The 72,089-nt window shown below is 43.2% G+C and overlaps 1 protein-coding gene across 1 annotated transcript; it reads left to right on the top strand.

The window, feature by feature from the left end:
• The first annotated feature begins 7,087 nt into the window (after window positions 1-7,087).
• On the top strand, window positions 7,088-56,183 carry LOC146524126 (uncharacterized). Its single transcript, XM_085134982.1, has 8 exons — window positions 7,088-8,291; window positions 8,439-9,691; window positions 43,673-43,780; window positions 44,151-44,236; window positions 50,580-50,669; window positions 54,895-55,061; window positions 55,925-56,036; window positions 56,131-56,183. The coding sequence occupies exons 1-8, from the start codon at window positions 7,932-7,934 to the stop codon at window positions 56,181-56,183; spliced, it is 2,229 nt and encodes a 742-aa protein (XP_084991108.1). The 5' UTR covers window positions 7,088-7,931.
• Window positions 56,184-72,089: the final 15,906 nt, after the last annotated feature.

A 72,089-nucleotide genomic window follows, 5' to 3' on the forward strand; every position in this document is an offset into this window, starting at 1 on the left:
TTGGCTTGTTATCCGGCCCTAAAGAATAGAATAGAATAGAATTCAACTTTATTGTCATTGCACATGTCACAAGTACAAGGCAACAAAATGCATGTTGCATCCATCCAGAAGTGCTTCAGCAATAATATAGATATATACAGAATATAGATCTATTATAGGTGTTACAATGTCCACAGTATGAAGGTATGTTATGAATATACTACACTAACTATAAGTATGTGCAGCTACAGCTGTAGTGAGTGTATATGTACAGCTTATAATAATAATAATAATAATAATAATAATAATAATAATAATAATAATAATAATAATATAGCTTACACATATGGTTATACATATGAAAACTATATACAATTGTGAGTATTAATAAACTGTTGTAAAAACTATAATTATTGTAATGTACAGTATGAATGCAGCATTTACAGTAGTGCAGGTGAGGTCAGTGAGATTTATGGATGAATCATACAGTACTTATATAAAGTGTCAGTGGGCAGGAAGTCCAATAACCATTTATTGTGAGTTTTGAACGCTGAACTACGTCAGATCGCTGTTCTGGCGTAGGTGTTGTTATTGTCCAGGTGTCAGAGGACAGACTGCATCCTCTGTGCTCCCCCATATGGAAAAGATACATATAAATCTTATAAAGTTTGTATCTGTCTTGTGTGAAACTTGTATGAAAAGCACACAAGAGTGAAAACAGATATAAGATCCCTTGAAAAATTTTATAATGAAACTTGTATGTTTTGGATACTTATTAAAAATAATATAGTAATGAGAAAGTGGCCACTTTCATGAGTAAATCATATATGTTTTTAATATTTCTTTTCCATATGGGCCTGTTCTGACGGTATGCAAATTGGTGGGGGTCCAGGGTGGGGGGGGACAGGATTTGCTAGGACCAGCCGCTCTAAGCACTAATGTTCCTTCCTTTTTAAAATGCCAGCCTTTTTAATGAAGGGATCTTTTTACAGACTGTTCGTCCATAAGAACACATCGTGGTGAATTAAGATGCACATTTTGAAGTCCTTCTTCTACACATTGTAGTTTCAACACGGTGGACGTCACATTGAGGTAAGGCTCTTCCCTTTTCCTAAGTCCTTAGCAATTCTCCTATCCACTTTCCCTTGACGCCAATGAAGGAAAAGAGGTTAGGAATAGGAGCTAGGAGACATGTTGACTCAAAGGTATTAAAGAGGCTCAGTTTGAGTTTGTGACTGGAAGTTGTGATCAGGAGTATTTGTGCGGCCTTGTGGTATATGTGTAAGTTTCACTCTCATGAGGAGAATATTTAAAGGAGTCATACAAAGTGTGTAGCTCACAATTTCCTGCAAAATACACACATTAAGGTTGGAAAAAAAGCACATTATCACTGTTGTGATTGTGATAGTGCCTACCAGGACAGTTTATTTTCAGGAGGGTGATATCAGAACAAATGCATAATTGGCACTATGTTTGTTCTGTGGCTCTGTCCTAAAACTGTTCGTCCAGTCCTCACACTCAGTGTTTAGAGGCAAGCCTCACTTGTTGTTCCTCAGTAACTGTTTTCATGAAACAGAGCAGCAATGAACTGAAAGGAGTTTTTTCTTCTTTCCACACAACAAGCAACTTGTCGAATATGTAACAAATAAAAGTGTTACTGTGTTAGATTATGCCTGAATGTTACAATGTGTTATCTCTTATACCAACACAGTAAACAGCAGACGTCGGAGAGATGTGCGGATCATGTCTATATTGGGTCAGTCGTATCTATATGACGTCCAAACTAAGTCTACAATTTGGACGTCCAGCTATGACCCGTCTTGGACGTCAGCATTTGAACTTTGGGTCATTTTATGGATGTCTTTGTCAGGTGCAGCAAATTTATATGACTAACAAATATAAAATTGTTTACAAATATCAAAACTGTTTTCATCAACTTTATACATATGAATACAGATTATTTAAATATCGTGAATTATAATTTTACTGAAATTTAATTTACCCTTAGCCAGCAGTTTTAAATTTCCCTCGATGTCACCTGCTCTGGCCCCTGGGAGACAACTGAGTGTGGTTGCTGGTGTCTCTAGCTTCACATGTCTCAGAACAGAGTCGGGTTGGTACTGTGGCTATAAATTAGGTCGTGAGTACACAGAGAGTGTGCCACATGAAGATTATACTATGAAATAAGAAGATATCAAGTTTTTTATTAAACTGCTATGCAGATAAGCTACACAAAAACCCACCGTGTGCTGGAACAGGAAGTGGTACTCTAACGCAGAGAGATCGAACACCAAGTGACAGCGCCATCCAAAGGGTGGTGTAAATATGGTATCTAAGCAGGTTCTTACTCTGGATGGCATTACCTTGGCCTCCAGTAACACTGTGAGGAACCCTGGAGTCATTTTAACCAGGACATGTCCTTCAACGCACATATTAAACACATATGTAAGACTGCGTTCTTCCATTTGTGCAACATCTCTAAAGTTAGAAATATCCTGTCTCAGAGTGACGCTGAAAAACTAGTTCATGCATTTATTACTTCCAGGCTCTATTTATTTGGACATTTTACTGAGATACTTTCTTTTTTAAATCTCACATGTATCAATACTCATTCAATCATTTTGGGAAACATCTTTATCTGTGATCAGCTGATGTATATCAGTGTGTAGCTCAGTCTTCATTATCAGTACCAGTGCGTACCTCTTCAGCTGTAGTAACCCGAACAATGAACTATTCAGGAAGCCCTGAAGTCTTCTGCAGTGGCCCTGCTGTCACTCGCTCTTCCAGCCTCCCCAAATTTCTCCAGTGCAACCAAATAACCTTTTCAAAATCATCACAGGCTATACTCACACACACACACACGCCCACACACACACACACACACGCCCACACACACACACACACACACACACACACACCGGGGAACTGAAAAACTCCGGCTTTTGTTCATTTTAAAATTTGAAGAGTGCTTCTTCACTTTGACCGTGATGTATCGACACACTCACCCCCGCAGAGCCAGCTTAATGTGCACTTAGTATGCAGGCCGGGGCCTCATTAAAATGCAAAGTGTGTTCTGGGAATGAAAGAAAAAAACAGTTGCTGCGCCGTAAACATGGAACTGTGATTTGCTCCGACGAGGGGAGGGCCAAAGAGAGCCAGGCGCTTCACCCTCCCCTCTCTGTGTACAGTGATGTCTCAATCATGAAGAAGTCAGAGTGTCTGAGGACCCAGCTGAAGTGAAGCAGAACACAACAGGACCAGGATGGCTTTTGAATTATGCAATTTGATACAGAGAAGCACTGTTACACTTTTAGCTCTGGGTAATCTCTCAGACATGGCTTTTCTCTCTAACTCGTGTAACCATCCTCCCGCTCTCCCTCACACAAATACTCATTCCCTTTGTTTTTTACTTATTTACAAAGTGGAATCCTTCCTCTGCCGGTCCCACAGTATTAAATATGCAGTGCAATGCTGTCACGTCAAATACTCTTGTTCCTTAAAGTGCACCAGGCCTAAATGTGATGCTAATAGAAAGAGAGTGGACCATTTAGTGAACACAAAGTATTTGCTTTGGTGATTTATTAAAAACACACTCTTCACATTGGGGTGCCGTTGATGCCGTTTCTAACATCCTGTGAGATTCTACCGTCGCATTTCCTGCAGGTCAAAATGCACAATGGAAAAGAAATACTGGAAATATTTTTATGTGCAGCTTCACATTTCACTTTGTATTTGTGTCAGTGTGGATCGTCAAAGCTAGAAGAAACAGTAGGAAGCTTTCAGTGAGAACATACAAAAGATGTACAAGTGTGTGCGCAATAAGACTGTTCATAAAGTTGTCACTGTGACAAAAACATTCGTTTGTTTGTTTTCTTCTTTCTTGTTTTAACACCAAGAGTCCATAAGACCATAAATGAAATTTAGGAAATGCATAAAAAATAAAAGTATTACACGTTATGACTAAGAGGACAAAGTAAGGCAAAAAGCACAATAACCCTAAAGATTACATAAATATTTAAAACAAACCCTTAAAACCAGCATTAGAATAAAATAATAAGATAACTGTCTGTGTTTTGGTGACAGGCTGCTGGTAACAAACTGCCTAAAGTTACAACGTACGAGTCGTCGTCTCCACTCACTGTTTGTTGACTGATTGTTGTCTGTTTTGTCTACTTTGGTACCTAACGTTCTGTTTATTTAACCTTTGTGTGCGGCGCTTCTGTCTGTCTATGAAAAGTGCTTAATAAATAAACTTTAGTCTATTCACAAAGCTGGAGTTTGTTTCCTGCTTCAAGGATTCATAGTTTAGGGTCACGCAGCTCAATAATGAAGAAATCATTCCTCTGAAAATGTCGTGATACGGAGTCTGATGACTCTGTGTTTGTGTTTTGTGTTAAAATTCAGTGATTTAGTTTTTGTTATTATTTGTTATTATTTGTTATTATTAGTGTTCTTGGTCCTATGTTCGTGCTTCCTGTTTTACTTTGGCGAGTCTTGCGTCCTGTGCATCAGTATATTCTGTTTTGTCTCATCTGATTGGTGTCAGCTGTGTTCCCTCGTTTCCTTGTGTGTGTATATGTGTGCTTCCCTTCATTCCTTGTCGGATCTTAAATAATCAGGCCCCATCTTATCTTAATGACCTTGTAGTACCATATCACCCTATTAGAGCACTTCGCTCTCGCTCTGCAGGCCTACTTGTTGTTCCTAGAGTATTTAAAAGTAGAATGGGAGGGAGAGCCTTCAGTTTTCAGGCCCCTCTTCTGTGGAACCAGCTTCCAGTTTGGATTCAGGAGACAGACACTATCTCTACTTTCAAGATTAGGCTTAAAACTTTCCTTTTTGCTAAAGCATATAGTTAGGGCTGGACCAGGTGACCCTGAATCCTCCCTTAGTTATGCTGCAATAGATGTAGGCTGCCGGGGATTCCCATGATGCATTGAGTTTTTCCTTTCCAGTCACCTTTCTCACTCACTATGTGTTAACAGACCTCTCTGCATTGAATAATCTGTTATAAACCTCTGTCTCTCTTCCACAGCATGTCTTTATCCTGTCTTCCTTCTCTCACCCCAACCAATCACAGCAGATGGCCCCGCCCCTCCCTGAGCCTGGTTCTGTCGGAGGTTTCTTCCTGTTAAAAGGGAGTTTTTCCTTCCCACTGTTGCCAAAGTGCTGCTCATAGGGGGTCATATGATTGTTGGGTTTTTCTCTGTATCTATGAAGCACCTTGAGGCGACTTTTGTTGTGATTTGGCGCTTTATAAATAAAATTGAATTGAATTGAATTGAATTGAATTGAATTAAATTGAATCGTCTGCGTTACTTCTGCGTTCTCTCCTGTGTGTCACCGCCTGCGTTTCCTCTGCCAGGCATTCCCTCCGTGTCTCCACGTCTCAGGTTTTCCGGTTGTGTTTCAGGTTTCCAGTTGAGCTTTCCCAGTCTAGGTTTTCTTTGTTCTTTTCCAGTTATCCTCCAGTTTATCTGTAGCGTTTGTTCAGCCCTACATAAAGGCTTTTGTTCATATCCACCTCATCCCCGTGTGTCTGCGTTTGGGTCCTCGCTCTCTCCTAATTGCACGCTAACCGTGACAGTGAAGTAACTGAAAAAGCCGCCACTTCTGAACTTCTGAAGAAATTCAAGCCTCCAACTTAAAATAACCAGAAATTCTGGCTTCTTGGACCCATAACATGAAGAAATGAAGGCTGCAGAGTGCTGCACTGAGTGTGCTGTTTGTTTGTGTGCAAAGCGAAACCTTCAACTTTTTTTTCTGTTTTTGATAACATGTTCGATGATAAACTTGCAGTAAAGATTCAGTTGCTGCTCATTAGATTCTTGTAAAAATAAATTAGAGTGAGAAATGATATTGATCCAGAAATCACAGGACAGACAGACCACAGTGATGTGGATCACGGCATCAGTGGGATCGTTGTGCTTTTAAGCTTCACTCACGATAACAGATACACATCTCCTGACACACAGAGAGCACACGATGAACACATGAATGCTTTAATGAGCTGAAAAGGCCCCACAACATCAACAAGCCCATGTGAACTTTTAAATATGGCTTTCCTTTCCTCTTCTTTCTTTTTGCATGCATGAAACTGTGTGTGACGTCTCGTGTGGAGACACTGTGCCTGTTCATGCAAAATAAATTCATGCATATTTAAGAAGGATGCAAATGAGAGTGCACCATGAACAGGGCTTTTAGCTTGAAATTTAATTACAAGTGTACTTCCCTTTGCAAATGAGTTTACTTTTCCCTTCTGTCTCTTTTCTTTTTCCCTCCTGGATCGATGTTATGAATTCCAAATCTGGCATGACGGTTTGAGTAGAAATAAAACTCCAAATGCCCATCTCATGTTTTATACAACAAAGTGACTTTTGTTTCAAAAGCAAAGTGAGACAGAGACAGAAAAAACACAAAAGAGTTTTTCTTTTGCTTCATATATTTGCACATTCTCAAACTGATGGTTTTCTATGTGGGTGGTGCGGCTCACCTTGGCTCAGAGACGGGAGGATGGGCTGTCAACTGCCTCTCTCCCTCGATGCTCGTCCTCGGTGACCTAGTTTCTCTGTTATGTTCATTACTACGTTCAAACCAGAGCTAATGTAGGAGACTTGACCCTCGAGGCGAGGTCAAGGTCTAGTGTTCCCCTATTTCAGCTCCTTCAACGCCCACGTTTTTGTCCTTCTAGTTGTCGGCCTCTTCAGGGCCTCTTGCTCGCCTGATACCATCTCTCCCAGAGTGCCAACACCCCTCCATCAATGCGTTGTTTACATGCTTGCACCACCAGAAAGCTTGGGACGAAATCAAATCCTTTGAAAGCTTAATTCTCTGAGGTTTTAATTTCCCATTTAAGCAGTAGGACTTGGATGCCAGTTGTCATAAAAGTGAATACGATCCTTATTTAAGCCCCGGTTAATTTACACCCACCAGCTACTTTATGGGATTTGATGACCAGTAAGAGCTTTGAGGGGACATTATAGCACAAAGTGACTCTGTTTTTAGGAGGAGCCCATTTGAAATCTTATGTTGCAGCTCTGTGTCTTCCAGGGGAATTGCCTGCAGCACGTTGGCATACTGAGAGAAGCCTTATAAATATCCCTTAATCTCATTCCCTTTTCCAAAGGGCAGGGAAACATCTTTTGAGCTTGGCCAGTGAGAAATCTCCTCCTTTTGTCGATACTAATTTGGGGTCAAATGTAATGCAGGGTGGAGTCGGTGAACCAGCAGGGGAGACGAATCAATACGAAGAATGGAAGTATTTCCAGTAGTTTGATGGCTGGTTAGTTAGACGTGTATATGTGTCTGTGTGTGTGTCTGTGTGTCTGTGTGTCTGTGTGTGTGTATCTGTTAGGATGCCTGGGTCGTTGACCCAGGGCTTTTGAGTTGATTATATTATTTATCATTTCTAGTCTTTGGTTTCTTTGATAGAGTTCTGTCTTATGGTTTATGTCTCTGTGTAATCCTTGGTTGCTGTCTCCCCTGTCTGCTGTATCCCGTGTCCAGTCTGTGTCTGCCCTGGTCCCACGTCTCTGTTCCCTCTGTTGTAGTGCCTGCATGTGAGTCTGTGTCTTTTGTTCAGTCTGTGTTTTGTGTTTCCTGTTTTACTTTGAAGGTTTCTGTCTCTTCTCAGTGTGTTCAGTTTACGCTTCCTTGTCTCGTCAGTTCTGATTTGCCCCAGCTGTGTTTCCCTCCTGTTGTCCATTCCCTGATTGCTCCCTCTATGTATTTAAGCCCTGTGTTTCAGTTTGTCATTGTCGCGATCTACCGTTTAGTTAGCTGTGTGTTTTTTCATTCCTTCGGTGTAAGTTTATTTTGTTTTTCCCTGTTATGTTATTTGAGTTTAAGATTAAAGCGGTTTTTGAGTTTAAGTTTTGTCTCCGGAGTCTGCACTTTGGGTCCTTCTCCTGCCTGCACGCAGCCACCCCTTAACAGAAGATCGCGACCATTACATGGACCCAGCAGACAGTGAGCTGTATGAGCGTCAGGAGGCAGCCATCGCCCAGCTGGAGGAGGAGCTCCGCTGGAAGCCGTGGCGCACTCCGGATTTTGAGCACATATTCCGCGGAACTCGGCTGGCTTTTGGAGGTCCCCGAAGTTGCCAAAAGCCTCCGCCTGCTGCCCCGCTCACCCCCAAGCCTCGGCCGCTTCAGGTGGGAGTGCTCCGTTTTTCTTCGGATGCTCACGCTCTAGCCTCTGCATTGCCGTCCCGCACGTCAGAGGCTCAGCTGTATGCCCCGTCAGCTTCCTCACCTCGGAGGAAGCGACGCTCACGCCGCCGTCACTTTTCACCTGCCGAGCAACTCCCACTGGTGAGTTATAATGACTGCTTTTCACACATCCCACCTGAAACCATAACTGAAAAGGACAATAAACTCACTCCAGACACTGTTGGAGTCTCCCTTTTGGATGATGACATAGACTGGGAAAAGCCTTTTCGTTTTGCTCCCTCTGAACAGGGAGAAGCCAAAGATAATAAGCACTCGCCAAAGGCTGTTAAAGGAAAAACTGTGAGCAATCGTAGCAGGTCTAACACACACAGTTCAAGTCCTGGCAGTTCTGGTTTTGTCAAGTCTGGTCCAGTCATCCCCAAGTCAGTTCACTCTAAGACTGTTAACCCAAGGACTTTAAAAACTGCTAAAACAAAGACTGTAAAACATGGTGGAAGAGATGCAAAATTCATTTTTGATAGGTCTGTTTTTGTTGACCCAGTATATATTAACTCTGAGCCTGCCCGTTTTAAGACTGTTTTTTCTGAGCCACCTCCTCTGCCCCCTTGTGTTACTGCTCCCAGGGCAGCTCGGACCCAGCATACCCCTGCACCCGTATCAGTTCCTCGGGTGAGGGAGGCTGAGGTCCAGCTCGTCTGTGCTCCGGTTCCCAGGCCGGCTGAGGCTCTGCCAGTCCCTGCACCCGTACCAGCTCCTCGGGTGGGGACAGCAGCTGCCCAGCTGTCGCCGCTACCTGTCCCGGTTCCCAGGGTGAGGCCAGCTGGGACACAGCCCACCTCTGCACCCGTACCTACTCCTCGGGTGGGAGCGGCTCGTGTCCGGCGGGTGTCTGCACCCATTCCTGTGTCTGCTGGAGGCTCAGGCGAGCCTATCCAGCCCCTGTCCTTGTGTTCTGGAGTCTCAGAGTTAAGTCAGCAACCATCATCACCACCATCACTACTGCATGCATTTCAGTCCATAGCTCAGTCATTTGCTCTGTTAGCAGCCCAGTCCATAGTTCATTTTCCTGTGTTTCCGTTAGCTCAGCCCTTTGCCCACTGTGCAGTTCAGCCATCTCCCCAGTGTTCAGCTCCGCCATTTGTTCCACCACCCGCTCAGTCTTCTGTTCAGCCAGTAGTCTCTGTCCCTACTGGTCCTGCTTCGGCGTCAGCTGGAGGGCCCGAGGAGCCCGTCCAGCCTCATGCCTCGTCAGCTGGAGGGCCCGAGGAGCCCGTCCAGCCTCATGCCTCGTCAGCTGGAGGGCCCGAGGAGCCCGTCCAGCCTCATGCCTCGTCAGCTGGAGGGCCCGAGGAGCCCGTCCAGCCTCAGGCCTCGTCAGCTGGAGGGCCCGAGGAGCCCGTCCAGCCTCAGGCCTCGTCAGCTGGAGGGCCCGAGGAGCCCGTCCAGCCTCATGCCTCGTCAGCTGGAGGGCCCGAGGAGCCCGTCCAGCCTCGTGCCTCGTCAGCTGGAGGGCCCGAGGAGCCCGTCCAGCCTCGTGCCACGTCAGCTGGAGGGCCCGAGGAGCCCGTCCAGCCTCGTGCCACGTCAGCTGGAGGGCCCGAGGAGCCCGTCCAGCCTCGTGCCACCTCAGCTGGAGGGCCCGAGGAGCCCGTCCAGCCTCATGCCTCGTCAGCCGGAGGGTCCGAGGGGCCCGTCCTGCCGCCTGTTCCCGCTGGAGGGTCCGAGGGGCCCGTCCTGCCGCCTGTTCCCGCTGGAGGGTCCGAGGGGCCCGTCCTGCCGCCTGTTCCCGCTGGAGGGTCCGAGGGGCCCGTCCTGCCGCCTGTTCCCGCTGGAGGGTCCGAGGGGCCCGTCCGGCCGCCTGTTCCCGCTGGAGGGTCCGAGGGGACCGCTTCAGCCGCCTGTTCCCGCTGGAGGGTCCGAGGGGCCCGTCCTGAAGCCTGTTCCCGCTGGAGGGTCCGAGGGGCCCGTCCTGCCGCCTGTTCCCGCTGGAGGGTCTGAGGGGCCCGTCCAGCCTCCTGCCTCCGCTGGAGGGTCCGAGGGGCCCATCCAGCGACCTGCGTCGCCTGCAGCGCCACCACCTGCGGCTCCCACGCCGTTCCCTGCAGAGCCGCCCTCGCCTGGTCCGGCCTCCGAGTCTTCGCCCTCGCCTGGTCCGGCCTCCGAGTCTTCGCCCTCGCCTGGTCCGGCCTCCGAGTCTTCGCCCTCGCCTGGTCCGGCCTCCGAGTCTTCGCCCTCGCCTGGTCCGGCCTCCGAGTCTTCGCCCTCGCCTGGTCCGGCCTCCGAGTCTTCGCCCTCGCCTGGTCCGGCCTCCGAGTCTTCGCCCTCGCCTGGTCCGGCCTCCGAGTCTTCGCCCGCGCCTGGTCCGGCCCCCGTGTCTTCGCCTGGTCCTGCCTCGCTCCGTCTATCTTCGCCTGTGCCTGAGGTCCCCGTGCCGTCTGGTCCTGTCCGTCCTGCTCGTCCTGCTCGTCCTGTCCGGCCTGTTTGGCCACTTTCCGGGCCGATGACTGGACATCATTACCGTTACGGACGGCCCCCTGACCTGCGTCGCCGCCGGCGCCTCCCGCCCGGCCGGCCTCCGGACCTGCTCGGTCGCCGCTGGTGCCTCCCGCCCGGCCGGCCTCCTGACCTGCTCGGTCGCACCGGTCGCCGCCGGTGCCTCCCGCCCGGCCGGCCTCCTGACCTGCTCCGCCGGTGCCTCCCGCCCAGCCGGCCCCCTGAACTGTCCTCTTGGCTTTTGGGCCGCCTGCCTCCGGGCCGCCCCCCTGAACTACCCGGGTTTGGACTGTTGTGCCGTCAGCCTCCGGGCCAGCCTCCTGAACTTTTTTCGGGACTGTTGCCTGGGCCTATGCGCCTTTCATGGGCTTTTGTCTGTTTTCTTTTGGACTGTTGCTGGGCCGCTGTGCTGTTTTGTTCTGTTTTGGGTTTTTTGCTCCCTGTGTTTTTTGTCTTTGGCTCCGTGTGTTTGTTTCTTTTCGGTCCCTCCATCCTGTTCCCCCGCCGCCCGCCCTGGTTGGGTTGTTTTTTTTGTTTTGGTGTTTCGGGTTGGGCTGTCTGGGAGCCAGCCCTTTAGGGGGGGATACTGTTAGGATGCCTGGGTCGTTGACCCAGGGCTTTTGAGTTGATTATATTATTTATCATTTCTAGTCTTTGGTTTCTTTGATAGAGTTCTGTCTTATGGTTTATGTCTCTGTGTAATCCTTGGTTGCTGTATCCCCGTGTCCAGTCTGTGTCTGCCCTGGTCCCACGTCTCTGTTCCCTCTGTTGTAGTGCCTGCATGTGAGTCTGTGTCTTTTGTTCAGTCTGTGTTTTGTGTTTCCTGTTTTACTTTGAAGGTTTCTGTCTCTTCTCAGTGTGTTCAGTTTACGCTTCCTTGTCTCGTCAGTTCTGATTTGCCCCAGCTGTGTTTCCCTCCTGTTGTCCATTCCCTGATTGCTCCCTCTATGTATTTAAGCCCTGTGTTTCAGTTTGTCATTGTCGCGATCTACCGTTTAGTTAGCTGTGTGTTTTTTCATTCCTTTGGTGTAAGTTTATTTTGTTTTTCCCTGTTATGTTATTTGAGTTTAAGATTAAAGCGGTTTTTGAGTTTAAGTTTTGTCTCCGGAGTCTGCACTTTGGGTCCTTCTCCTGCCTGCACGCAGCCACCCCTTAACAGTATCTATATAAACTACCAGTCAAAGTTATGACACACCTTCACATTTAATGGTTTGTCTTTATTTTCATGACTGTTTACACTCTAGATTCTCAATGAAGGCATCAAAACCATAAATAAACATGTTTTATATTTAAGACTCTTCGTAACACCCCCCCCCCCCCCCCCCCCCCTTGCTTTGCACACTCTTTCATTCTCTCCTTGAGCTTCATGAGGTCGTCACCTGAAACGTTTTTCCCAATAATCTTGATGGAGTTCCCAGAGATGCTGAGCACTTGTTGGTCCTTTTGCCTTCAGTCTGCGGTCCATCCCAAACCATCTCCATTGGGTTTATGTCAGGTGACCGTGGGGACCAGACCATCTGGTAAAGCACTCCATCGCTCTCCTTGGTCACAGCCCGTACACAGCCTGGAGGTGTGTTTGGGGTCATTGTCCTGTTGAAAAATCAATGATGGTCCAAAAATGCAAACCAGATGGGATGCATGTTGCTGCAGGATGCTGTGGTAGTCATGCTGGTTCAGTGTGCCTTCAGTTTTAAATAAATCTCCATCGATGTCACTAGCAAACCCCCCCCCCCCCCCCACACACACACACACACCACACCATCACACCTCCTCCATCTCCTCCATGCTTCACAGTGGGAACCATGCATGTAGAGACCATCGTTCACCTTTTCTGCATGGCACAAAGACACGGCAGGTGGAACCAAAGATCTCAAATTTGGACCCATCAGACCAAAGCACAGATGGTCTAATGTCCACTCCTCGTGTTTCTTGACCCGAACAAATCTCTTCTGCTTGTTGTTTTTCCTCAGTCGTGGTTTCTCAGCAGCTGTTTGACCGTAAAGGCCTGATTCACACAGTAAGTAAAAGTAAAAAAGTACAAGCTCTGAAATGTACTCAAAGTAAGAAAGTAAACAGTAACTCTTCAGAGGAAATATGTAGAAAAACGAGAAGCTCTATTTTCTTTGCCTCTAAAAAAGAAAATGTGAACAGTCAGGGGTCAAAGTTTGATTCAGTGCGTGGGGGACCCTAAAATCAGTGTCAATGGCTCAGCACAAGGAAAAAAAGCACAATTCATAATAATTTATATGGAGGGGTCCAGTAGATTTTCTTAATATACAGCCTGTGGTCAGCTGACCAGCTGCTCTTTGCAGATTTATGCACCTGAATTCAGCCAGATGTCAGCAGATGTTTCAGGAGTTGTCCTGTTTCTGCTGCCTTTATACTAGACGGTCACTGTGCACCAGTCACACACTGCTCTTTACTTTAAATCCATCACAGTGCAGAAACTAAACTGTTCATCCTGCACTAACCTGCACAGCATTTTCATGCAACAGTTAAAGAACAGCCTGTCTGTTTTGCAGCATGTTTCACAAAATATAAGGAGCAGAAAGTACAGACGCTGGTTTAAAAATGTAGGGAGTCAAAGTCAAAAGTTGTAGAAAAAAACTACTCAAGTAAATTACAGATACCCGAATATTCTACTTCAATACAGTAACAAAGTATTTGTACATGATTACTTGGATTCACACAGGAAAAGAAACTGAGTGGGTTTGTTCTAAGAGGGTAAAGAACAATCCCAACACGGAGCAAACTCTGCAGGCGCATCATTGATCCGTGTCTACACTGAAAAACATGGGCGGCTGTTGAATTTGCACATAAGGACCTCATATGTCCAACATGTGTCATCTAAGCATAATTTAGTCCTGGTACCCTTATACATGTTGTTGAAGGATGTTCACACTATTACAATAATTTATGTTGAAATGAACGAAAGCAGCCATGTTTGCAGGTCAAAAACTGCTGCACTGTCCACTATTTTGTGTCTCGCTTTGGAAACGTCAGTGTGGACTGGAGCTCTACACTTTAAAGGTAAATACAAATTATGATGCCTCAAAGGCATTTATGTCATTTATCTTTTATGTTTCCTTTAAAATAATTCATTTATATGTATTTAAGTTAGAAAGAAGTAAAAAGGTCAAAAATGTTAAATTTTAAGATTTTATTTTGAAGGTGAACTTGAGCTTATTGGTTCATTTCCTGTTTACTTCCTCTTCCTGGTTGCTCTGAGAGGGAGAGTGAGGCGCGCTCATGCTCTGTTCAGGCAATGCTTTTTCACCGCTTGTCAAATGAAGGTTCTGAGAGTAAAAAGTCTACTCAGACTCCTGTATTCACTGACACAGGTGTAGCTTGGTGTTTAATCAGAGTTGCTACACTTTGCAACAGAACGCTACACAAAATTAAAATAGCAGCAGAGAAAGGTTAAAAGTCCATATATGTGACCTTTACAGAGGCCAGCTTCTTACTGGTGATCCAGCAGCACGAAAGCTAAACACAAGGTTAGCTAACATTACCCGATATCAGACAAACTGATCATCGAATGAGTAAATCAAATATAATGTGACTGAAGATTACTTGCATGTCTTTAAACCTAAATTAACAGACCGTTACAGACTTGCATTAGCATCTGTAGTAAGTCGTGGTGCCAGCTGTAAGCTAACGTGGGGATACAACCTGCAACATGCTGCCACAAAAACATTTTCTTTTCTTTTCTTTTTTAGTTTTGATTTTTCTCCTGAAAAGTATTTTTGTTATTATTAATGTGGCTGCTCTGCAGGAAGTGTGTCAGCACACTGAGAGGTTTTATGGAAAGCCAACAATTTGTTTTAATGTAGTACTAGTCATTTTTGTTCATTTTTGTTAATTTCTGTATAATTTGTAACTTTTCTAGCTCAATTGGTGGTGGAAATAACTTTGTTTACCAAAGGAAAGGACAAACATCAGAGTGCCACAGCATTTACTTCAATATTATGTGAAGGTGAAAAATATTGAAGTGTTCCACTGCCAGGTAAGCAGGAAAGCTTACCTGGCAGTGGAAAAGTGGAAGTGGAAAAGCTTCACTCTTGTCTCATCCTGTGTGTTTGTTAACAACAGATTGATGCTACTTGTGTGTTGTGTATTGGGGACAGCTGTTTCAGTGTGAATGGTCACTTCTGTGATACAGTTGTGTAATTTGATTTGATTGAGGTTTCTGAAAATTCAAACTATGTGACGTCTGCTGTATCTGTGTTTTTGGAAGAAATGTATGAATTATGTACAACTCAGCTAAGCTTGCTGAGGCTGAGCCTAACATTTAGTTAGCAAGCTGCTAACAACATGAGTGAGATAAACATATCAGTGAATAAATAAATAAAATTTTATTCATGTAGCTCCTTTCTAGACAGAATCACAAAGTGCTGCACATAAAATAACAAATAATAAAACAGACAATATAAAACAGGCAGAAATTTAACCATAAACAATGAACCTATAATTCACATTTCAGCAAAAATATGGTGCTTGATGAGTTTATTACAGCATTTTAGTTTTTTCATGGGAGGTTTTACTACCACACACAGACTCTGTGCACACACTGTGCCCAGTACAACCTGATAGCTCTTAGCTGGCCACCAAACACTAAACGCTCACCAGCACACTTCACCTAATGTTCCCACTCATCCAATCAAACTTCCTCATTCACGTCTTCTCTCCACTCTCTCCATCCCATCCTCATCTCTTCCTCCTTTAATTCAAGTTTGCATTGTTTTCATCAGTAAAAGAATTTTTAAATCATTGTTTAGCACTTAAATAGATCACACAGAGCAGCATAATAAATGCCCCATTTAAAAAACATCATTTAAATCTAATGGTGCTATAATATGCTCATAAATTGTTATTTCATTCATCTTTTTACATATTCTTGTGCAAGTGTAATCTGGACTGTTCGCTAATAGCACTTTTCTACTCTAAACTCAAAGTTCATGGATGCCATGACAACGTCTCCCTCTTTGCTGTCTGTTCAAGCTCGGTTCTTCAGTGTATCCAAGAGGGATGAAGACCACCATCCCTGCCCCCTCGGGGCTTGTGTTGGTATTGTGTATGGTGGGCAGATTCACATGGCCCACAGTTGGCAGCCCACAGTGTGAAATGTAGGGCATGTCTGGGCCCCCCACGGTGCAGGACCAGGTCACGCCACACACTTCTTATCGGCCCACTCTGGGCTACATTACCACCACCAACTGGTGTGGAGTGTGGACAAGAATGGCGCTCAGAAAAGCAACTTATTTCCACTCAGGTGATGTTGCAGATTTCTTACAGATAAACTTGCTCACACAACATTCAAGAGATTTGTCTCCTTCCTTCATGTAAACCACTCAAAAAAAAAAAAAATCACATTAACCACGGTGAACTGTGGAGCTGTGTGGGGAGGGCAAACCTGCACTTACACTTATCCACACACACCTTGACTGATAACTTGTTCCTCTTCAATAGGTACAGGTTCCTCTGAGGTAATCTCAGATACTGCTGGGACAATAGGCTGGTTGATGACTGGAACAGGTTGCTGAACAGTGGGTAAGTCAGTAAGCATTGTGAATGTGACAGGTTCAGCAGATAAAGGAACAGGTAGGTATGAGAAGAGTTCATGTTCATCATCATTGCCATCATCGTGTACAGGAGACACAGGTAACAGAGGTGTTTCCTCTTTTGCTTACTTTTTGGAAAGAGGTAAACACCCACATAGCAGTAAGAGATCACGATGTAAGGCTCTTATGAGCATCAAAAGACAGAGATTGATCAAAAACTGACAGAAGATTCTGAGCAGTAGCTTTTACCATCAATAAGAAAGAACCCAGATGTTGTCTAATTTGGGGCTTGATACTCTGGAGGAGGAATTAAACACTCAGGCTTGTCTGCGTTCAGCTGCAGAAAATTGTTTGTCATCCAACCATTAATTTTCTTAAGTGCATCCATCTTAGAATCCACAATTTGTCTAACTCAAAAAGTTTAAATGAGATGTATAATTGGATATCGTCTGCATGCTGATGGTAATGAAATAATTTTGAAACTGCTAATGATACGGCCTAAAGGCAGAACATAATGAAAATAACAAGAGGCTTAAAACCGATCCTTGTGGAACATGGAACATGAAAATTCAGCTTCATGTGACCAAAAGTTTCCCACTGAAGCCAAAAATGTTTTATTCACCAGAAATGAGGTGAACCATTTTTGGACAGATGCAGATATCTGAAGATCAATGGTTTCAAAGGCTGAGCTGCAACAATATGTTTATTGAGTTTTTATAACACATAGAATACAAATCAAATAAATCATACACAGGAATATGAAAGCATATTCATCAGGAAAAAAAGTTTAAAAAACAAAAACAACAACAACAACAAACAGATGGCCGATACCAAGTGTCATCCCACCATATCCCTCACGGTTATATCACTCCGTTATGTCTCTCCGTTATGTGACTCCAGGTTCCCCGGATTCCACCAAAACGTGTGAAAGGTCCACTTCCTTCCAAGTATAATATAAAAGGTTTCCAGACAATTTCAAACAGCTCCTTCTTCCCTTTCAAAATATAGGTTATCTTTTCCATTGACAGAGATGAGGACATGTCCTGTAACCAATGCTCCAGTTTTGGTCTATCAATTTTTCTCCAATACAATGCAATTAGACATTTAGCATGTAAGAGGCACATATTTATGAGGGTCCTGATTTCTTTTTGAATTGTTGGAGATGGTGAATAAAGTCCCAATATAAATAATTTGGGGTCTGGATTTAGAGTTCTATTTAACATAGTATTTATTGCTAAAGTTACCTCCCTCCTAAACTTCTGTATCTCCTCACATTCCCATAAGCAGTGGAAAAAAGTTCCCTTTTCTATACCACATTTCACACATGTATCCAGGATATTATTATCAAATGAATGTAACTTAACAGGGGTTAGATAAGTTCGCATGGACCAGTTAACTTGTAAAAGCTGCAATCTTGTGTTAACGGTTTGAGTATGAGCTTTTAAGCACACTGATTTCCATTCTTCTAAAGATATATCTGTTCCTATATCGTTCTTCCACGCGCTCTGCCGGCCAGCAGATGATTCAGTAGAATTGGAAACAAATATGAGATCTTCTTTGTTCTTGTGCTGCCATGATTAGTGCCTCTGTGCTGTCTTTCAGTCCAGATTTGTTCTTCCGCTTAGCGTGAAACCCTCCATGCATGGTCAGGAGCTTCCTGGTCTTGATGTCAGTGGCTTCTATCTCCTCCTTTGGCCAGCTTAATCCCAGCAGGGTACCTGATCACGGGCAGGGCGTACGTGTTGATGGCCCGGATCTTGTTCTTACTGTTCAGCTGACTCCTCAGGACTTGTCTGACCCTCTGCAGGTACTTGGTGGTTGCAGCTTTCCTAGCGGCCTCTTCAAGGTTCCCATTCGCCTGCGGGATCCCCAGGTACTTGTAACTGTCCTCTATGTCTGCAATGTTGCCTTCTGGTAGTTCAGTCCCCTCAGTTCTGACTACCTTCCCTCTCTTTGTTATCATCCGACTACACTTCTCCAGCCGTATATCCTGGTAGTGTGGATCAGTGAATCGATGTCTCGTTCACTCTTGGCATACAGCTTGATGTCATCCATGTACAGGAGGTGGCTGACAACTGCTCGGTTCTGTAGTCGGTATCCGTAGCCAGTCTTGTTAATGATCTCACTGAGGGGGTTCAGGCCTATGCAGAACAGCAGTGGGGACAGAGCATCTCCTTGGCAGATCCCGCACGTGATAGTGACTTGTGCTATGGGCTTGAAGTTGGGCTTTAGCGTTGTCTGTCACATCCCCATTGAGTTCCTGATGAAGGCTCTCAGGGTCCTGTTGATCTTGTACAGTTCTAGGCATTCCAGTATCCAGCTGTGAGGCACTGAGTCATAGGCCTTCTTGTAATCAGTCCAGGCAGTGCACAGGTTGGTCAGCCTAGTCTTGCAGTCTCGGCTGACTGACTAGAGAGGCTAGTGAGCTCCTACGTTAAGAAGTGGCTCGGACTTCCCAAATGCCTCAGCAGCGTTGGACTCTACAGCGACGGGATACTGTCATTGCCTAGCCCCAGCCTGGTTGAGGAGTTTAAATGTGCAAAAATGAGGCTTGAGATGTCACTCACGGACTCCCAGGACCCCATAGTAAGAGGCACTGCTCCCACCCTAGCAACGGGGAGGAAGTGGACCCCAGCCACATCTGTGCTACAGGCGAAATCCGCTCTTCGGGCATCGTGACATGGTGGGTCACGACCAACAGGCCAGAGGAGCATTTGGTCTTGGCTCAGTAACACCTCGGTGGCAACAGGCATCTGTAACCGAACGAGCTGTGTCGACAGGAGGAAACAGCCAGACACTGGCGCTGGCCACAGTGGAGGTGGGGTGCAGGGGCTTTGTTGCCAGCACAACAGCAAAACTGCTTAGAGACATTGGGATCAGAGGAGAGGCACAACGGCAGGCTATAAGAGAGCTAGCTAACACCGCTGAGAGGACCAGTCACTGGCTATGGTTAAAAAGGGCTGACATCACTTGGGCAGCTAAGGCAGTCAGCTAACCACGAGAGAAAATAAATATTCTGCTCTTCTCCCCTTTTCTGGGAGGCAGTGGGGAGGTAGAGCATACAGCCCGATCCGGGAAGCCAGATCGGGCGCCCCCCTTCCAGCTCTCCTCTCTGCTCTCTCCTATCTTGTCCCTTTTGTTTTACTTCTCTCTGTCACCTTTTCTATTCCTTTGAAGAAGTTAGGCTCCATAAACGCTAAAGAGGTAAATATTATTTCTCAGCTGCAGTGAATAGATAGAAAATAAACTGTAGGAAACTAAACAGAAGAAAGAAGAAGAGAAATAATAATTTAACATAAACCAGTGACACACTCCAGGGCCTGATCAACCCTGGCAGAGCCTCCTTGGATGAGGGATTCTAGTGATAATGACTGAAACACCCGATTAATCCAAGGTCCACTACTGACAATGTGTCCCACATTTTAAAATGATAAACTAGATCAGATCTCTAATCCCTAACTAGGCAGATTAGCCTGGGTAAAAGACCGAAAGTTGAGGCACATAATGATGCGTGCTGCTGGCAAAGTTTCTGGGCTTTCCTTATAACAGGCATCCCTCAAGAGTCTCTCCATCTAAAGCAATGCTTTATCAGGGACTGTAACATCTAGTCCTTTTTACTGAATCAGTGTCTTTGGTGTTGCATCGTTGTGAATTGTGTATGTGGCTTTTTACCAGCCTTCAGGTGCACGGAGTATCATTTTGTTGTAATCATCCAGTTGACAAATACCTTAAATCACACTAGGTGTTTTCATCAGCTTGTGCCACACAGAAAATACTATTTAATTGCTCACAAGAAAGTCAGCAATCAGATTAAATACGGTTCTTTGAAACCACTGTAGTGCTTGAATACAAAGAGAATCAAATTAAAGGAGTGTTTCTATTTGCTGCCAGGTTAATTGTGTACAGCGCTTTTGAGTCTTTTCAGTACAGAGCTAGGTGGATCATTATGTGCAGAGGCAAGATAGAGAACTCTATTAAGCAACTCAGAGCACAAATCATTTATCATTCAGTGCACTAGAATATTTATACAAGCATTTAATTTAGTAATGAAAAGCCTTTCAGCTGCAAATTAAACAGTACTCCATCTTTAAAAAAGAATTTAGCTTACTTGCTTCATTTACTTAACCAGATTTGACCCAGCATCTCTCAGGGTTTAATAGCTAAGCAAATACAGACACAGTGGATGTAGGTAAATGGATGTAGGGCAGCCTTTCTCAAAGTTCTTCTTCTTCACAAACAAACCCGTTTGGGTCGGTTTGAACTTGGACCGAGTCATTTGTTCTGTCATTTGTAGTACACTTCTCATATCCACCTCCACCTACAGTTACTAACGCTTTCTTGCATAGTCATTAATGCTGTATTACCTCAGTGCAAATGCACACGGCTCATCATCATCCAGCAGCTCTTTCATATCTTCAGTCTTGGTGCCATTAAGCTCAGAAGCAATATGCAGTGCAGGATACGCATCTCCTTACATTCATCTTAAACTCATTTACTGTAACCAGCCTCAAAACTCTTCACCCGTACTTAATATCATCAAGTCTTAATTAATATTGCTGCTTAATTAAACACTCGTATACTCATATTTAAGGAATGTAGCAGGAGATTGAGGAGGAGGGAGGAAGTTCTCATCCGTGCTAGTAATTGTCTTTGCCATTAGCTTGATTCTATCTGTCACTGCATCTGGCTGAGATGAACTTTCACTAATGTTGAGCCCCTCCTGGTTTGCACAGGGCTCCACAATCTGTTATCTGGTGCCTGCAGAGCATCACATTTAGCTCTATGGGAAGCTAAATATCAAATACTTTTTAGATCATTTGATGCCTTACATTTATTTGTTTACTGTAAAATCCACTGGTGTGGTTTCTTCCAAAAGCTGTATAAATAAACAGTCCTTCACCCGAGGAAATCAGTAAAAGTACCAGTAAGGTGCACAGGTTTGCTCCACTAAAGCTGAGACGTGGTTCCACAATTCAAAAGTTGAATTTTCTTGTTCTGAAAAACACACATTCAAAGAAGGAGGGAGACGGACTCAAATGCAAAGTTAACCTTAAATTATTAGTCGCACACGTCGCTGCTCAAGCAGCAGAGCAGCAACGCTGAATGCAGCTGACCCGAACAATACCAAAGAACAAAACAAAAAGACTAAAAGAGCATAAACGAGCACAAAACACAAACAAAACAGCAGTAACATCAGGTCCTGACCCCACAGGTGACACACCAGCAGTATGATTCTTTACCTGGGTGGTAAACTTCACACCCAGCACCAACAGGAGACAGTTCTCAGGACCTGTGCACATGCAGAACACACCAGGAAATGTGCCGTTCAACCATCACGTGACATCAGCGCAGGGAGCTTCTAGCTTCCGTATCACTCGTTATGTTTCTGGTCATTCTTATTAACTTAATGTTTTTGCAGGGCCAGACAAATAAAGCACTACTTTAGAGGCGAGCACTTCAGTTTTTGTTTCATTATAATGTATAACTCTGCATTCTTGTGACCTCCAAAGAAGGAGCTTATGGGATCAGCAGTGGCATAAATATTGCTAATGTCTCATTCAAAGTCTGTCTCTTTGAAACATTACATTGTATTTATGGCTGGCAATCAGTATTGATACCCTTGTGAGGCCTTGCCAGTAGTAATGCAAATTGATGCCAAGTGGAAGAGAGGAGAAAATCAAATCATGAGACTGAGCAGGATGCCCAGGAGCTAACCAGGCAGAGGCAGAGGGACACCTGAGCTCTCCAATATGATTATTCACTGGGATAATAGATCCTGCCTAAAACACAGCCTCTGCACACGACACAAATACTGAACAAGATTTCAACCGTTACAGTGTTAACGTCAGACTTCAAAGACAAACGCTAGCACCCATGCAGCTCTGGCTTCTCATATTCATATCACACACATGTGCCAACATGAAACAAAGGCACAAATACAGCAGCTGAAATGAACTGACACACATGCAGCTGATATCTAATTCAAGCAAATGTCCCATCTTTACCCTGAAAACACGACCCGTCATGCAGGCCGCGGCAGGCCGCTGCAGGCCGCTTCAGGCCGCTGCAGGTCGCTGCAGGCCGCTGCAGGCCGCCGCTGCTGCAGGCCACTGCAGGCCGCTGCTGCAGGCCGCTGCAGGCCACTGCAGGCCGCTGCAGGCCGCTGCAGGCCACTGCAGGCCGCTGCAGGCCGCTGCAGGCCGCTGCAGGCCCCTCCCCTCTCTGCTCCTGGCTGTTCCTGAGGCCTCGTCTGTTAAAAAGGAGTTGTTCCTTCCAGACATCACAAAGTGCTGATCTGATTGTCGGAGCCTGCTCTCTAACGTCATGGTGTTTACTGCGCAATATAAATGACTTTGAGGTGATTCTCAGTTGGCCATGAAAACACTGGATGTTGGACAGTATTAAAACTACAGCCTTGCAGGGTGGCTGAGCTGGTATATGTGTAATTAATGACATTTAAATGTTCTGCAGCCTGGCACACAGGGTACTGACTATGCCTGTGACGATGTGTTTCAGACACACGGGGGAGCGGCCCAGTAATTCGTCCTGTTGGTGCAGACGGTGTTTGTGAGAAGTGATGTAGCAGGGGCGTGAGTGGATGAGTCACCAAGCCTGGATGCCATTAACACAGGGCTGTGAGGATAAAGAGGAGGAATCTGAAGTGATTTGGGAGCCTGCAGAGGACAGGTGTGATCTTTTGGTGAGATGGTATTGAGGTAGGCTCCTTATTGCAATCCTTTTTTAGATGAAAGAAGCTGACATTTACATTACAGATGCCCCGAGCTTGGATCACACCTTGAAGTGTGTGTGTAGCTCCATTCATTTCTAAGAAAAACACAAAAAAGAAGTGTTTTTATTGATGAAGTCCAAAACTCTCCTGCTGGTTCTCACCCCAACCAATTACAGCAGATGGCCCCGCCCCTCCCTGAGCCTAGTTCTGCTGGAGGTTTCTTCCTGTTAAAAGGGAGTTTTTCCTTCCCACTGTCGCCAAAGTGCTGCTCATAGGGGGTCATATGATTGTTGGGTTTTCCTCTGTATCTATGAGGCGCCTTGAGGCGACTTTTGTTGTGATTTGTTGCTATATAAATAAAATTGAATTGAATTGAAAGTTCTTCGTTCTGTGGTTTATCCCTGTTGGTAGTATTTACTACACCATCACAGTTACTGGTTTAAACAGTAGAAACACTGGCTGTTCTCTCTCTCCTCCACTCTCTTCCACCATGAAATGATTTATGTTAATCAGTCCCTTTGCAGGTGAAAACATTTCTTTAATAGCATCTAACTTAATTACTGATTTCTGTTGTCTTCAGATGCTTTCAGGAACATACCCACACACCAGTGGTGTTGATCTGTGTGCTGTGCATTGGCTGACTTTTGCACCTCTTATCATTGTTACCCATCTCTCTGCTGTACGGAGCTCATGTTTCCTCGGATAATGGGTTCAGTTATAGCACGCTCACATGTGCACTGCTCCCGGTGTGATTTCACCTGTCCTGGCCCTGAGGTGACGTCCCACAGTTAGACTTCCTTTCATCAACTCGTCATGTGCTGCTTCTTTAAGCTGCACTGAGTGGTTCACGCTGAGCACATATAATATTCTGTACTGAACTGTTTTGTCATTGTTTAGCATAAAGTGCACAGTACAGTGGAAAGGCCCAAAGCTGTGGTTCAAACTGTGACCCTGATAATCAGTTTGTTTTGATTCTGCCTCTGTGGATCCTAAACACCATCATCCTCACAGCTACGTCATATCTCACTCAGCCAAACATGACAGCCAGGAAACCCTGTGCAGATACAGATCAATATTCTGCTACTGTAGAGTTTATGACTTTGTGCCAGACTGAGACGTGTGAGCCATTTGCTACTTTTTAATATTGTAATGGTAATGATATAATTTGGGTTTTTTTCATTGATTAAGACCTGATATGAAATACAAATGAAATATAAATTAAGTTTTTGGTTCCAAATCCATTTAAATTCTGATTGTAAAAAGATGTCAGATCATTTTTATAAAAATAGAACTTAAATAATCATTTGGATATCAACTTTCTAACAAACTACAGCTAAACTACGTCTCTGTGCTGCACCTGCAGTAGTTTTTAATCTGTTTCAGCTTCACGTCATTGGTCAGCCTGTGAAACACGTGGGGTATAATGATAATGCATTATTACAAAGACGAACAACAACAAATTCATGTGCACTTGGAGTTTAGTTTCTATGTTGTGCTGTCATCTTTTGTCATGCTACAGCCTCTTTGACCTGCAGCTGCACTGCTCTGGTGCTCAGCGCTGACATCTGGATCAAACCACATCTTGAAATCAGGAGGGAGGCGGAGTCAGAGGCTGACTGGATTTGAATCTTTTTTCCCAAAAACAAATATTTTCCGAAGTACCCTGAGAAGCAAACGTTCTTTCATGGTGACTAATGGACTGTCCTGCTATTTCTACGGCCCCTGTCGATCACGGGCCCCCAGAATAATCACTTTTCTCCTCCATATGACGGCCCCAGCCAAACACAAGCTCCAAGTTTGCTGGTCCACTGAAACTTGCCATGTCTGATGTTCCAACCCCTCCACCACCGCTGCTCACATGCTGTGTGTCAGGAGTAATAAGCTTGGAGCCGAGATGTAAACTACAACTATGTCCTGGTGCTGTAATAAATCACTGGAAATGTTAACTGTCTGAGTGAAACATGATTATAGCCACAGAGACGTAGAATAGAAAAACCTGCTGTTTCCTTTTCTTCCCTTCTAGAACCTGTTAAAAGATTAGGATTAGGTGTGACACTCTCAGATTAACCTAATCTATAAAATATAATTCATGTAATTCAGATAATGTTGCTTCATGCTTTCAGTTCAGACTGGTGAGAGTACTGAGAACAACATAGAACAACAGAATTAGATTGTAAATGATCACGCAGTGGGGCGGCTCATGCATCCACTAATGAGTTGGTGTTTCTATCCCCGTCTGCTTCATAGGTGAGACACTTCACCCGAGTGTCTCCTGATGTGTTCACACGTGTGAATGTTAGATTAGACAGCTGTGCGATGGGCGAATGGCACAAGCTGTGTAAAGTGATATAAGTAAAGTAGAAACAGCACCATGTGTCTGTGTGTTTGATGTTGTATGTCAGCCTTAAATGTCTTATGATAAATATCACCTTTGCCATATCCTATCTACCTGCTAATGAGAAAACCGTCCTTCCTTCTCCCCTCACAAACACACACCCTTCTCCACCTCTGCTGTTATCTTTCTCTGCCAACAGCAGGAAGACACCGTTGGGTGAAAGTCGGGGGAGAGACGAGGCTTTATCATTGCTGATTGCATCTGAAGCAGGGTAACTGTCCTCATCGTCATTCTAGGACATGTCTGTTCACTATTTTACTATTTACCGAGTGGACCCTGTCAGCTTCAAAGCTCTGTCTGTAGCTTGTTTATGCATCCCTCACTAGACCTGCCACTCTCACTTTTATAAGCTCTGCTGAACACTCTGCCTCTTCTACTTCTGTTTGCACAGGTGGAGTTTTCATTGTTGGGTGAGCAGGTGAGGTTTCTGCAAATAGCCTGATCCCAAACGAGTAAGGCTCACACACTCCTCGAGACTCTTTCAATACAGTAACCATTGTCATCAGATCACTTCGAGTTAGCTTGAGAGGTCCAGAGACACTACGAGAAAGCCCCATGAACAAATGCAGTGAGAAACTACATTTGGAACAAATCTCATTTGCACATTCCTGATTTTATTGCTGCTTTTTTATGCTTTTACTTTCCAAAATGTATGCAGTCAGTAGAAGATGTGGGATTTTTTACAAGAACAACAAGTTGTTCATACCTAAGGCCTTAGAAACTGCCAAGCATATAAACGCCAGGAGAATCCTGAACCATCTAAGACAAATTCTCAGTGGAACAATATGGGAACAGCCTCACCAAGGCTGGAGACAGAGCAATTCTGGAAAAGTATATGGGAGAAGCAACACATAAGAACAATGCTCAGTGGTTAGTGGAGCTGCCATAGCAATGTCCCTGAGCAGGCTCCAGTAACCATCACAGTGGCAGACATCCACGCATGAAGAGTTGGGCAGCACCAGGCCCTGACATGATTCAAAGCTACTAGCTAAAGAAGCTAACGGCGCTCCACGAGCATCTGGTAGCACAAGGGAACCAGCTGCTAATAGATAAGACACCCCTATAATGCCTGACTGAAGGCTGTTAGACATTCACTACCCTGCCACAGCATCACGTGGAAGCTCCTGCTATAGGCAGGAAACATAACCACCATCCAGAAAGGAAAGAGTTTGGTCCATATTTACATGAGAACGTCACACAGCTGCTGGACACTGTTTGTCTGCACATTCATGGTGTGAATGTCTGAGCACAGTGGACACACTGATATGTGCAAGAAATCAAGATGATTTCAGTTAAATGACAAAGCAGCAATCAGGAGGTGCTTCCACTGTCATACAGAGATGGACAAAGTGCCAGTGCAACGCCTTTACACGCCACAATCTGTCTGAATGCCTCTGTTGACTAAGGGCGGCAAATAAGCTCCACAGGAAATATATCGTTGTAGCTGGGTACAAACAACAAAAGAGGAAGAAGACCTTGATCCACTAATTCAGTTCAATTCATTTTCATTCATATAACACCAAATCACAGCAACTGTCAGATGTTTAGCATCTCTAATATCTCTAGCAGCAGATCACAAGTCTGTAAGCCAAGCATGTGCTCCACTTGCTGTCTGCATGTGCGCTGACGTCTTACTTGCAAGTTTATACTGGTTTTCATTAACAACCAGTCACGAGATTTTTCCTCAAAGATGAGATCGGCCTGAACATGTCATTCTTAGAAAGAGAAAACATGCAAATATATGAGGCCCAACACAGTTTCTAAAAACCTAAACCAAAAGGCCAAAATAAAATTATTCTATTAGTTCTAACAGAAAAGAGATAAAAAGACCCTGAGGCAGAAAGAAGAGCTTAGCATTTATTATTTATCGTGGAGCAGAATAAACTTGATGGTTGCAGACAGAATAAAAAAGGCATATTCACCATGTTTGTTTCCCCATAACACTGCATGTGTGTGCGCGGCGTAGCTAGCAGCCTGTGGACTGGTCCAGCAGGTCTGAGCCTGCGTGCTGCTCGTCATCCTGTCACAGTGGATGACTCCTGACGCGACAGCAGCTGCTCTGGCCTCAAATACCCCTGAGACAAAGAGAAGAAAGGAGGGTGATAGATGGAGGAGAGGAAAGAACAAGAGTGATATCGCAAAAGATGGTGAAAGTGTGTGTGTGTGTGAGTGTGTGTGTGTGTGTGTGTGTGTGTGTGTGTGTGTGTGAGTGAGTGTGAGAGAGAGAGAGAGAGAGGTATGTCAGCAAAGAGCCTCGATTTCCCCCGAGATGTACTGACAGAGAGACAGATTGATGAAAACACAGAGAGCTTGGAGTTTGGAAAGCAGGCAAGTGCCAATTCCTCCTGCTAGAGTGGACAGCTTCCAACAAGCCCTGCAGCACACAATGCCACCAGGATATATCTGAAGAAGCTTTAAACTAAAGGAGTAAAAAGCAGACTGAGCATCAAAGTAGAGGCTGGCAAATAATTTGCTTTCCTTGTTTGTGAATCCAAAGCAGGAAATTGTGACCTGCTTGTTGTTCCTCCTTCACCGTTTAGCTAGAGTGAGGTGCTTCAAACATTTTTGTATTTGTGGTTAAAAAGCAAATGATTTCTCATGACTACAGTTAGAAGCCATGGCTGATCTCCAGCTCCAACATAAAGACCTGATCCGTGATGATGTGTCTGCTGCACGAACTTTAGAAACATGATGCTAACTGGAGCTGCTGGTATTTGTTCTGGTTTGCTCTCATGCACGTGGTGCTTATTCATCACAGTGGTGACATATTGAACTGTTTGTCTTTACTTTGTTGAGCCGTACTTGTCATAATCATTATATTATATCACCAGTTCAACACGGTGCCCATGGGCAGTGTTGCCAACTTAGCGACTTTGTCGCTATATTTAGCGAGTTTTCAGACCCCCTAGACCCCCTAAAAAAAAGACGTGAAAGCGCATATCGCTTTTACTCTCAACAAGCAGCGGGTGCTGTAACGCAGTCAGTTCTTCTTTTACTCTTATGCTGTTTTGTGGATCACAAGGTTTAAAACTACTTATAAACACACACACACACACACAAATTAACTCCACCAGAGTGCCTATTTCGGGTCACTTTTGCCGGTCCAAGCCCGGATTAAGGAGCAGGGTTGGAATTGTGACATTACAAAAACAATAATTGCTAAAATAAATTTAATTTGTAGTTCTAAATAAATTCTAAATGCATTTAGGACGTTTTTTACTCACTTTATGTCTCTTCCACGATGTTATTTCTCTCTCCAACAACATAGATTACAATTACATTAGCATGACCAATTATGCAAATTAGGTGATGACGTCATTTAGCGACTTCTAGCGACTTTTAGGACAGCCAATAGTGATTTTCCTTACTGAGGAGTTGGCAACACTGCCCACGGGCACCAGGTCACTCGCAAGGACCACATGAGTCGCCCGCGGGCCTGTTCTAAAAATAGCTCACCATAACAACTCACCAGTAAGCTGCTCCTATTTTTATTTTTTCTTGCTATTTTTTTTAATCACAATTGCATTGGTGTCAATGTGTTAGAGATAATACATAAAAAAATGTTTATTATTAAATTAGATCAGTGCTAGCTGGTCTCCACGGAAACAGTTGCCGTGAAGACCAGCAAAAGTGAGGAGATGAGGAAAACACGGTGGAAAAAAGGAAGAAAACATATAATTTTCACAGTGAATGGGTGGAAGAGTTCTTTTGTACCACTGTGAAAGATTCATGTGTGTGTCGCAACTGTGGCAACGGCAAAGCGGCACAACACACGTGGAGAGACATTTCCGAACGTGTCACACAAGCTACCATGCTAACTACCCAAAGGGCAGCACACTGCGAGCGAGTTAAAGGCAGGTTTGAACAAACAGCTTTTTTCACGAGACCAGTGAAAAACTCCCAAAAAGCAACCGAAGCCTCGTTTAGAGCTACACATTTCATGACTAAGAAAAAGAAGGCATTTTTAGACGGGGAGGTTTTCAAAGAAGCAATGATGATAACTGCAAAAACTGTGCTTAAAGACGAGAAACATGGAAACGATGTAATCACCACTCTCTCCGACGTCCAGCTGGGGGCAACTACAGTTGTTAGAAGAGTGTCGGCTATGTCCGGGAACTTGGCCGATCAGTTGGATCAGCATCCGGCAAAGTGCAGTTGGTTTAGCATCCAGTGTGACGAGTCTGTGGACAGCAGCAGTACAGCTCAGCTGATGGTCTTTATCCAGATGTGTTTGATGGTTTCTCCACAAAAGAAGAACTTCTGACACTACTGCCGCTAAAGACAACGACGAAGGGAGTTGACCTCTGGGAGTTTTTCGCGAAGAAAAAGGTACCGTTGGAAAAGCTGGTATCAGTGACTACCGACGGGGCTCCTGCTATGATCGGCCGACTTACAGGATTCATCGCTCACTGTAAAGGTGACACAGAGTTCCCAAACTTCATGCATTACCACTGCATCAATCACCAACAGGCGTTACATGAAAAGTTGATCGAGCACATCATGACTCCCATCGTGAAGATCATAAACAGCATCCGCTCCAGAGCTAAACAGCACCGAACATTCAAGGTGCTGTTGGAGGAGCTGTCAGCTGACTGTGGTGACCTGCTACTAAACCCGGTGGCTCAGCAGGGGCAGATTTTGCTTTGTTTTTTGTCACTTTTGGGTGAAATCAGGGAGTTCATGCAATCCAAAGGGGAAGACACATCTCTGCTGGAGGACACTGAGTGGACACTTGACCTTGCATTTCTAACAGACATTACTGGGAAACTGAACCATTTCAACTGTAAGCTGCAAGGCAAAGGTAAGACTGTTGCTGACATGATAAGTGCTTTAAATGGATTTAAAGCCCAGATGAGCATCTTCTCTGTGCATGTACAGAGAAATGCACTTTCCCTCTGTGCAGATGGGGCTGAAAGACAACGCTTCTGCATCTGAGACTTTTGACAAAGTTGCAGAAAAGTACTCTCAAGTCATAAACCGACTTGGTCAAGAGTTTGAGAACAGGTTTTGTGACCTTGATCAGCTTGAGCCATGTGTCTCATTCGTTTCCAATCCTTTCATGAATGTGGACACAACATGCATTGCTGAGCAACTAAGTTCAATGTTCAGCTTGGATGTTGGACAGGTGGAAATCGAAATTGTAACACAGCAAAATGACGTCCACCTCAAAGCCAAACTTTTGGTGCCTTGTTGACACAGAAAAGTACAGTGGTGTATGCACAGCAGCTGTGAAGGTTGCCAGCCTGTTTGGTTCAACCTGTCTTTGTGAATCAGCCTTTTCTGACATGAACTTTATCAAGAACAAGCACAGGACACGCCTCTCTGATGCACATCTGCAAGACTGAGAGCTGCAGTGTCCAGTTATACCCCAGATTACAACACACTGGTGAACAGCAGGAAATGCCAGGTTTCCACTAACAGACAAAGAAAGCCACATTAGATGTTCTCAGTGGCAACATTACAGTCATGTCAAGTTGAATTTAATTATTGAAAAACAAATGTGTTTGTTAAGTGTAACATGTGACAATTTGCTTTAAAATGTTGCCAATTTGGTGAAAAGTTCTGTAAAATTTGAACGTTGATTTTTGTATGTTACATACACACAAAATAATGTATGTAACAGTGCATGATTTGTTAACATTTGTTAGTGGGAAGTGAAAATGTTGTGGAAGTAATCACTTCAAAATGTAAATACGTGCAGAGCTTTATAGAAATAAAGTGTTGCATATTGATATTGATCTGTTTCCTACTTGCATTCTTTATAATTATGGTGAAGAATCATTAACATAATTAGTGTCTTTACATAGATGAATATCATTAATTATTAATGATAACACATAATTAAGTTAAATTGAGGAAATTTGTTATTTGAGAAGTGTGTGTCAAACTGGTAGCCCTTCACATTAATCAGTACCGAAGCAGCTCTCACTTTCAAACAGGTTGGTGACCCTGGTTCATAGTATGTGTGGTTTTTGTAATTAACAGCTAAAGTGTTGTTTTTGCCCTTTACTCAGTGCAAACACGTAGAAGGGAGAGGTGCACAGTTTCTGCAGCACTATGAACAGTAGTTACAGAAAAAGTAAATAAATGTACAAATATACAAATATACAATCCGCTGAAAAAAGAAAGAAAAAAGTTTATTTGTTTACATTTTCAGATAAAAAAAATGTAAATATAACACAAAGAAAACACAAGCAAGCACACGATGCAGTTTCTAAATGAAGGTGTTTGTTATTAAGGGGAAAATATGGCCCTGTGGAAAAAGCGATTCTCCTGTTATAACACAAATGAACTGTGATGTTTCCCATCGTTGGAAAGCTGAGTTCAGTTTTTCTAACCTGATTACTCCCTCGTGTGGTCTCAATCAAGAAACCACTTAAATACGACCTGCCTGACAAAGTGGAGTAGACCAAAGATCCTCAAAAATGCTGCGATCCAAAGACATTCAGGAACAAAGTATCTGAGATCTCTCAGTGCTGAGGATCCATGAAGCTGTGAGACTTCAGCAGAGAGAAAACGACTGGGCAAACATGGCCTCTGTAGCAGAGCTCAAAGAGGAAAACCACTGCTGAGCAAAAGGAACATAAAGTGACTCCGTTTTGCAAGAATACGTCTCGATGATCCCCAAAACATTCAGGAAAATACTCTGAGGGCTGATGAGACAAAGCAGGAGCATCATACCAACAGTGAACATGGTGGCAGCAGTGTGACGGCTGTGTCGCTGCCTCAGGACCTGAAGGACCTGCTGAGGAAATGAAACATCCTGTCTGGCTTTCTGTTCGTGACCTGAAACACATTTGGGTTCTGCAGCAGGATCCAAACCACACCAGCACGTCCACCTGTGATGCTTTAAAAACACAACATGAAGACTTTGGAGTGACCAAGTCAAAGTCCTGAATCCAACTGAGACGCCGTAGGAAACTCGGTTTCTGCAGCTTGTTGGTCCGGTGAGCAACCTGTCACCTGACTCAAACAGGCTCTCCTCCAAGCAGTTCTCATTTATAAAGGACTTTACAAATCCAAACTTTACGGCTGACAGATTGATTTTCTTGCTTGAGTGCAGCTAGCCAAACAATGAGGAGCCACTTACTGCTAAAGACAGTGAAAGTGGACAGCACTTTAACATAAAACTCATTGTTGCAGCCACGGGCAGCTCAAAAGTGAGTGTTAGTTGTAGTGTCCTTATTTTCCTCTGGATTATTGATTCTGTCTCTAGTCAGCTAACAGAAACTAAAGTTTATCCGCCGCAACCAACCACATGATGTCACGTTCCACACTGACAGAAGAAGCACTAAATGTTTTTAAAACCTTATTTTTAAGCTTTTTCTTGACTCCAGCTTCACAGACAGAGCCAATGGCAGTTCTGAGAGCAGGGCTCCATGATGGAAATTAGCATTTCATGTCGTCCTCGCAAAGGTGCTGAAGTGTTGTTAAAGCACACGCTGGACTGAACGCTGTCGTCTCTAAAAGGACATTTTCTATTTTCCTTATTATGTAAAAATGACATGTGTGTTGCTCTATGATGTCATGAATCAAACATTTCTTTTATTGGAGAAATGTGATGTTTAGGTGTGTGTGTGTGTGTGTGTGATGTTGAGAGGTGGCTTTGAATGAATTCCTCAGCGTGGATTGGATAATTGGATGTCCAGCAGCCTCTCTGTACCTCTGAGCCTCACAGCTGTGTCACTTTTGAGTGTCCGTGTGAAAATCCTGCAGCGCTGTGAGTTAGGAATCTTTCTTTTGTTGGATGAAAGTGTTTTGCAAATAGACTTTTTGTCATTGTTGTGAATATTGCAGCAGCTGAGTAGCAGTGAGAAGCCTTTGAAAGCCGTTTTCTCTTTGTTGCTGGTCAGCAGCTCAGATTAGAGGATTGTCAACTGCCTAATAAAGAGTGGATATAAGAACCTATCCATGTACCATTAGTTTTATTTTGTGTTAGAAAAGCAAAGGAGACGTTGTGTGTTTGTAGTTTTATGCAAATACAGCATGTGTTTTATTTCAGTTGTTGTGAGCTGTTGGCCTTTAGCTGAGAGCAGTGGGAGTGAGACGCTGCACCTGATGCTGTAACAACCTTTACACTCTTTATTTAACAGCAGCTGTAACATCGGCTCATGAAACACCGTGGCTGAATCACATGTGTGAATTAATTTCATTTATATTGTTTTTGTTTGTTTTTGTTAATTTACAAACAGCTTCATTTCTTTATTTGTGTTTTTTTATCTTACTGTGGACACAATAGATAAACAATGAAATGAACGAAAATGTTTTTCTTCACTGTCTACAATCAACATTTCTCTAACTTTGGTGTGTTATGAAAGGCTGTGGGGAGGCTGTCATCAATAAGACTGTAATCAAACTGTAATCTCCTCACCTTTGCTGTAAAATCTCATATTTATTTTTCACATTTTCCACAGACGTGCAGTGGGCTGGGCTGCAGTCAGGTTGATTTTAGCCCCATATTTGGACACCTGCCTTAAACCTGAGTCATGCTGAACATGGCGTCATTCTGGTGTTGCAGACGCTTGAAGATGTTTAGCTTCTTGTAGACAAACTTCTGTTGTAAAAACAGGAGCAACTGAAAACGGGCACAGTTCAGGTTCACAGGTTCTCATTATCTAGTAAAAGAGAAATTATTCAATTCAATTTATTTATTCATTTCTCTTTTATCACAGGACTCCACTGGGATAATATAACAACATGAAAAAATACTTAAAGGCAGAAAAATAGAAGGAAGTTGCAAAGATCATGTCTGTGGTGAGAGTCTGGATGTTATTCCTGTACCAGAATAGTGTGTGTGTGTGTGTGTGTGTGTGTGTGCGTGTGTGTGTGCGTGTGTGTGTGCGTGTGTGTGTGTGTGTGCGTGTGTGTGTGTGTGTGTGTGTGTGTGTGCGTGTGTGTGTGTGTGTGTGTGTGTGTGTGCGTGTGTGTGTGTGTGTGCTATCAAACCCCAGAAACAGTGTTGGTTGATACAAACAGAGGGACCATGAAAATGCAGCTTCAGGTCCATAGCTGACCGTCGCTGGCATTAACAAGTAGGAGGGGCTTAGTGACTGGCATGGAGCCCCGGTGGAGCTGCTGCAGGTGCAGATCTTGGTGGTGGCAGCAACTATTCCAAGAGGTGGCTGTAGCTCAGGAGGTAGACTGGTTGTCTACTAATGGGAAGGTTGGTGGTTTGATCCCAGTCTGCGTGCCATAAATACTGGGATGCATTTGTCGTCTGTCACAAAGTGAGAAATGAAAATGCAGCACTCAGAAAACAGAAGGTTAAAAAGTATGAGAAACATTTATACAGTGACTAACAGAATATATCATTAATGGAATATATACAATAACAATTAATTAGCAATAGCTTCCATAGCAAGATTAAATTAACTGATAACAATATGCGGGTCCAGCTCTAAATATAAGTATATAAATATATATAAATATATATATATATAAATATATATATATATATATATATATATATATATATATATATATATATATATATATAAATATAAATATACATCTCATGTGACCCCGGCATCACGTCACAGCTGCACATAAATAAAATGTGAAATCCGACAAAGTTTCGAGTAATTTTTCAAGCTGAAGTTGCTGTAAAGAGTTTATGAATGATCATTAGACTAAAGACTCATTTTATATTGTAGGTACACACACAACTGTACATGTACAATAAGAATACAGGTAAACAACAAAAGAACATATAGAGATAACTCGAGCATTTAACCTAAATGTCTTTTTAAAAGAATATTTTAAAATACTTTTTGCATCTTTTAAAGGACAGTTATCCAGAAAAATTAAATTAAAACAATAAATAAAAAGTTACAATAAAAAATCATTTAAAAAAAGCGAGTAGAAAGAAGGAGGATGTTTTCTGCTGTTACAGACGTGGCTGATTGTAAACACCAGAGATCATTTCTGCTTCTTATGTGAAGGTCAAGTTGAGTGAAATGTTGCAGCCAGTCCAGCCTGTGTTTACCACTGAACACGATGCTGTCAGTGACAAAGGTGATTCATAATCAACAAACGATTATGTTCTGAATGCTCTCAGTCCATTAAATGATCAGTTACTGGTCTACAGACGTTGGTAGCAGCTCTGTGCCCACTCACAGGGCCGTTAACATCTCGTTAACTGTGGCGGCAGCACAATTAAATGAACGAGCAGCAAACTTTCCAACCACAGAAGTGTTTTTGACTTGATTACTTCCATTTTCACTCACTCGTGAGTTTTTGTTGTCTGTCTTGTGAATCACAAGTTAAAAAACCTAAATTGGGAGGTTTCCAGTACAATGTTTAAACTGGACTGTTAGTCAGCCAGTCTGTGGCTGTGAGTACAGCTGATGTAATCATTTTGAGTAACATCCAAAAAACGCACGGCCTAATCTGTGGACTGGACTGGGAACACGATGGAGCTAGAATGAAACACACAAAGCTAATTGTTAATGTTAATGTTATAAAGCAAGGTTGCTTTAACCCTCTCAAGGCAGGCGTTGCAGAGTTAAAAGCTAACAACCTGATTACCCCACAGACATATTTTATTTTTTACTCAGAAGCACCACTGCAGGTATTCTTTTGTGCATTAGCAACAAAAACTTAATTTGAGCCTGAGAGGGTTAAAATGAACGTTAGCCACTCCCAGAAAGCCGCTGCTTTGGGGAGAATAACCAAGAATATTCTGCATTAACTTGAAATATTACCTTATATGTAAACAGTATGTCTTCGATTGACCTAATCATTATGAGTGACTCCCTCTTTGTCATCATGGCTGCATGAATGTGCATCACATATTTTGGTGATATTAGAGCATATCACAAAATACATACAAAATACACACACGTACACATGTACATATTACTAATGCTTTTACAAAAAGCATGCATTAAGCGTGGCATATGGGTGCATTAGGGGCAAATGAGTCTTGTGACACCCAGCAGAGTTAGTGTCCCAGTGTTCCCAGCACTCTGCACTCTGCTACAAATGAACTGCTGAGAGAACTCAGTGATGTGGATAAAATAATGAATCATGCAGGAAGCAACCTTCATCATTACACACTTCATCGGTGAAAAGAGGAGACGAGGCCAGCATGTCATGACATCGAGCCAAAGGTTTGACACCAACAGATGATTTATGCATTCAGGATGAGACGGAGCGAAACTTCCCTCTGCACTGAATGAATATCAGAGAGCTTTGACTCAACTTTGTGAGTGACTGTAGTTGTTTCTACCAATATCAACTGGATGTAAAAACAGATTCGTTAAGAGCAATTCTCTCCTAAATTAATTCTTGCAGTTCTTACACAATGTTAACATTAAATAGATAACAGGCTCAAACTCCGTGGCCATATTCAGGCTTTCCAGTACTATGAGGATGTGCTTATGACACTTTTATTGCAATAGGTTTTTTATGTTAAAGCTTATATCAGGGTACACAACAAACAAACAAAGTTGCTGACATGTCCAGAAACATTACCTTTGCTTCTTTGTGGTCATTAAGATATCAATAAAATGAACGTATTTACATAAAACAGTTCTCTGGTCCTGGTTAACTAGTTGCCTTGTGGTAGGTACGGGGTCACAGCACAGAGCGGATGCAGCGAGGGCGTGACCCTGGAGATTGTGTTGGATGTCTGTTGCATCAGGTAGTAATGGGTCCAAAGGACATTGTATTTAATGCTCCTCCACATGCTCCGAGGCTCTCTTTATGCCCACTATCAGGCATTGTTGGGCTACATCTCCAACTCTGGATGCAGCATCCTACACCCTCAGGAGGGAGCACACTTCTGGATTCATTCAGGTGTGATCAGAGGAGCCAAGGTATGTCACTTGTCTGTTTGTGGACACTTTCAGCTACACTGTCACCCCAACGGTTACGTACTGATGGAACATGGGGAGTGTGTCTTGGAGATGAACATGCTTTAAATCACTGGCAATTGCATCCAGAGCCTCCAAGCTGATGGTGTCATGTAGCTCCTTTAAGGCAACATTAGCATGCAGGGGGACATAAACAGCAGCCAGCCAAACCAGCACCAGCCTTCGCTCACACGGATGTCCCCCTCCTCGTGTTTTCCCCACCGGCTGGTTCTCAGCAGAAGAAAGTCCACCTGAGTGTGTCGTTGTTGTTGAGCTGGACTCTGTCAGCACAATAACACAACAGTTCTACTGCAGCTGAGACTGTGTAAGCATGAGATGCATGTTTTATTATCCAGATTATGAACAATAGACAGAAAAGGTGATGGCATAGCAGGTCTACTGGCTTTGGCTTTTAGCTTTGCTAGCAAATGCTAGCTTTGTTATCTCATCTTGAAACACCGGCGAGTCATCGGTTCAGGTGTGTGGATGACACCTGGCTGAAATCAAAGGACATGCTCGCACTGACTTCACTGAAAACTCTGAAAACAGACTTGGTCAAACTGTCTCCTGTAATTCAAATGACTCTCAAAGTGACACATATATTATTATTTAAAAACGATGTGTATATGTGTCTATTTCTAACATACTTAAAGGTGCAAATAAGTCAGGATGCCCGGGGTAAGTGTGCGTTTCACTTTGTGATATAGTGTCTGCTAAGCACTGCTACCCACTGACAGAGCGCCACAGTCCACGCAGAGGCCAAACAAAAGCACAGCTGCATTTAGCCCTTCATGCTGTTTTGTGTTATCCTTTATTTTGAATGTGGCACACTTTACAACTCTGACCTAAATCATCGTGGTCTCAATCTGACTAAATGTTAATGGGATATATGAGTGCAAGAAGAACTGAGAAAAGCAATTGGTTTAATTGATGCAGCAGTAAGTCTCAGGGTCAGGTGGGGTTAAATGTAGCAGCATACATAGGAAGCTGCTTTTCCTCTCTTTGCCTCAGCATCTTGAATTTGGAGGTAGACCAAAACCTTTGTCTTGTTAAATTTATAGGCATAAGTGGATGTGTTTTTGGCTTTCTCTCCAAAAGTTGATTCTGTTCATCTGGACGATTTCAGTGGGAGAAACGTTTCGTCATCATCCAGGTGACGTCTTCAGTCTCAGCTGACTGCAGGTTTACCCGAGCTTACAAACAGGACATTTGCATAATGACTGAAACCAGCCCACCGAAGGAACAACGGGCTGGGAGGTCAGTTCCTTAATCATGATTATGCATTTCCTATTCCATTCCCCAACTCTGAAAAAAGTAACGCCGTTATTCCCATCACTGGTTCAGAGAAATCAGAGTTACCCTATAACGAAATACACAGTGTGTTTCTTAATGCAAAACAAATCATGGGTTAGATACTGAAATCTAAGAATGCACGCAAAGAAAAAAAATCATCAAAGTAGAGTCTCAATTCAATTCAATTCAATTTTATTTATATAGCGCCAAATCACAACAACAGTCGCCTCAAGGCGCTTCATAGATACAGAGAAAAACCAACAATCATATGACCCCCTATGAGCAGCACTTTGGTGACAGTGGGAAGGAAAAACTCCCTTTTAACAGGAAGAAACCTCCAGCAGAACCAGGCTCAGGGAGGGGCGGGGCCATCTGCTGTGATTGGTTGGGGTGAGAGAAGGAAGACAGGATAAAGACATGCTGTGGAAGAGAGACAGAGGTTAATAACAGATATGATTCAATGCAGAGAGGTCTGTTAACACATAGTGAGTGAGAAAGGTGACTGGAAAGGAAAAACTCAATGCATCATGGGAATCCCCCGGCAGCCTACATCTATTGCAGCATAACTAAGGGAGGATTCAGGGTCACCTGGTCCAGCCCTAACTATATGCTTTAGCAAAAAGGAAAGTTTGAAGCCTAATCTTGAAAGTAGAGATAGTGTCTGTCTCCTGAATCCAAACTGGAAACTGATGCCTGTTTGTTCCCAACGGACCGGGTGATCTGATCTTGTTAACACTGCTGACAGGCTGAATGAGTCTTATAGAAAGTCTTGTCTTAGCCTTGATCTTTATAACCACAGATCCCATTTCATCCCAGTTTCAACAATCAGTAAGAAGAGAGGCTTTCTGGAGCATGTTCACATTAATATTAATCTTTAACAGGGCTGTCAAACAAAACAACTGCTGCATAACGCCCGCCGCTATCTTAGTATGATTGGTCACATGATGCATCACATGACTACAATGCGTCATCGTTTTTGAAAAGGCTCTGGGTTCGTTGTCCACACTGTGTCGCGAAAACAGCGTTTTCAAATGTATCCACTTTGGAGAGCGTTTTCAAAACGCCGTCTCAGTGTGGACGGAGAAAAGGAGAAAAGGTGTTAGTGTGGACGCAGCCTCAGTTACCCATGATGTGTGCATAGCTGTGAAGCCAGTCTCCCACTAGTTTGTGATTCCTCTTTTCTCTCTGTCTTTCTCTTCTCTTGGTTGTTTAACAGAAACAAAGAAGGCAGCCAGCAGCTCAGCTCTGCACTTGGTTACACACAAATTACTCTAACGGAGTCTAATGTGTGGAAAAGAACAGAAAAAGGTGTTTGTGTGTGAATGGGTGAAGAAGTTAAGTCTTTGACAGTAAGACACTGACCATCACGCTGTGACAAAACGCACACGCAGTGTGTGAAAGAATAACTTGCATTGTTTTGTCCCACTCTTCATTACTGTTTGTAATTACTTCAGTCTCATTGCTATGACACACTACAGTAACTTTGTACCACAACAAAATCCAGTAGGTGTAAAATCACATGTTTGAATTGCTATGTTAGTTATGGAAGTAACCCTCTCTTAGTAGATTCTGTTGATTTGTGCTCAGGCATATTTTCTCTCTATAAAACTTGTTTTTCTAGGTCTGATCTACATCAGTTAGTCTCAGCCTCACTTGGCTGATTGAATCTGAAGTGCTTGCTGCTTTTGATCAGTTCAAACTGGCTGGTGTGATTGCACCAAGAGAGACCGAGAGAAAGAGCTTAAAAGCCTCCCTGAGATCTTAACACAAGTAATAGCAGAAATCCTGGCAGCTAACAGCCACAGAACCACGGTTTGTGGAGGAATGTGGAAGTCTGAAAAGATGATCTAACATTATTTCCCAGTTCACTCTGTTTGACCTTTTGTAATGAGTTCATATCAAGAAGCCCTTTTCTTACACACATAAATAATCATAATAAAAATATGTGGAAAACATTGTCAGCAGTCCAGTATGCATGTATGAGTGTGAGGATGAATTTTGAACGTCCAGTGAGAGGGAGAAAAGAAAGGGAGCGAGGAAGGATGAAGAAAAAACTGAGGTGCTGACCATGCAGATTCTGCTTCAGGGGCACCCCAGCTAGCCACATCCATCAGGCCCTGATGCTAATGGCTGTTACAGAACTGCATCCTCCCCACCATGCTCAAATCACCCCCCACCCCCAGCTACAACCATGCACATACACACGATGCAACACCCCCTTTTAGCCTGCATGACAAAGGAGACTTGACACAGAAATGAGTTGAAACTAATGACTCTAATGAGTCTCGCTGCCCCCCTGCCAATGTCTGCCGTCATTACTGCTGTCCCTGCAAGTGGCTCCAAATGGCTGTTTTTAGTCTGGCAAACTGCCGCTCCCCTTCATTGAACAAGTAACAGCAGGAGGAAGTTTCTTCCAGAGCTGTCCTATGAAGCCGTGTTCTCTTAGAAGTGTTTAGATAATTATCTCAGAGACTAATAAACCGGTCTGTGTCCTCTTTTGTCTGATTTTGGAGATGTTTAACCTGCACTGATTTCTGGAAGGGGGCATGTTTCCTACATAAAGAAAAAATCAGCTGTCAGTAGGTTTTTAACCCTTTAAGACCTACCATAGAACCAAGTCTGCCAGAGCTTATATTATATTTTTACATGCTGTGGAGCCATTTTTGGGAGCATTTCAAGTTGCTATACATCAATACAACCATTACAGCCTAAATTGTAATAATATGTCTGCATTAAGTGCATAGTAATTACATAAATTGCCAAAAAGTGCAATAAACTACAAAAACATTGAAAATCGTTTTTGTTTTTTAACATATATTTCTAGTTAGAGAAATTTAAGAGGCTTATCCCTCAAAACTGTAAATACAAAAAAGTTGCACAAAATAGTTTCCCACCACAGGAAATTTATTTTGAGTGTCTTCATAGTTTTATTTTTGAAATACACCAATTTTTATATACTGCAGGAAAAATGAAAATAAATATTATAGTGCAAATTTGCAAAAAAGCAGCATATGCATCAAAATAAACTATTTCCAGCAGTGCAATATGAGTCCTAAGCATCCCAGAAACAACACAGAAAGTCATAAAGTCAAACATAACTTTTAAAAACACCAGTATAGGCTCATGAGGCCCTGATGGTAACAAAAACTACATTTCCGCTAAATGACGTCACTTCCGGTTTCGGACAGGTCATGGCGGACATGCGATAGTTCGCGCTGATGGACATAGGAAGTGTTACAAACAGCTGATCGGATCGGCAAAAGTGTTTCTGGAATATTATGTTTTTGTTCCTGCAAGTGCTTTTTATGCAGTTTTTGCAAAGCTATATGTGGAAGGAAACTGTGACCGAGGACAAGCTGATGGCATAAGATGTAAGTACAACTTCTCCGGTTTCATATGCAAAAAAAATTATTGCGCTAGCTTACGTGGTTGCAGTGCTACCGGGATTTAAATGTAGTTGAGCAAAACGGAGCGTGCCTGCTCTGACCGGTTTTAAAGGGTTAAAAGGAATCACTGCTCTTTGACACATTGGGGTATATACCATGTCTCATGTTCTTAACCAAAAGTAAATAATCTCACACCCTGACTGCCTAAACTAGCTTACAGATGTTGCTGCATAGTTGCCAAATACAGAAAGGTTCAAAAGTATTTTTACAAATTGGAGTTAGTGTTTTAACAATCCAGAAAACTTTATCAATGCCAGGACTTCATATGAACCAATGAAGCAAGGAGTGTCTTAGAGTCGGTCCCCAAAGGAATGTTCTTGTTAGACAACCATACTTTCTGACCTGGTTGGTATGATGGACCCTGTGACGATCTGCCAGGCATTTGTTTTTTTCTTTGGTCCTCAGGAGCGCTACTCCAATGATGGTGGTCTTGGACAGAGGGAACTGTGTGGTCTCCCCCAACTGCGGGCAGGAGTGGTGGCAGATATCCAAGAAAAACCTTGAACAGGAACAGACTAGTTGCTGCAGAAGTCATGGAGTTGTGGGCGTACTCCACCCAAGAAAGCTGTGGGCTCCAAAGAAACTGGTTAGCAGACATAAAGAGCAGCCTCCTGTCCTGAGTGGCTCTCTCTGTTTGGCCATTGGTTTGACAGTGAAATCCTCACTACAGACTGGCCTGGCCCTCAGCTCCATACAGACTCCTTCCAGACCCGAGATGTTACTGGTTTCCTCTATCAGACACAATGTCCTCCGGGATGGTGTGATAGTGGAAAACGTGGTTGGTAATTATGTGAGCAGTTCCTCGGGCAGTGGGTAGTTTAGGGAGAGAGACAAAGTGAGCTGCTTTGGAAAAACGGTCTATAATGATGAGGATAGTGGTGTTACCGGAGTAGCAGTGACCAGTGACGAATTCCAGAGCCATGTGTGAACTTAGTGCACCCAGTGAATGACTTTTCCTCGGACAGTGGTGTGAACATACAGGCGATTCGGGGGTCCGGTTCCGCTCACTGGGCCTCTGTGATGGTGGACTCTATTTTAGCGAGGTTTTTGTGGTCTCTCCAGATCACTAGTGGACGCTCTGTCCTCTCCAGTCAGTGCCTCCACACCTCCAGCACCAGCTTGATGGAACTCCTGATTGCCCACATCATAACTTTTCATCATAACTACAGCGCCAAATCACAACAACAGTCACCTCAAGGTGCTTTATATTGTAAGGTAGATCCTACAACATACACTACCGGTCAAAAGTTTTAGAACACCACAATTCTTACAGTTTTTTATTGAAAATTATACAGTTTAATTTCTCATTGCACTCTGAAATGAAAGCATATTACAAATACGCAAATCAAATCAAAATTTATTTCTTTAGCACATAATAATACAACAAAGTTAGCCAAAGTGCTTCACAGTCAGTCGGAGCAAAAGCATAAGACAGAATAAAAAACTGTTAAAAAGAGAGGAAGAAACAAACAGCATAACTAGCCACGAAATAACAAACTAGTTTGAATCAAAAGCCAGACTGAAATAATACGTTTTAAGATGCAATTTAAAAGACTGGATGGACTCGCAATTGGTGAAGAAATTATAGACCAAATATATTCTGACTCATCAAAGTCGCCCCTGTGATATAACAGCTGAACACAGCCGTGGCTTCTTTCTACAACAGAAATCAAATCTTCTCTCATATCTGTAGCTGAAGTTCCCTTGAATGTGACCTTGTAGCTGCTTTGCTTTCACTCTTCTGTCCAGTTCAAACCAGCTCGATGGTTTCAGTCTGGAGACTGTGCTGGACCTCCATGTTTCCAAGCTCACCATCTTGTTCTTTGTTCCTGAGGTGGTTCTGCCACAGCTTGGACTGTTTGGGTCTTTATCCTGCTGTAGGATGAAGCCCTGACCAACTAGGTGCATACCAGAGGATCCTGCATGGTGCTGCATGAATGCTGTGGTAGCTGTTCTGGTTCAGGGAGCGTCTCTGTACCAGTCACTGACCCTGGATCAGCAAACAGCCCCAGACCATCACACTTCCTCCTCCATGTTTGACCGTTGATGCCACACACTGTGGAACTTTCACCTACTCCACGGCGTACAAAGATCCTGCGTGAAGATTTCAAATGTTGATCCATCCGTCCATGAAACCTTCTTCCAGTCTTCAGTAGTCCAGTGTCAGTGTTTCATGGCCCAGACGAGCCTCTGTGTCTTATTCTGACGTCTGGCTTTCTTGCTGCAGCTCATCCTGTCAAACCTGGAGCTCCAAGTTTCTCTTCACAGCTGAAACTGAGACTTTGGGTCTCCTGGGTCTTCATGACACAGAAGGTCAGTGCCACAGGTTTGTAATCCTAGGGACCACTGGGATGTGACGTCTTCGGTACAGGAACGAGGTATGATGTCTTCCACAGCACTGGGACCCTCTGCAGACTAAGACTCATCATGAACAGTTTATGAAAGACTCCACAAAGCTGGAGGACACAGGCCTAAAAGAAGCAAGACTCACCCTGTATGGTCCAGCAGACGTGCCTGAGTTGAGTCTCCTCATTTGTCTGTGAACCTGGTCGTGAGTGAAAGTGACAGGTGAGGGAGGGGGGTCAGGACTTTTAGAGAAAGCTATTGTGCAATGTGGAGAAAGGAGAGAGAGTGCCGTGGCTGTGGATTCCAGGCTGACTACAAGGAAGTCAGTACAGAGATGAGCATTCAAAGTGAGTGTTTGACATTTTTCATAAGGTTGTTTTGGACATATCTTTATGGAGTCTGCCCTGTTGCTGCTCTCTTCTTTGGACTGTTTAACTTGCTGCCAGTCTTCCTGTGCATGGTCACTTTGTGTTTCTGATTGAATGTCGCATTTTTACTCAGCCCCTGTCCTCACCTCTGTTTTCGATTAAATTATGTGCTGTCCACGGGAACGTGTGTAGGCTGAGTGGCCATCTTTTCCCAGCAAAAATGATGTGCTCCAAGGTGGTGACCATGGTGGCCATTTAGAAGTCGGCCATCTTGGATACAACTTTTGTTTTTTCAATAGGAAGAGGGTCATGTGACACATCAAACTTATTGGTAATGTCACAAGAAAAACAATGGTGTGCTTGGTTTCAACGTAACTTTATTCTTTCATGAGTTATTTACAAGTTTCTCTTTGTTCACAGCCATTGACATGTCGAAGAGGTTAACACGTGAGGAGCGGATCGAAATTGTGTTGATATCTGGTGAATGCAGTAACCGGGTCATTGCAGCAGATTTCAATGCAAGACACCCTACGAGACCACCCATCTCCCATGCTACAGTTAGCAAACTGCTTGCTAAGTTTCGTGAAACTAGTTCAGTGTTGGATTTGCCAAAATGTGGACGCAAGAAAACTGTCACTAATGAAGAAACATCAGTGGCTGTCCTAGCTTCATTCAGCAAGAGCCCACAGCGTAGCACTCGCCGCATGTCACTGGAGAGTGGCATTAGTAGAACATCCCTTCGGCGGATATTAGCTACTCACAAATGGCACCCTTACAAACTCCAGCTACTGCAGCATCTCAATGAGGATGACCCAGATCGGCACAGAATTTGCAGAATGGGCAAAACAAAAATTGGAGCAGGACCCTCAGTTCACGCAGAAGATTTTGTTCAGTGATGAGGCAAACTTTTATGTGAATGGTGAAGTTAACAAACAAAACCACCGCTATTGGTCTGACACTAACCCACATTGGATGGATCCCTCCAAGACTGTTGGACCAACAAAAGTGATGGTTTGGTGTGGTATATGGGGTACAACGATAGTGGGTCCATTCTTCATCAATGGAAACCTCAAGGCCACTGGATATTTGAAATTGCTACATGATGATGTGTTTCCCTCTTTATGTACTGAAGCTGCCACGTTCCCTGAGTTTTTCCAGCAAGATGCTGCACCACCACATTATGGGTGCCAGGTCCGAGCATTCCTAGATGAACAGTTTCCTGGAAAGTGGATTGGTCATCATGGGCCAGTTGAATGGCCCCCAAGGTCTCCCGATCTGACCCCCTTAGACTTTTATCTTTGGGGTCATCTGAAGGCAATTGTCTATGGTGTGAAGATACGAGATGTGCAGCACCTGAAACTACGGATACTGGATGCCTGTGCTGGCATTTCTCCTGCGGTGTTGCTATCAGTGTGTGAAGAGTGGGAGAAGAGGGTTGCATTGACAATCCAACACAATGGGCAGCACATTGAACACATTTTATAAGTGGTCAGAAACTTGTAAATAACTCATGAAAGAATAAAGTTACGTTGAAACCAAGCACACCATTGTTTTTCTTGTGACATTACCAATAAGTTTGATGTGTCACATGGCCCTTTTCCTATTGAAAAAACAAAAGTTGTATCCAAGATGGCTGACTTATAAATGGCCACCATGGTCACCACCCATCTTGAGGAGTTTGCCCCCTCACATATACTAATGTGCCACAAACAGGACTTTAATATCACCAACCATTCCCATGTTGTTACGCTGTATCCATAGAAATGGCCCACCCTGTAGTTGTAAACTAAGTATAGACCAACAATTCTATGTTTTGTGTGTGTGTGTGTGTGTGTGTTTGTGTGTGTGTGTTTCTTTTTACATCTGTTAAATTCATGTGTGTAACCAAGTCTGTGTCTTTTGTTTGGGATACTTGTGTTGGGCCCCGGATAAACAGTCCAGGTCTCTGCTCCCATCTCTTGGCAGCCTCCTCTCTTATTTGAATGAACCATAGTGATCTTCACCCAAAGACCATCATTGCTGCCAAATCTCCCACCACCATCAGTGCTGGCTCCAAGCCAGGGACTGAAGATGCCAGCACTGGCCTCCCGCTGGGTGGCCCCCACCGGTCTACCAAGGTCAAATGTATTTAGCTCCACTTCTCAGGTAGTGATGGTGATGGTAGTAGGAGTAGGTTTAAGAAGACAGTGCAGACCTGAGAACTGAATAAACATTAAAGCTTGAGGAAGAAATAGGCTCATAAAAACAGTAGCTTGTTTTTTCTTTGTTTGTTTCGTTTTTGTGAAGATGGAGACATTTAGCTAACTGGCTCATGTCCAAAACATGCACTCTGATAGGCTCTGTGTCTGTAACTTTGTTTGTTTTCATGAGGGCTCTGTAGGCTGTAAGATAACCTTTGTTATTTGCATCTCAGTATATCCATGGAGGTGTACTATAAAACAAGATTAATGGGCTAGCAAAGTATGTTAAACTTGTTTTTCTTATTCATGAGGTTGCCTGTTTTTGCCCTGGATCACTGTAGTAACCTCTAATCAACACACTATTTCTTTCTTTTAAACATTCTTATTTAATATGATTTATTGTTACGTTTTTGCCTAGTCTCAACAGGACCTGGAAAAACTAGTCCACGCATCCATCTTTAGTAGGCTTGATTACTGTAACAGCATCTTTACAGGTCTACCTAAAAAATCAATCAGACATCTACAGCTCATTCAGAGCTCTGCTGCTCGAGTCAGTCCAGCTCTGAGGTCTTTACACTGGCTGCCTGTCCGTCAGAGGATAGACTTTAAAGTTCTGATGCTGGTCTATAAAGCTCTGAATGGTTTAGGACCAAAATACATCAGTGACCTCCTGACCCAGTATGAACCTTCCAGATCCCTCAGGTCATCTGGATCTGGTTTTGTATCACTTCCCAGAGTCAGAATCAAACATGGAGATGCTGCATTCAGCTTTTATGCTCCTTATATCTGGAACAAAGCCTCAGATCAGCTGAAAGACTCAGGTTGAAGACTCACCTGTTCTCAGCTGCATTTGAATAAAGCACCAAATCCGCACTGTTTTACTTACTTTTTCAAAACTTACATTTTAAATACAGATTATCTACGGTTCCTTTTTTTTCATTTTAAATTATGCTTTTTGTTTGTTTTTTAATGTCTCTGTAAAGCACTTTGAATCACCTTGCTGTTGAATTGTGCTATATAAATAAACTTGCCTTTTCCTTCAGTAGGTCTGTGACTCACAACTGGGATCTTCCTCACTGAACTCAACTTTCCGACACACCTCAGTGCTCCAGTGAGGTCTATTAAAATTCTTCAGGAGCTGGGTTGTACACTGGTTGTACATCGTTTCAAATCAAACCATTTTCTTCCTCACAACAGGGCAGTATCGAGTAGCACGTGGCCAAATTTATCAGAATGCAGCCAAAACCTCTGGAACGTCTTACTGTCACCTTCGTTTGTTTATAAAATCTACTCAGTAGAAGTACCTTACTCAGATTAAGTCAACTAACCAGTCAGGCAAACCCATCTCCATATTCTATTTTAACATAAACTCATCCTTACGCCTTTACAAGCCACTGCACCATAGCCTCCAGCTGCCACTAGTTCCCTCTGAAGCCTTCTCTAAACCAGGCTCGACTCCAGGCAGTGTCCTCCACATGTTTTTGTTTTATATTACATTCATTTCCTGGTGCCCTTGGTGCAATCCGATTACAAAATTCTGGAAATACCACAATCTGGTGCTATATCTGCATTAAAGCTTGTAGAAAGGCACCTAAGTCAACAAAATAACACCTGCTTTGTTAAAGACAGATGGGGGGCAGCCATAGCAACTAAGAACCATAGAGGCATTCCATGCATTTCTCTGATGCATGGGATAAAAATGAAATTAGGTGTTCACATGTATCCAAGAGCAAGTAATTATGTAGTCCTGTTATTAAATAACAGGACTACAGGACTAATATTCTAAGCTTTTCCTACTGTCCTCTTACATTAGCGAGCTAGCTGGGTCACAAAGGTTGTTGGTTCAAGTTAATGTTAGAACTGTGCACACATGCTCAGCGCACGCTCAGAGGGTTATGGTATGGGGGGTATGAATACACCTGGTAAAATAAGTAAATGTATTTCTAAAGATATTGTTGATATGAAATTATTAATAGATGTTGGTCACAACAGATTCAGTCCACAGATGCAAAGAAACCAAACCAGATATGCCCATAAATTGTGTAAAATGAAGAAATGACAGAGAAAGTATTAAACACCGTTACTAAAGTTTGTTTCATACTTTGCACACAAGCCTTTGTTTGTGATGACAGCTTCAGGACACGTCCGGTATGGAGAAACTAGTCACACACACTATTCAGGTGTGATTTTGGCCCATTCTTCCACAAAAATCGGGGTCATTCTAGCATCTGGATTTTCCTTCTCTGAAACCAATTGAGGGTTTCCTTGGCTGTGAAGAGAGTTCAACTTCGGTCTCATCTGACCAGGCTCTAGTATTTCACTGGCTTGTCTAAATGATGTAGAGCAAACTTTAAACGTGCTTCAACATGCTTTTTCTTCAGCAATGGATCCTGCATGGTGATGATGCACCTTGATTAGAAACTGAAAAAAGAATTGAATTGATGATGCATATAGGCCATGGTGGTTGAGTACATTACTCAAATGGATTTCTTTGACACAGTTGTACCTGCTGATTCCAGGTCTTTCTGCAGCTGATCCTTGGCTCTTGGACAACTCTTGTGATAATTTGTTTCACTGCTCTTTCTGAAATCTTGCAGCGAGCACCCGGTTTAGACCCCAACAGTGCTCACTGGAACCTTCACTTTAGAAATTCTTTTGTAACCAATGCCATCAGTATGTTTTGCAACAACAAGGTTGCAAAGGTCTTGAGGGAGCTCATTGGTTTCGCCCATTATGTGATGTTTTTTGTGTCACACTTGGTAATGAGACGAATTTTAAAGGACCATCATTTGGGACTGAACCAGATGATATTAATTTGCACTAAGTGGCAGGATTGCTTCTTTATTACTGATAAATTGCATCTGATGTCACAACTTTTCATTTGTTTTTGCACCTTCCTTTCTCCATGCATTCAGTTCCTTAGCCCTGTGCCATTTCTCATTATTACGCATAGCTTAATTTATGGATATCTATGGTCTGATTTCATTCCATGTGTGGATTGGACCGATGTCTGGTGATAATGTAATGCCAGTAGCACCTATAAAAAAAAAAAATATATATATATATATATACACATACATACAATTATGTACTTACTGTATGTATCCAAACAAATTCAAACCTGTGCACCAAATTCTTGTTGTTAAAGTCAATAAAGATGTATGCTGTGCAATCATTCCACCACTGAAGAAAATAAACAGCTCAAATAAAACATTAAACCCCAAAAATGATGTGTCATGGCTTGGTGATGATACATTAAGGACCATGTTAATATGAAGACTATTTCATTCAGTGATAAGTAGATAAAAGCTGGTTATCTGGTGGAAGTGTTGGCCAAACACTTGCACCTATTACAGCATCATACAACATTATACTGCATATACACATGACTGGAACATGTTCCAGGTAGAAGGTCCACACAGCAGCCTCTCAGGCCCAGAGCCAGGATGCTGTTGAGATCGCTGGCAATGCTCAGCCTGGTCACTGCTGCTGTTTGCTGGGACTGTGCTGGAAACCTTTGGCTGACCAGATGCTCGTCACAGTGGAGAGAGGATACACCTGCTGAATGGTGGCAGCGATGCTGAACCACACTAACTCGTCCCATCAACATAAGAGAGGATAGAGGCCACGTGATGAACTGTATTTCATGAATTGAATGAAAAGAAAGACATCACTTCATGTTGGAATATATATATATACCAAATTTTACAGTGCTTATTTATTGGATAAAATAAATTAAATGTCACCGTTATTACTGTCCAGACAGAAACGGCGGGGATGTCCAAATCAGGCTGCATCCTCCTGAGGACCTGGCCTTCACGGTCTACGTATGCCAGGTCCTCCGAAAGCCAGGTAGGCCGGAAGTGATCGACTGTGAAATTGGACGGTCTAGCCTTCAGAATTACGTTACGAGCTCTCTCGGTGGAGTGAAACTCAGCCGTCTGCTCCTTGCTATCTAAAATATAACTGGACGCTGACCATCTCACACTTCTGTTTAATCAGATTTCTGTTTGATGTTTATTCAGCTGTGTGAAAACCCTGGAGGAACCCTCCCGAAGGAATTAATAAAGTTTTATTTAATCTAATAATTTTAATCTCAGCCAAACCGATTTACTCACGAACAAATAAAACACTGAAAAAGCCAAACAATAACATTTTTGAGTTATCTTAAGTGACTGATACATCACGTTTAACCTGAGTAGCCAAAGACTGCGGGGGTCTGAAAACGATGTGCTCAGATATTTGAAGTTTACACAGCTACATTCTCACCTGAAAATATGTCAAAAGTTTATTTTATGACACAGAAAGAGTAATAAGAGTGATATTAAAGCTAAGTAGCTGCCGGCATTGTTGGAAACTGGAATTGGCTGGGCTTCTAGGAATTCTGGGATATGGTTTTTCAATTTTGTTGTCCGGGTGGAAAATCGGGAGGAATTCGGGAGAATGGTGGCTCCGGGAGATTTCGGGAGGGACACTGAAATTCGGGATTCTCCTGGAAAAATGGGGAGGGTTGGCATGTATGGGTGTATGACGGCTGCTCTACATTAAGAGTATTTGGAATATTTTAGGCTTCCAACATGTGCAAGCTCTTTAATCAAAACATTTTAATGCTAAGACATTTTTACTGTTTTTATTCATGATCCGTGTTATAAGACAAACAAACAAAACATTAGTAAAGCAATTATTCACTTGCATTCCTGAGTTTAGTTTCAGTGGTTGAACGTTACACTTGATTCATTTCTGACTTCTGGGAGAGGTCCAGTGTACCGGCTCACATTTCTGTATAAACATCAGTTTGTTATTTGCCTGATAATATAATTTTTACTTCAACTTTATTTATACAGCACAAATCAAAACAACAGTCGCCTCAAGGTGCTTTATATTGTAAGGTAGACCCTACCATGGGGTGAGAGGCAGGGTACACCCTGGACAGGCCGCCAGTCTGGTGCAGCGTAACACAGAAGGCCATTCACTCCTATGGGCAATTTAAAATGACCCAATAACCTAACCCCACTACGTACATGTCTTTGGACAGAGGGAGAAACCCGTGCAAACTCCACAGAAAGGCCCCAGCACGATGGTGGATTTGTACCAGGCCCTTCTTGCTGTAAGGCAGCAGTGCTAACCACTGTGCCACCGTCCCATTACAACAGACACAAGTACTGTACTGGTTTCTGTGGTGCACTACATAACATGGAGGCAGGCAAAAGCTGTTTTCAGAGGAGCGTGAGAGGAAGCTTATGAAGACAGTCACACCGCGTCCTCCAAACCAAGAAGAGGCCCTTCCAGACGTTTCAGTGGAGGCTTGTCAGAGCTGCCTCTCGATGACCACCAGAGATATCAGAATAGTTAGGATTGACCAAACCAGAGATACTGGCAGCAAATATTTGTTTTGTATTTTTGGAGTTGAGTGTGCAGTTAGAGGAGGACTTTTTCACAGACACAGAAAAGGAGTTGAGTGGAAGCACACTTTCATTTGCTCAGCTTTATCTTGTGTTCTGCTTTAAGATGAAAGTGCTCGTGGCTGTCTGAGTGAATGACACGCTGTGTTATCTGTCGCCAGAGAGTCTGTATTAATTAGCAAACAACCGCCTAAACATGTTCTGGATCTGAGGGTTAAATCAAAACGCTGACAAAGAGCAGATTAAAGAAGTTGGCCCAGAAAGCTTCAAATCACAAGGCTGAGTTCAGCAGTGGGTGTTTCTATAAATATTCCCATCACTTTTCCATGCAGCTCCAGGGGAGGTGCACAGATTGCAGACGCCTTGTTACGCTTGGTTTGGCTGTTACGGAGGGTGTAGGGGCCGGGGGCCACTGACAAACACACACCTGAGATTTTCAAGGATCAGGTGTGACTAATCTGAACACCCTCATCCTAGAAGAAACGACTCTGTTGACTCTGCTCTTATTTTTTCTTTACAGGGTTCTTAAACAAGAAGTTTTTCTCTTTCTGTTAATATTTCATTGTTTTGGTTTTGACGCACGACCTGAAAACACTAAATATTTCATCAGTGTTTCATGATTGGCTGACGAGTTAAAAACAATACAGTGTTGGGGAAAGGCAAATAAAACACAAGCAGCTTTGAAGATGCATTAAGTGATACTGGAACATTTACTTGAACTTTTTCCCCAAAAGTAAAGAAATGCAAATTCTTTTGTAGTTTTTTTAAACCATCACCATCTACAACGACGCCTTTTACTTGGCATGAACACTTGAACCAGGTCACACACATGAGGTGCTTTTCCTCCTCCTGTCTGCTCTTCCTGTCATTAGATTAGATTTTTTCAACATGGTCTTAAATTGCCATTTTCGATCTGAGACAAGAGTATAACAGCCTTAATCAAACAAAATCATTGGCTCGCTCCCTGCTTGAATCTATCGTCCTTTAACTTTCATTGCTCTTTGTGCCCTTGACCATGACATGGAAACCTCAAGTATTAATAGTATCAGATTGATGGTATTGATAATATAAGGTCTCCCTCAGTATTTAAGCGTAGATGTTCAGTACATGTATTCTGCACTGAAGCCTGAGGAAACAGGGTCACCAAGGGCCCACCTCTGTCAGTGCGCCCCAGGGCAGATGTGGCTACACTGTAGCTGCCATCACCAGTGTGTGAATGTGTGTGTGAATGTGTGTTTGACTGAATGTGGTGTAAAGCGCTGTACAAATACAGGCCATTTACCATTTACCTTATCATATGAGGGGCCCATGTTATTACAGCTTTTGATTGATTTGATATGAAATATATGAGCGATGCGTGTACATCATTCATCAGTGTCAAGACGACAAGCTAGTAATCAGCACATCACACAGCTGTCATTCAGGCCTGGCTGCACCGTGCGGTGACATCACCTGCAAGTCTCAAGGAAGTGTAGGTCTGCGTCTGTTTACCCAAAAGAACCAGAACTAAACCAAAAAACAAAGGAGAGAATACACTGGAAATGGTCCGTCTCACTTATTTAAGAGGCTCCTGAATGAAGACTTTTAAAGCAAAAGAAGGGGAAAGGGCCAACTAATCAAGGACATCTGTTTGGTAAAAATAAAGGACGTAAAAAAGGGCGTTTGTGTTTACCCACCATGGAGGGCAAAGAAGGAAACGGGTAGGGCAAAGTATCTAGGATACCAACAGTGAAACACACTTTTAGATCACAGAGATGATGTTAAGTGTGTCAGACAAACTGACCTATTTTGGATAAGCACCTATTTCCCTTCTTGAAATGTTAAACTTCATCTGCTTGAATTCATGTAGACATGAATCCAGGAGGAGAGCATCCAGTGGATCCGTCTGCTTTTTATCATAATTAGGGGAACAAAAGATTATACATGAAAATGTGATGAGCAGTCATATCCAATAGGCCCACTCTCCATTTATTAACATTAATTATATACATGTAGGAGGTTGATTAACTATATGCTCGCTATCGAGGGTGCATGTTATAATGACATAATTGGGGACTCAGACTTGCAGGTTCATAGCATAATGCATGCCGCTTTCTTTTTTTAGTGATTTGATATACAGACTCTTAACTGGTGATCAATATCAAAGATTGTGCAGCCTACATGGCCCATCCAGCCCTTCAGCTATCCTTGACCAGCCCTCATGAGGTTAATGGAAGTTTGAATTCAAACATAAATATGCATCATGCAGGATGTCCCATTTCAGGCACCAAAAACTCTTCTCTGGGGATATTAGCATGGAAGAGGAATAAACTACCCAAAGAATGGCTTACTGTGATTTGGAACAGACCTATGAGATCTGCAGATATGCATTTGCTATGAAATATGTCTGCTCACATTAAAAATGTCATAATCTGAGAGACTGTCCGGTGTTTCTCCGCTTGGGCTCTTTTGGTTTCCTGTGCCCACCCACTGGGGGGGGTGACTGGTTCCACAGCTGCATCTTTCCACCTATAATCCATCAACAGCTATGAGCAGGATGTAATTTAAGACAAGCCCAGCCTTCCATTCTTCACCAGTTCCTCAGCTTTCTTATGGTAACTAGTCCTTCACGTCTCTCATTGTTTAAGTTTTGCCTGTACTTGCGTCTCCTTGTATCTTCATTCTCTTTTTCTAAGACCTCAATTCGATTTACCTGCAGCACAACTCACTGGACTCACCTCAGGATCCCTGGAAGGCTCAGAACGTCTCTTCACCCACTTTGCGATTCAGCCGGATGCTTAGTCGTCGTTCTCCCGGAGCTAACTGTCTCCAACCTGCAAGTAAGCTTCTGCTCTCCAAACCCGTACTGACCTTCAGTCAAACCTCAGGAATTAACCGCTCTTTCCCTCGTTGCCAGAGACTCTCGCTACATTTCCACCAGTTCAACAATACCAAATAAAGCTTCAAGTCCAAACTGTTCTTTGATTCTGCTTTTGGGTCCACTCCTACGTACTGGCTTCTTGGCCCCCTGACAAACAAAAGCTGATGCATAACATAGACCTTTAACAAGACAGACTTATATTTGTCTTGGTGTTTTCGCACTGTGTGGCACAACAGGGGGTGTTTTGTAAGTCGGAGCTAAAAATGAAACTAAAATAGTCGACTTCATTTGGCCTGTCAGTACAGAGAGCAGATTTCTCCTGCTTTGGCTTCCCTTCATTGGCTTCCTGTTAAATCCAGAATTCAAAATGCTGCTCCTCTTAAATAATCAGGCCCCATCTTCTCTTAATGACCTTGTAGTACCATATCACCCTATTAGAGCACTCCACTCTCACACTGCAGGCCTACTTGTTGTTCCTAGAGTATTTAAAAGTAGGATGGGAGGCAGAGCCTTGTTGGGTTGGATTTTAATTTGGGATTGGTAGAGTCTTTAGTTTTTTACTGATTGAATAATTACTTAGAAACCTGCAGAATGTGCAGGGGCAGCTTGAGACACGAGAACTGACACCTGATTTTGGTCAAGGCCACCTCTTAGCTCAGTGCCTGCAAAACAACCAGCTTCTCCCCACCAGTTTTAACTGGTTAGATGCACATTCTCAGAGGTGCCTGAAGCACCACTGGTACAAAGAGGACCAGACTAATGCCAGGAAGAAAGCTAACACCCATTTGTGCATTTTCACTGTCTCCAGCACCTTCACACACGTCTTTTATTCCTCTTCTCTTCAGAGCATGCCTCCACCTCTCTCTCCACCCAACTCCTCCCTACTCTCACTACTGTGGGACGGACCTCAGACCAGGCCGGTGCTGCAGGATGCTGTGGTAACTGTTTTGGCTCAGGGTTGGTTCCTGAAAACTACCTTTTTGTATAATTCTGAAATATATGTTATTTTTCTTTTTTGTGTAATCTGACCTTTGTTTTTAACCTCTGGCAGTTCACCACTTACCTTTGTACCATCCAAGCTGCTCACTGGACTTGAATGTTTGAACTGCAATAAATAACTGTAAAAACTGGGCTGTTCTTAAACTTTTAGTAGAGTATATCTTTAAAAATGTCATTAATCATAACTGAACACAACACGGGACTTACTACACGTCCTTCCATATTTTACATTGCTCTGAAACATGTGATCCTAATTTAACTTGAACAGTTCTGTCACATAAAAACATCCCGTATTTCTTCCTCTTCCGACTCGATGCTATTAAATCAATGAACCCTGTCTCCCGTTGGAACGAATATTCCTCGGCCTTTTAAAGGTGCAGGTGTGACCAATCAGTGCTGATTGGTCTGGTGTCCCTCAGCTGGTCCTATACGCTTTCACTGGAGGTGCAAGCTAAGGTTCCCAGGCAGCCAATCATCCGCGTGTGTTGTCACACTCACTCACATTTGCATGAAGGAGGGCTGCCTCACTTCTGTAATGCTCCTATTTGTGCCTGGGTGGGCGCCTAATAGCTTTGCAGCAGAGCTGCTCCTGCTTCTCTGGGCTACGTTACAGAAGTGCTGCTGCTCTGGCATCCCTTTCTCTTTTCTTGGATTGTCTGTGGACATTTCAGTAACAGGCTGTGCAGTAATTAGCCTCCGAGTGGGCTCTCTGTCTCATGCACAACTGACTTGGCTTTCTGTGGTGACTCACAACGTTTGATCTTTGTGCGTGGCCTTGACTTATACGTCCTTTTATACACCCGTGTTTGAGCTGTGGTATATACGCAAAGCTGCTAATGTGTTTTTGATGCATTCAGTGATTCAGCTTGAGCAGTTTGTGTACAGAACAACTTCACACCACTCACTGACTAATCAATACTGATCTGATTTAAACTGAAGCTTTAACCACACAGGGTGTGTTTGCTTTGGAAATATTAATAAACTGATGCTTTCAGTATGCAGAAGCTGACGGGCTAAAGCTGAGGCACTCAGTGTGTGTGTGTGTGTGTGTGTGTGTGTGTGTGTGCATTCACCCACTGGTGAGACACAGCTCTGAATCAATTAACAGTCCATTTGTAATTGAATAGTTGTGTTTAATAGCTGACAATAAATCAATAATTTAATAAACTAACCACCTCTCTGTTCTAAGTATAACAGACCTGCGTGCTTTCTTGGTAATTAGCATAGTCCTAGATATTCTCTGGGTTTCCCAGGGTAGTGTTGTCAGGTTTCTCCTGGTAATTGCGAAGCTCTCAGAGAGTGTGCATGTAACATCGTCATTAGTTTCTCTCACCTCTTTCCTCACCCCTCAGGCAAAAAACTGCATGTGCAAATTGGAGAACAATATCAGAATAATGTAAAAGTGTGAAGGATTTGAAAAGTTGATCATCTAAAGTACAAAATTTCAATAAAAGTTTCAGAGAATCTGGAGACATTTGTATGAGCAGAGGGCTGACAATCAGTAATGTGTGCTGCTTATCTGCAGGATCACGTTACTTTAAAAACAGGTTCAGTGACGGCATGGGCTCAGGACACTTTCAGAAGTCTGTGAACACAGTTCATTGAGTCATCCACAAAGTTAAAGCTCCATCACAAGTGACATATGTGAACATGATCTACAAACACCGGCGTTTGTCCGACCAAAACAAAATTCAAATGAACCGTGTGGCCGTTTCCTCTCTGATCTCTGATCATATTATTAACTATGGACCTGGCAGCTTCTACATCTGCAAAGGTCTCAACACGGCGTTTGCATGTTTTAGAGGAACATCTGTTCCAGTCAGAGAAGCTACTGAACTGCCTGCAGTCCAGACCTTTCCCCAACTGAACATATTCTGTACATCATCTCTCTGTCGACCACGACTGAGAGGAGATGATCCAGAGGTTCAGCAGCTGAAGCTGTTCAGAGAGGGTTTGCTGCACTGTGGCAAACACGGTCCTGTCCCAGTTATTTTTAGACATTGAAACATGTATTTTGTATTTTTTATATGTTTTCTATGTTCTATTGTGCATAAAATATGGATTTATGAGATCTGGAAATCATCTGAGGATGCACGCTGGTCCGTACAGAGATAGCGCTTCTATTTTGGCGTCAGTACTAAAATACCAGTGTAGTGTCAAACTGCTGTAACATGTTCGCTTCTCTTCTTCTGTATTTTAAACAATTGAAAGTTTTTCTAAAACCTTTAAACACATTTTCTGAAAAACTCCACAAATCTCTTGGAAAATGAAACACAGATGGATTTCTTATTGCAGAAATTAACACAAGTGACAAACTCACCATCATCATGAGGCCACGTTCTATATTCAGATTCACATTTGTGGAGATAAAATTTCCTGTGGAAATGAAATGTACACTGCAGTGCTCCAGCTTTGTCATGTAAATAGAAGGAGAAACAAAGCACACACAGAAAAATGCAACAGAAGAAGTCTTCCTGTTGATCTCAGCCTCCTGCTGAGTTCTTGCTGCACCATCGTAACACCTGCACAAGTCCCTCAGCATCTCTGTGAAACACGACTGAATCGTTCCAGAGGAGTCTGAACAAGTACGACATGAGTGAAAGTAATTAGCACTTTGAAGGCCAATAAGTGTGCTAAATTATACACAAGTGTGAGATCAATGGGACTGTGCTGGAGTCGTGTCGTTAATACACGAGCTCCATGAATTGTGTGCGCAGTTAATGTTGTTGTGCATGGAAAACAGGGAAAAGGTGTAACTGAAAGCAAAGCATGAATAATATTCTGAGCATCACTAAAACTCGACTACATTTCAACAGATTTTCTTTTCTTTTCAAAGTGTTTTGAGGACTCACAGCTTTGATCCGTCTGATGTTGGAGTCATATTTTAACCAGCGCTGCTTTCAAAGACTCGTCTTAGTCCACAAACCAAAGACAAAAAGGAGCGTAGATCGATTTTTGGAACAGTCGTGGTTATTGACATTCACAATAACATACATGAATATAGTTTCCACTGTCGACATGTACACACTGAACAATGTGCAACTTTCAGATGATTTTATGGAAAAGTTTTTTCTCTCGTTGTGGTTCCTGAATGTGTTAATATCTGCCTAAATGAAGGATCTCCGTAGAGGTGCAATAAAATCCGAGCTGGCACTGCTCCAGCCCAAACAGCTCCGACTTTGATGAGGAAATGAAGCTGTCCTGGAGCGTTGTCGCTGTAATGACATTTAAAGCCTGTCTGGAATGACAAACACCATTTCCTGACATGGAAATAATGAAATGCAAAGTATGTTCAGACGCAGAGCTTTACAATAAAAGCCTTTTTTAGCTGGAAGCCATTTCTTCTGTTTGATGTTGTAACTGTACTACAGCGTCCTTGATCTCAATCACAATACATTTGATTTTAATTACTTTGGTTCTTTATTTTAATGAAACTATTCTGAGTCTCTGAGGTGATGAGCCCGACTCCAACCAATCAGAATATGTAACTTTAACTTTTATCTAATTGTGCTCCCACATTTTACGTGTTAAATTAAATTATTATTGTAACCAACACATATCAAACATTATTTACAGTTTTACCTTTCTCCAAAACACAGGATACAGAATCGTTTAAAACACCAAACAAATCCCAAACCTGAAGACAAAGATGGAGTTAAATATAAGTCAGTTCATGTTGGTCTGTTGGTCAAAGCCTGGTGGTGTCGGCCAGATTCAGCAGATCAGCTGGAAGCTTGAACGTTTAACTTGTGCAGAGAAGCTGTTGTTGTTTTGAATAATTTAAAAAATGATATAATTTTCTGTGAACTGTTGAGGGGAGACACTGAATGATGAGACAGAGGGAGACAGAGGGAGACGAGACAAAGGGAGACGAGACAGAGGGAGACGAGACAGAGGGAGACGAGACAAAGGGAGACGAGACAGAGGGAGACGAGACAAAGGGAGACGAGACAGAGGGAGACGAGACAGAGGGAGACGAGACAAAGGGAGACGAGACAAAGGGAGACGAGACAGAGGGAGACGAGACAAAGGGAGACGAGACAAAGGGAGACGAGACAGAGGGAGACGAGACAGAGGGAGACAGGGGCTTAACTTAAGAGACACAGAGGACGTGACGGGCACAGAACAGGGAACGACCCACTGATCATCAGACTAACTAACTGAGACTGCACATTTCCCCGAAACAGCAAAAAAAGGGATCAAAAACACAAAACAAAGACTCTGAGGACAGCGCCTCACTTTGTTCTCTGCACTTCATGGTTACTCTTTGGCTTAGACTTCTTTTGCACACCTCATTCAGCTGGGAGTTGGTGCTGTGACCCTGATGTTACACGCAGAATTACTGTTAAGGTTTTAAAACAATCCAAAACTTAGAAGCATTTTTGGAGAGATGACGAGTAGAAATCTGATTTGGCTCTTTTAATGAGTCGATACACAGATGTTGGATTTGTCTAAACTTTTACCAATCCAGTGCCTACATCCAACTATGTTTGTAGGCGTGAGAGCTAAAGTCAGAGGTTGGAGCGCTGTTTTAACCTAAAGCAATGATAGGGTTCATGTTTGTTACGTATATTACATTATTATTGCAGACTAGCTAAAATATGTAGTTATGTAAAATGCTGAGAATCACCTTTCTTTAGCATGGAGGCTAACGGGTCTTGAGGAAACTTAAGGATACTTAACTGTATTATATGTTTAAAAACCGTCAGTTAAGGTGAATTTAACAAGACTGTGTTTGTTGAGTCGGGCGATCAGCTGATGTAAATTAAGCTCCAAGAAGGGTTTGTTAGAGCAGCCGAGCTTTCAGAGTACCAATCTAGATTTAAAATAACAACCTCAGAACTAACATAAGAGAAATTAATTTGGAAACTGTTTCCAGGGCATCACAGCTCATTGAAGGAGGATAATAAACTTCCATTACAGTAATAATGATCCTCGCCTTCAGGACAAACATCAGTAACAATATCTCCCAAAGTTTTGGTGAGACAGTGACTGAGAAGAATCTCTAACACGGATCAGTGCTCTGCCTCCGGTCAGTCACAGCCATCCAAAGATCTGAGGCATCTTTCTGAAGTGTGCAGGGAAGTCAGGTTAAAGCCAGGGTACGAGTTGTCCCATTAGGCTGTCCTCTGCACATTTCCTCTCATTTCTAATCCCATCCACCCCGCTCACTGAAAATCTGAGCACCCTCAGCTCTGACACTCTTTTTAATGGATCCAAGAGATGCATCATAGCAGGCCTCACTACCTTCCTGTAAATCTTCCCTTTCGATCTCACTGCTGTCCTCCTGTTGCAAATCACCCTTGTCCCCTCTCTAGCCTGCACCCTCCTCTTCTGTGGTGGTGGATGGTCAACCCCGGGTATTTAAACTCATCTACCTTCACTACCAGCTTTCCACCCATCTCCCTCACACACATGTATTCTGTCTTGATTTTACTGAACTAAGAAAATCTGTATTACAGAGAAGAACTGATTCCCAGAGAGTTGTCCCTGGAAGAAGTGTTGTTGTGTGGCGATGGGCGTCGTGCCTGTGAAGCAGCTGAGACTGCACGCCATGGAGAATGTTTGCCTTTTTAATATGCACAGTAATATCCATCCATCACTCTCTCTCTCCATATAAAACTTTACCTTTTGCATGAGGCAGAGGGATTAGTGTGTGGGCATGCCTGTGCTCCACACACTCAGCCACATCCTCTGTGCATACATAAATCCTTTTACATTTGACCCTGCAGTGAGTCAGCCTGCAGGTAATGAAATCTGAAAGCTCCATGCTGCCTGTATGGACACCTGTGATAATGGCGTATTTTCCAACAGCCCAGGGAGTCAAGTCATCAACAGATGAGATGTAGCATGCTGCGCTACATGTTAAACAGTCATTTAATGGACTGACACTAGCAGTAGCTTCCACCTTGTCTCCATGGCAACCTTGTCGGGGTGTCTAGGACTGTTTGGTAGAGCTGGCAAAAGGCCGGTCAGGTGTGAAATTACCTCAGTGCCCGGCGCCACATGGAGCATGAAGAGAGTTTAACAAAAGTAACGTGGTTAACGGAGAGACAGCACACACCTCCCACGTGCACACACACACACACACACACACACACACACACATGCATCTCTTTCTTTGATGTGATACGAACATAATTCCCTCCAAGTAGCATTTCTTCTCTGGGCGAGAGCGTCAGCGACAAGTTAAATTGGGAGGTCGATGTAGGCATGCTAATGCTGAATGGATCGCTGTGAAGTGGAGGGAGATTTGCTTTGACGTGTCTATACCACTATTTCATTTTCTGTCTTCATGTTGTGTCAACTTGGATTCGAGTGGTGCCAGCTGCTGCTGATCTGCTCATTTGCTGCAGGAAAAGCTCGACTCCTCAGACAGCATCTACACAAATGTGTTTGTGTCATTATGTACTTTTTTATTGGCGAAGCATTCTGATAAGATCATCTCTCTGTCACGTCGTGACATCTATTCATGTGGTTTCTTTACACCAGGGAAGGAGTCTTTCCCAACTGGACCGCACTAAAGAGATGAACTCGATATTCATTTGATCTGCATGTTTTTACAAATGTCACACTTGATACGCGTAATCTCAGTGATGAAGTGCTTCAGTGTTTTGCCCTGATGAAGTCAGCTGACCTCCTTGCATGAACATGTGATGATGAGGAGAGCAGGAGGTGGAACCCTTCATCAGGGGCAGAGAAAAACCTCCTCTGAGACGTCGACTTTTCAGCATAACTCCACGCAAACCGGCACGAAGACGTCTGATAGTTTGTCCTTCAGTCTAGTTTCTGGCTACAGCTTAAGCTCATACACTAGTCCTAATCTTTGGACTGTCCCCAACCCCCGCACCGTGGACCGGTCCGTGAGCCGTTTGGTACCAGGTCCCAAGAGTTGAGGCTCAGGTGTGATATTGATGGTTTTCAGGGGTTTTATCGTTAACTCGGTTCCCCTGGGTCTTCTCCGTGTTGTAGTTGTGTCTTATTTTGAAAGAAATGTTTACGCGTTACCATAGCGACCAGAGAGCGTTAAGGCCCAGAGAGGAGGGCGTTACTCTCAGCGTTGGAGCATTTCAGGAGGACGCTGCTAATAAAGTTACACAGTGAATTCACGTTTATGATCATATTTACAAAACCCCACAGTTTTTGTCTCGGTCGTGTCGTTTTATTTTGTTGTATTTATCCGCCACACCTTAAAGTCCGGTCCGTTGGCGAGCGCTGCCCTGCTGTACGCCTTTATGGTGAACACCCTCTGTACTGTGTTGTAGATACTCGGGGGAATGAATGAATAACACGACCTCAATAACATCAGTTCTGTTGTACCTTTGAGAAGATGATGATACATGTTGAACTGAGTTGGTGTTCCAGTGTAGCTTATTCTTCTCTCAGTGAGATCAGTTTACAGCACACTTACATATTAGTGTACTTAATAACCCAAAAGTCGAACTTTAAAACCCGATCACCTCAGACTAAAGAAGCAGGTCGTACGTTCATCATGTGAAGTGTAGCCTTTTCTCAAATGTCAACTCTTTCATGCACATCAGTCCCACGTTACACCGTCAGAGGGGAAGAAAAACAACAAAACACAAAAACAAACCGTCGCTGTATTTATCCCAAATTGTAGTGAGCTGTAATGACATCACCACTGTGTCTGCTATGACATCTTAATTACATGCCAGACAGCGGTGGCTGATCTGGCATCTCTGCGAGCTGCTCCAGTATGATTTATGATGACAAATATCACAGCGTGGCTGCAAAAGGATAGAAGACAAAGAGCAAGAGAGTCTGCCTGGGTGCAAGGCAGTGCAGTGTGATGGAGGAACGCACACACACACTGAAAGGAGACGTTTCATTTTAGTCTAAATCAATGTCTCACCGTAGGATGTGTGCGACACACGGGCAAAGGCACATCGACATACCACAGCACTGATAGCAGCCCTTTTTGTGACCACTTCCTCGACCCTGGCACTTCTGGCTGATGACTGTTGGTGGCTATCAGAAGCGAAGCTACCGGCTCCAAGCAGGACGGCGTGCAACTTTAAATCAGCTTTTTCACAAACAATCTTTTTGATTGCACTTTGCATGTAAAACAGTGTGTAAGCACGCTGTTACAGTCCTGACAGCACCACCCGGGGATTTGAACCCCAGGAGATATCACGCTAATCAAGCGTAATTATATTACCAATTACTCATAAAAACAAAAAGTTCATTTCAATAAATTAATAATCCGACTGGAGCTGTAAGGAAACGAAAAGTTAAGTTACGGGCAGGACCAAGTACTTTGTTACATTTAATAACAAGTAACAGATTAATATATGAACACATTAGTAGTTGTGCAGCAGGTAAGGCCAGGACAGTGTCATGGTCTCCCACACTTGCTCTCTCCCTCATCGATCAGTGTGTGCTTCACCTGAGTCTCTGCTCTCATGTTTGCCTGCATGCTGTACTCACCTGGATGCAGTTGGGCTGATCATGATGAAAACTTTCCTTTTTGCTAAAGCATATAGTTAGGGCTGGACCAAGTGACCCTGAATCCTCCCTTAGTTATGCTGCAATAGACGTAGGCTGCCGGGGGATTCCCATGATGCATTGAGTTTTTCCTTTCCAGTCACCTTTCTCACTCACTATGTATTAACAGACCTCTCTGTATTGAATCATATCTGTTATTAACCTCTGTCTCTCTTCCACAGCATGTCTTTATCCTGTCGTCCTTCTCTCACACCAACCAATCACAGCAGATGGCCCCGCCCCTCCCTGAGCCTGGTTCTGCTGGAGGTTTCTTCCTGTTAAAAGGGAGTTTTTCGTTCCCACTGTCGCCAAAGTGCTGCTCATAGGGGGTCATATGATTGTTGGGTTTTTCTCTGTATCTATGAAGCGCCTTGAGGCGACTTTTGTTGTGATTTGGCGCTATATAAAGAAAATTGAATTGAATTGAATCATGGTTGACCTGCTGAAGATGGAAGCTTTTCCTCACTTACTCCTGGATTGTTGCACCACATGCAGCCTGGCTCCTTGCTTTGTATGCACTCACCTGCCTTTCTGCTGCGCCCAATCATCAGAGCCTGAACTTTTACATCTGTGTTCTGTGCTTTTGTCCAGGTTTGCATAGCACACAGGGCAACGTAGTTCAAATATAAAACACTTATTTAGTTAATATGTTAAAAAGTGCAGTCAAACTAAAGCACAATCAAACAGTTGGAGGGAGAACAGTTGTTCTACATGGTTCATAATTACAGGTTTAACGCTGTAATCCTGTTTACCAGCAGCAGCCATAAAACCACCAAGCAAATGAATTCATTGTTGTGCACAAGCAACAGGCAGAGAACAGAAAAGGAGCATCTAAATGTGCTGGAACAGCTATTCTAAACACATAAATGCATTTTGTACGATCTGCCAGCAACACGAGACAGAGAGAGGATGAACAGGGCTGCAGGTACTGCTGCTAATTAAGCTCTGATAAGGGTGCTAGAGGGGGTGTTAAGGCTCTCCCCACCACAGGATCCATTTACACCATGGTTGGTTCTGCTGTTTGCTTCACTCTCGAGTCTCTCTTCAAGATAAAAACACAGTTAAAGACAAACAAGTGAACAAAGAGGAACATGTAACAGCTAAAGAGGCTCATTCAGTTGTTCTCTGTCACTGCAGCTTCTGCTCTCAAACATGTTTGACTGGGTCAGTCGGGTTAGCAAAGCTTTCTGTGTAATTAGCTGGTTTCTTTAAAAAATATAGCTCTTTGTGAAGTGTTGATGAGGTCTGACTTCCTTAGTATGTCACTGACCTTCGTCTCCTGAGACACTTTATCAAATGTTTGCCAAAATAAGATGAAAATTATTTTGGAGCACTGCCTTTGCTTCGGCTTTTTCAAGAATTAAGCAACATGAACGTCTTCCTGCTGTAAGTGCAAAACAAGTCTGGGAGAATAAAAAAATCAAAGTGTTGATAACGAGCTTTTTCCACATGAAAAACTCTGAGGAAAGGTGACATGAATATTTAGCAAGATGAACAATGTTTTATCGTTTAGCTCTGGAGTGCATTCAAGGTTTTGTTGCTCGCAGCCAACATCTTTGAATTGACTCATCAGTGGTGCATCAAAGGCAGCAGCAGTGACTGAGGAAGCATTAAAAGCAGATCTTTAGAGAATGACGGTGGGCAAGGGAACAACGTGGAAATCTGCAGAGTGGCAGGGAGCCAGCTTCCTCCAGACTCAGAGACTGAAAGCTGCCGTATGTTTGCTTGTCCTTGCATCGCCCTCAATGAACCAGATAATCGGCAACATGGAAGACGCCCAACAGAGGTGTGTGTGCAGCACAGAGACTGGGAGGCTGGGAAGTTACTGTAGTGTAAAAATGCATATTCATATTTAGCATGAAAAAGACTCGTGAACAGACTGCACAAAGTAAAAGTTAATTAGAAGACTGAGAGGGCGAGGGATCCTAAAATAACATATGTTGCCACTTCTTTATGAATATTCATTTTTATAATCATGTTTGTAGGTGGAAGAAATGTTTGCACATTATGAACTAACTCAGTGGGTTTTTATGTTCTGCAAGGCTCCAACGTGGGACAGATAAAGGAACATTATCATCCATTCATTAACCGTTAATTTATCGACTTCTTCATTTGACTGTCAAAATGACTGCAGAGAATGCAGCAGGCTGATTAAGGTTACAGTTTGCAAACCATAATGCTGTAAATGATTTACAAGCTTTCTTTGTGTGTCATCAGAGAAAATGTCCAGGCTGCTTCATTTTGGAAGTCTTGCCTATCAGAAGTTACAACAAATTGATGCAGTTATTATTTATTTTATTATTTAAAAAAATAGATTGATTGGTAATTTATTTCAACGTGTGAACAATATACAAGTATATTTAGAAAAGAAAATAAGAAAGAAAAAAAATACTATACAAATTACATACAAAAAAATCACGTTCTGATTAATTTACATGTTCAAAGGGAAGAAGTACACACTTATTTAATCCCACCCCTTTGCCATAAATTATCAGTTAATATTTAGTCAGCTTCCTTACTGATATAATTTGTAATAAAAATAGTGAACAGATCTGAAGGGTTTTATGATGTTTTAATGTACTTACAAGTTATTTGGTTAATATGAAAAGGAAGTGCCTGATAATACGGTTTTTAGGGTTTTCCGTTGGAATTCCAAGGGAGCTGAGCCAATCGGGAACAAAGTGCATGGTGCCACCTGGCCAGTCAGTGGGAGAAATGGCTGCACAAACCCAGCCCCATGTGGAGTCATATCAATCAATCAATCAATCAATCAATCAATCAATCAATCAATCAATCAAGCCACTGCCCTCCCTCACAGACCAGAACTTCCTCTTCTTAACACTTCAGTATTTTCTTGCAGTTCGAAGGATTCCTGTTGCCACAAACTCTGTGAGGAGATTGAAACTGGGATGTGCTGCATACCATCATCCCAGCGAGGTCTGTGCGCTGCCAACCAGCACTGGCTCACACGAAGGCTGTACTGAAGGAAAAGAAGAGTTTCTTCAGGTCTGGGAACAAGGACGAAGTTGAGGAGTGTGAACTGAAGATGAGATGTGAGATTCTGGGTAGTTGCTACTGTCATATTCAGTGCTGCACGGTGGAGTTAAATGCAGGACTCAGTTAATTAATTATTGCTGTGCTATGCACACATCTTTTCAAAATCTTGTCAGAAGAAATGTCTTTGCTTCTTCCATTCGACCAAAGTCCAGTTAACAGCATCAAAGACGTGTGGGTGGGGTGAAGCTGATCACTGGCACTAATCTGGAAATCATCAGCAGAGTGGTGCAAAGCCTGGACAAGGCCAGTGAGCTCAACCGGTTCACTACTGGAACCACGTTGCACTAATCATGTCCTCAGCCATCAAACCATTTTGCAATGTTCCTGTGGGATTGATAAGGTTTATATCTATCTGACTACTCAACATGTGCACTATTTAAGCACTATGTGACACTTTTCAATGGATTATGCCCGTCGCAACCGACTGGCTTGGAGTGAAAACTGTGAGGATAGCCCAGTCTGAGGTTGCTGAGTGTGAAGACTCAAAGGATCGCTGATTCATCAGATCGTACGTGGACAACTGGATTGAATGATTTGGTTTGGACCTGTGGTTTCACAGGGAGACATTCGGTAATCAAAGGTAGGAAAAACATGGAAATTAGGAAAATGTTGGAGCGTGTGTTAGATTCGATCATTGTTGGTTGCTTAAATGTGCAACTGTAACTAGTGCATTAGTAATGAGTGAGTGAGGCAGGTGGGTTGTTGGGTGAGAGGGGAGGGGAGGGTGTGGGTGTTAGCAAGGCCCCAGGCACCGCTTCTCCACAGAGACCAATCTGGGGATTGAACTAGAGAGACGCTGCTGCTCCATCTGGAGGCTTTGCAAGCCTGAGGTTAGCAGACACAGGTGCATGCACAGACAGGTGAGCAGAGCCACATATGTAATAAACACGCTGTCTTCAGCCTCGCATTTCCACACAATGCAAACTATAGACCAAATTGTTGACGCCCATCCTGTCAGTGAGGTTTAAACCTGTCCTCTCCCCAACAGCCTTATAGTAGAAGCTTCTAGTTTCCTGAGAAACTTCTTCTCAGTCTCTTTAAGACTAAATAGATGTGGCTCTGATATCTTTAAAGCTGAGGCAAATATTTGGAGGTAATAATTCATTTTAGAGCATTAACTGAGTTTTATGAGTTTATTCAGCGTACAGAGCTCAAGGCTGCGTCCCTGCACACAAACAGACGCTGCCCGTGACTCTGTTGGCCGGGCAGCTCAAACAGCTTGGATGTGGGGCACGTGGTAGTTTGTGGGGAGAGACTGTCTGTTTCTTTCTCCCTGCCGTATGGAAGCACAGACTGCAAACAGGCTTTCGCAGTGGTGGTTAAGCCTGCAAGAGTACACACATGGGCATGTATAGGCACACACTCTGGTTAGCTGAAACATGGTCCTTTGGCCTCTGTTCCACCACAACGAGCAACATTGGCTCTGCTGCTTTGCCTCGGACCTTCGCCCTCTGATTGCTGGCTTGTCAGTCGTCCCTCCACAAACCGCCCGCTGGTCCAGTGTCCAGCCCTCTACACGAGTGAGCATGTTCTCTGTGTCTTTGTTTGAAAACTAGCATGCTCGTCTTAGTTTAGATCACAGATGGTCCAAACGTGAGCTCCACAACACCATGTTTGACTGTCACACCAGCTGTGGAAACATGCCCCCTCCTGGCTTCCAGTCTGTCTGAGAGATGGCCTGGTGGCCCTAACCACCAATAGACAACTCCAAAAAAAGATTTTCCCAAGCTGCACGAGTCCCCATCAGCCATTCAAATGTCATATTTTCAGTGATACCTGGAAAGACTTATCGATTTCACATGTGCGTAACAGCATTGGCACGATTAGTTCATCGCTGATGCCCCACACTTCCACAGAACCGTTCCCTGTTGTTCATTTACAGCTAGGCTGGTAATCTGTTGGTGTTGCCTCAGTTCAACACCGTGGATTTTAAATCAGGTAATCAATATCCGACTGAGGCATAGACTTTCATCTTTAATTTTTAAATCTTTTTGAATCTCACTCCCCCATTCTCAGAGGCTCACAAACTAAAATAATATTCATCACAAGGATTTTGATTGTTGACAGAAAACCTGCAGTGAGTGTCTGCCTGAGGTCAAGAACCCATGGATGCCATCAATGATGTGTTTCTTCTTGTTTGTGGGTCTTTGTGTTCAGTTTTGAAAAGCTGTTCTACTGGCTTCAAATCATTTGACTGACGCAGCCACTGAAGAATATCCAATTTATTTTCCTGGAGAAGCTGTTTGGGTGCTTTTGCACTTTGATTTGGGTCATTATCCATTTGCACTGTGAAGCTTTGTCAGTTCAGTTTTGCAACGTCTGGCTGAGTCTGAGCAGAGTCTACCCCTTCACAGCTCACTCTTCTATCAGCAACCACATTATCAACAAAAGCTATTGGCCCAGATAGCACAGATGTGCGTGCCATAACATCGCCTCCACTACATTTGACAGATGTGTTCTTCAGGTGGTTTCTTCCCCTCCTTCATACTTTTGTCTTTCTATCATATTTTTACTGCATTTGTTTTTATTACCATGATTATTATGATTAATTATTACATTAATTTTTGAGTCACAACTATGAAAGCTTCTAATGTGTCCTTGTTGTTTTTCAGGCTGATTTACACCATTTTTATTTACATCCAGGTGTCTCGACTAAAGAGCTCGACACGGATGCGTCTCTGGAGTCTTATCAACTTGGTTTGGTTTTGTGAAGCTGTTCTTCTTAATCATGGACATGATTCTGTTATCTTGCACTCTTCTGCTGACCTGGTCAGATCATTCATTCTTCTGAATAAAGCACCAGATTGTTCCTTTGGCCACTACCTGATACTTTCTGTTGGGTTTTTCAGCCTTCCTAATGTGCAATGATATAAAATACAGATGCAACACAGTGGATTTTAAATCAGAGCCAAAACTACAAAAAAATTGTCTTTGCCCAACAAATTATGGAACCAACTGTGTTTGGATCATAACATAACAGAGAGCTATTTTTGCAGGAGCTTTTGACTGTCTGCCCCCTTCCATCTATTTCACATTAGGTCCAGTCTGTGACGTCAATCCTGCCACCAAGAAGTATCATAATGTAGAAAAACAAGGCTGTGAGTCTCCTACTTTGACTGTTTAAAGGAATGATTGTCAAAAAAAGACGTGTTCTTCAATGAAAAACTAATTTATACATGAAATATTGTAAAAGTTCAGAAATGTCATTGTTCAGTACCTGGATTCAGCAATAAATTATAGCTTTCAAGGTAATATCTATGTGGTTGTGTTATCTAGTGCTTTTATCATGTTATAAATTAATCATGTTAGCTCAGCTGAAGGCTGTCCTGATTAAAAAAGCAGTTCATTTGTCAGCAGAGCATCAGGCTTTGCTCATTTTCATAAAATGACAAAAATAGTTTTCTTCGTCTGTGAACTGAAGTCTGTCCCATCTGGGAAACTGCTGAAAGGTTTCTTGGTGTGTTTTTCACAGAACTGCATAATCCGGCTCTGAGCAGGTAATAAACGGACAGGTGAGCAGCCTGGGAGCAGAAGTGAGAAGACAAGTGCATCACGAAACACTTTCAGTATCAACGGTGAAATTGTGACTTAGCTGAACTCATGAATAAATTATATTCATTTAACAAAAGTTAAATTCATCTGCATAACACAATTTTAAGTGTGTGGTTTTTGATCAATTCGACATATTTGTGAAACAGGAAAAAGGTGCTTGATGTCATCTCAAATGTGGAAAAGAACTTTTTTCCATTAAACATGGAAAATTCAGTCATGTGATATTGTGCTATACAAATAACAACATTCAATAACAATCACCATACTCACAGTTGTGTCTTGCTAGTTGTGTTATTGTTTTTGATGTCTCTCAGCAAAACCTCTGAGTGAATCTCTCCATGCATATTGTTCGTGCATTGCTAAGTGAGCCCATAGCTGAGCCAGCTTTAACAATGTGGGTGATGAGAGCTTCTGTTATCCAGTCGCTGCAGTGTCACCAAAAAGGGAATCTCACAAATTATTATAGCTCCAAATATGACACCGTCACAACATTTAAGGTGCCTTCCAGGAATGCTACCAAAACCTGCTGGTGGCCACATAAGCACTGAGTTTATCAAAATCATACTGATTTGTCTGAAAGTAGAACAGAGTCACAAAACTAAAACAGGAGTGAAGATGGAATGGATTATTGTGCAATAAGCTGAGCCGGATTGTAGGAAGTGATGAGAGAGGTCAGGAGCCTGCTGCTATCTCACAAATACCACACACACACCGATGTGCGTATGAGAGTGCCACAAAAGACACACGGTAGACCTTGGAAAGAGCTGCAAAGTGGCCCTGCTGTAAGAAATTTACAATGCTTAGCATGGCAGTGAAGTCATGATAGGGTCCTAGATCAGTGACAGCGTCCAAGGCAATGTGGTACCGGGGATTACTAGAACCTGACAAGGGTCTAAG

The sequence above is a fragment of the Neolamprologus multifasciatus genome, chromosome 2 (genome assembly GCF_963576455.1).
Source record: "Neolamprologus multifasciatus chromosome 2, fNeoMul1.2, whole genome shotgun sequence".
Taxonomy (NCBI): Eukaryota; Metazoa; Chordata; class Actinopteri; order Cichliformes; family Cichlidae; genus Neolamprologus; species Neolamprologus multifasciatus.

Coding starts and splice junctions, on each gene's coding strand:
- LOC146524126 (XM_085134982.1), top strand. CDS start 7,932: ATGGACCCAGCAGACAGTGAGCTGTATGAGCGTCAGGAGGCAGCCATC. Junction 44,237..50,579: donor GGGTCTTCATGACACAGAAG/GTCAGTGCCACA, acceptor ATTACTGTCCAG/ACAGAAACGGCGGGGATGTC. Junction 50,670..54,894: donor CCAGGTCCTCCGAAAGCCAG/GTAGGCCGGAAG, acceptor TCTTTTTCTAAG/ACCTCAATTCGATTTACCTG.